The 69794-nt window shown below is 44.4% G+C and overlaps 5 protein-coding genes across 10 annotated transcripts; 2 read left to right on the top strand and 3 right to left on the bottom strand.

The window, feature by feature from the left end:
* Positions 1-16709: 16709 nt before the first annotated feature.
* Positions 16710-20076, bottom strand: c13h3orf38 (chromosome 13 C3orf38 homolog). Its single transcript, XM_039007041.1, has 4 exons — positions 19872-20076; positions 18247-18422; positions 17909-18147; positions 16710-17760 (listed from the first exon to the last, which is right to left on the bottom strand). The coding sequence occupies exons 1-4, from the start codon at positions 19996-19998 to the stop codon at positions 17394-17396; spliced, it is 909 nt and encodes a 302-aa protein (XP_038862969.1). The 5' UTR covers positions 19999-20076; the 3' UTR covers positions 16710-17393.
* zgc:152951 (uncharacterized protein LOC569013 homolog) lies at positions 19328-26820 on the top strand. Of its 2 annotated transcripts, none has more exons than XM_039007040.1 (11): positions 19328-19399; positions 21099-21338; positions 21535-21658; positions 22906-23058; positions 23168-23347; positions 23852-23925; positions 24015-24212; positions 24301-24438; positions 24599-24688; positions 24785-24928; positions 25011-26820. In XM_039007040.1, exons 2-11 carry the CDS (start codon positions 21099-21101, stop codon positions 25155-25157), a joined length of 1488 nt encoding a protein of 495 aa, XP_038862968.1. In that variant the 5' UTR covers positions 19328-19399; the 3' UTR covers positions 25158-26820. The 2 variants fall into 2 exon arrangements, with proteins under 2 accessions (XP_038862968.1, XP_038862967.1); XM_039007039.1 differs by lacking the exon at positions 19328-19399 and adding an exon at positions 20150-20367.
* Positions 26821-26875: 55 nt separating this feature from the next.
* Positions 26876-44723, bottom strand: LOC120058402. Of its 4 annotated transcripts, none has more exons than XM_039007036.1 (13): positions 44598-44723; positions 37920-38065; positions 35763-35844; positions 35416-35551; positions 35086-35288; positions 34830-34966; positions 32573-32714; positions 32152-32433; positions 30628-31971; positions 29723-30468; positions 29145-29561; positions 27942-28909; positions 26876-27606 (listed from the first exon to the last, which is right to left on the bottom strand). In XM_039007036.1, exons 1-12 carry the CDS (start codon positions 44718-44720, stop codon positions 27943-27945), a joined length of 4725 nt encoding a protein of 1574 aa, XP_038862964.1. In that variant the 5' UTR covers positions 44721-44723; the 3' UTR covers positions 26876-27606; position 27942. The 4 variants fall into 4 exon arrangements, with proteins under 4 accessions (XP_038862964.1, XP_038862965.1, XP_038862963.1 ...); XM_039007037.1 differs by having other exon boundaries at positions 27951-28909; XM_039007035.1 differs by having other exon boundaries at positions 26876-28909.
* A 186-nt stretch (positions 44724-44909) lies between these two features.
* LOC120058401 (coiled-coil domain-containing protein 93-like) lies at positions 44910-53147 on the bottom strand. Of its 2 annotated transcripts, XM_039007034.1 has the most exons (22): positions 52824-53144; positions 52526-52639; positions 52316-52410; positions 52108-52219; positions 51914-52012; positions 51695-51751; positions 51120-51220; positions 50388-50424; positions 50076-50177; positions 49922-49972; positions 49739-49825; positions 49500-49613; positions 49230-49366; positions 49048-49129; positions 47074-47148; positions 46900-46971; positions 46642-46750; positions 46475-46557; positions 46148-46185; positions 45950-46034; positions 45677-45790; positions 44910-45461 (listed from the first exon to the last, which is right to left on the bottom strand). In XM_039007034.1, exons 1-22 carry the CDS (start codon positions 52941-52943, stop codon positions 45405-45407), a joined length of 1941 nt encoding a protein of 646 aa, XP_038862962.1. In that variant the 5' UTR covers positions 52944-53144; the 3' UTR covers positions 44910-45404. The 2 variants fall into 2 exon arrangements, 1 of the variants encoding a protein (XP_038862962.1); XR_005478008.1 differs by lacking the exons at positions 44910-45461; positions 46475-46557 and having other exon boundaries at positions 45758-45790; positions 52824-53147.
* A 10858-nt stretch (positions 53148-64005) lies between these two features.
* On the top strand, positions 64006-69634 carry insig2 (insulin induced gene 2). Its single transcript, XM_039007033.1, has 7 exons — positions 64006-64154; positions 65066-65320; positions 65431-65524; positions 66271-66395; positions 67013-67179; positions 67787-67886; positions 68035-69634. The coding sequence occupies exons 2-7, from the start codon at positions 65147-65149 to the stop codon at positions 68074-68076; spliced, it is 702 nt and encodes a 233-aa protein (XP_038862961.1). The 5' UTR covers positions 64006-64154; positions 65066-65146; the 3' UTR covers positions 68077-69634.
* Positions 69635-69794: the final 160 nt, after the last annotated feature.

The raw sequence follows: 69794 nt of genomic DNA, 5'->3' as shown, positions 1-69794 counted from the left end.
TGCATAGGATTATGTTTTTTACGTCATGTTAAAAAAATATGAGTGGTAGATATCGGCTTACATATGATCTTGACTCAGACCACTGTTCTAGAGTTTTCCCTGTTAACACTATTAACGTTTCCCTTTACTGGGGCAATTGTGATCGAATCAACGCAATATTAGCCACTTTCAAAGCAATATACCGAAACTGTAACGGGTGTCGTCGGAAGGAAGAGACCAAGGCGCAGCTTTCTTAGAGTTCCACATAATTTAATCACAAAGTGAAACTAAAACAGGACAAAACAATAAAGAATACAACGACCGAACAGCTTCGATGTGCAAACTCCCTGCACACAAACAAAGAACAAGAACCCACACAGAAAGAGGGAAAGGGGCAGCCTAAGTATGATCCCCAATCAGAGACAATGATAAACAGCTGCCTCTGATTGGGAACCACACTCGGCCAGAAACAAAGAAATACAAAACATAGAATTACAGAACATAGAATGCACACCCAAATCACACCCTGACCAACACAAAATAGAGACATAAAAAGGATCTCTAAGGTCAGGGCGTGACAGTACCCCCCCACCCCCACCCCAAAGGTGCGGACTCCGGCCGCAAAACTTGAACCTATAGGGGAGGGTCTGGGTTGGCATTTCACCGCAGTGGCGGCTCTGGTGCGGGACTAGAGGATGTGGGGGACGTGGACCCCGCTCCTTAGTCTTGGCCCACTTAGGTGGTGCCTCTGGAGCGGGGACCCTTACCGCCGACCCCGGACCGGGCACCCTCGCAGCGGGCCCCGGACAGGAGGGAAACTCTGGCAGCGGGCCCCGGACAGGAGGGAAACTCTGGCAGCGCCGGACAGGCGGGAGGCTCTGGCAGCGACGGACAGGCGGGAGGCTCTGGCAGCGACGGACAGGCGGGAGGCTCTGGCAGCGACGGACAGGCGGGAGGCTCTGGCAGCGCCGGACAGGAGGGAGGCTCTGGCAGCGCCGGACAGGAGGGAGACTCTGGCTGCTCCGGACAGGAGGGAGACTCTGGCTGCTCCGGACAGGAGGGAGACTCTGGCTGCTCCGGACAGGAGGGAGACTCTGGCTGCTCCTGACAGGAGGGAGACTCTGGCTGCTCCTGACAGGAGGGAGACTCTGGCTGCTCCTGACAGGAGGGAGACTCTGGCTGCTCCTGACAGGAGGGAGACTCTGGCTGCTCCTGACAGGAGGGAGACTCTGGCTGCTCCTGACTGAAGCCCGTCACTGGAGGCTCCGGACTAGAGGGCGACGCTGGAGGCTCCGGACTAGAGGGCGACGCTGGAGGCTCCGGACTAGAGGGCGACGCTGGAGGCTCCGGACTAGAGGGCGACGCTGGAGGCTCCGGACTAGAGGGCGACGCTGGAGGCTCCGGACTAGAGGGCGTCGCTGGAGGCTCCGGACTAGAGGGCGACGCTGGAGGCTCCGGACTAGAGGGCGTCGCAGGAGGCTCCGGACTAGAGGGCGTCGCTGGAGGCCTCGTGCCATAACTCCTCACTGGAGGCTTCGTGCCATGGATCTTCACTGGAGGCTTCGTGCCATGGATCATCACTGGAGGCTTCGTGCCATGGATCACCACTGGAGGCTTCGTGCCATGGATCACCACTGGAGGCTTCGTGCCATGGATCACCACTGGAGGCTTCGTGCCATGGATCATCACTGGAGGCTTCGTGCCATGGATCATCACTGGAGGCTTCGTGCCATGGATCATCACTGGAGGCTTCGTGCCATGGATCATCACTGGAGGCTTTGTGCCATGGATTATCACTGGAGGCTTCTTGCCATGGATTATCACTGGAGTGGAGAGACAAACAGGAGGCCTGGCTCTGGGAGAAGGCACAGGACTCACCAGGCTGGGGAGACATATAGGAAGGTTACTTCTCGTCGCAGGCATAGGACTCACCAGGCTGGGGAGACATGCAGGAGGCCTTGTCCTTGGCCGAGGCACCGGATACACTGGGCCTTGGAGCTGCACTGGCGGTCTCGAGCGCAGATCTGGCTGCTCCCGTTCTGGCTGGATGCCAGCTTCCACCCGGCAAATGCGGGACGCTGGCACCGAGCACACCGGCCTGTGGATGCTCGGCCGAGACACCGTGCCCATCACCCCATAGCACGGGGCCTGACCAGTCACATGCTCGCCCCGGTAAGAACGGGGAGTGGGCTCAGGTCTCCAACCTGACTCCGCCACACTCCCCGTGTTCCCCCCCAAAAAAATGGGTCTGCCTCTCGGGTTTCCTTGCCAGCCGTGTTCCCTCGTACTGCTGGTTCCCTTCTCCTGCTGCCTCCGCTCTCCTGGCTGCCTCCACCTGTTCCCATGGGAGGCGATCCCTTCCAGCCAGGATCTCCTCCCATGTGTAGGATCCCTTCCCATCCAAAATGTCCTCCCATGTCCATTCCTCCAGAAAACGCTGCTTGGTCTTTTTGTGGTGGGATCTTCTGTAACGTGTGTCGTCGGAAGGAAGAGACCAAGGCGCAGCTTTCTTAGAGTTCCACATAATTTAATCACAAAGTGAAACTAAAACAGGACAAAACAATAAAGAACCGAACAGCTTCGATGTGCAAACTCCCTGCACAAAAACAAAGAACAAGATCCCACACAGAAAGAGGGAAAAGGGCAGCCTAAGTATGATCCCCAATCAGAGACAACGATAAACAGCTGCCTCTGATTGGGAACCACACTCAGCCAGAAACAAAGAAATACAAAACATAGAATTACAGAACATAGAATGCCCACCCAAATCACACCCTGACCAAAACAAAATAGAGACATAAAAAGGATCTCTAAGGTCAGGGAGTGACAGAAACAAAACAAACTATGCAAGATATTTTGTTGTAGGCATAATGCATCGGAGTAGGATTCTATTGCATTGATATCACTTCTCAGCCCATACTCCACACAGACCGGTGAGGCATAAACAATCAGAGCTGCAGTAGGCCTATATGCAAATAGACCATTGCCATATATGGATCTGTGCCATTTACTTTGAACTGGACTGTGTTTACAGCATGAGCAGTCGTGATGAAAAGATGCGCTGGTTTGAGATCATAGCGAGAGCTACATGTAGCCACGTATACACATTTTGTTCATTTCCTTTGCTAGTTAGTGAGTTATTAACCAGCTATCGATCATTTGTAGTCAGCAATAGGGGAGTGAATGCTTCCTACAAGAGCACAAAACGTATACATCTCTAAACATCTTTGAAAAGCGAGTCAGGTAAAGAGCTTTTTTTGGTCTTAAAGGGGCAGTGTTGTATTTTGAGACGGGCTTGAATAAGCTAAGCAGCCAATAGGCAGAGGGTAGCATAATTTGTCTGATTCTCTGTAATAATGGTATGGGAATAATAATGCATTTTATTTTGTAAAGTGGTTTCTTGCATCAAACACCACAAGTGGATAAGTGGATAAACAGGTTAATGTTAAGCCCTGCATGTTTTGTTTTTTCCTAAAGTCTCATGGATTTTAGGCCTACATTGAATACCACACATTAGCTGCAACTGTAGGCTGAATGATAGAACAGCTACTTCCATGTTAAAATGTTATGGGATGCAATTTCTCCGTTGTTTTTAATGGTAGGCCACTCTGGTAGGCCTACAGTGCATTCAGAAAGTAGTCAGAACCCTTTACTTTTTCCACATTTTGTTATGTTACAGCTTTATTCTAAAATGTATTAAATTGTTTTTTCCCCTCATCAATCTACACACAATACCCCATGACAAAGCAAAAACAGGTTTTTAAATTTGAAAAAACGAAAATATGACATTTACATAATTATTCAGGCTCTTGACTCAGTACTTTGTTGAAGCACCTTTGGCAGTGATTACATCCTTGTGTCTTCTAGGGTATTACGCTACAAGCTTGGAAAACCTGTATTTGGGAAGTTTCTCCCATTCTTCTCTGCAGATCCTCTCAAACTCTGTCAGGTTAGATGGGGAGGTCGCTGCACAGCTATTTTCAGGTCTCTCCAGAGATGTTCGATCGGGTTCAAGTTTGTGCTGTGACTGGGCCACTCAACGACATTCAGAGACTTGTCCTGAAGCCACTCCTGCATTGTCTTGGCTGTATAAGTTATGAAAGTAAGACCCAGATGCAGTCCACGTCGAATAAAAAATGTATAATTCAACAGGGGCAGGCGATAGACAGGTCAAGGCAGGCAGGGGTCAATAAATCAGAGGTGGGGCAACGGTACCGGATGGCAGGCAGATCAGGGTCAGGGTAAGGCAGAGGTTGGTAATCCAGAGGGGGGCAAAGGTACAGGGCGGCAAGCAGGCTCAGGGTCAGGAAACAGGAGACAAAGGGCTGTGAGACATGGGTTTGACTCTGGACACATGAAAGATGGGATGCATATGAAGGGTACGGGGCAACAGAAGATGAACAGCAGAGGGGCTAATGATCTTGGACATGGGGAACGGGCCGATAAACTGAGGAGAGAGTTTGCGGGATTCCACCAGGAGGGGCAGATACCGGGTGGATAGCCATACCTTCTGCCCGAGAAGATACCGGGGAGCTGGGGTCCGATGGCGATCCGCTTGTTGTCGTTTCCTGTAGGTGGTCTTGAGGAGGGCCGACAGGGCTGTCCTTCAGGTACGACGACAGCGGTGGACAAACATCTGGGCAGAAGGTATGTCGACCTCCTCTTCCTGCTCAGGGAAGAGCGGGGGCTGATACCCCAGGGAACACTCAAGCAGTGATAGGCCCGTGGCAGAGCAGGGAAGGATGTTGCAGGCATATTCCACCACACCAGCTACTGGCTCCAGGTGGTGGGGTTGGCGGAGACCAGGCAGTGCAGGGTGGTCTCGAGGTCTTGGTTGGCTTGCTCTGACTGGCCATTGGACTGGGGGTGGAACCCGGGGCACAGGCTGGCCAATAACCCAATGAGGGTACAGAACGCCTTCCAGAACCGGGACGAGAACTGAGGACCACGGTCGGAGACAATGTCCACGGGCAGTCCATGGATCCTGAACATGTGCTGGACCATGAACCGATTCAGCATGACGCGGAGAACGTCATTTACCAGAGCCTGGAATACGGCAGGGGCGTTGGTGAGGCCAAAGGGCATTACCAGATATTCGTAGTGGCCACTTGCCTTGTTGAAGGCGGTCTTCCGCTCGTCCCCCTCTCGTATCCGCACCAGGTGGTAGGCGTTTCGTAGATCCAGCTTGAAGAACACAGTGGCCCCCTGGAGCGGCTGGAAGGCCGAGGAAATGAGTGGTAGCAGATAATGTTTCTTTACAGTGATGTCATTGAGTCCCCGGTAGTCAATGCACGGGCACAGGGTCTTGTCCTTGTGCCAGCAGGAAAGGAAGAGGGATGGATAAATCCAGTAGTTAGGGAGTCCCCAATGTAGTCCTCCATAGCCTTGGTTTCAGTTCCCGACAGTGAGTACAGATGTCCCCGGGGCGGCGTGGTGCTAGAGAGAAGTTCAATCCCGCAGTCATAGGGGAGGTGCGGCAGAAGGGAAGTGGCCTGGGACTTGCTCATCTCCCAGAGATCCTGGTACTCCGTGGGAATGGCAGAGAGATCCAAAACCACATCCGAGGACACAGGAAGACGTCCCGGGGCAGGTTGCGCCAACTTCAGACAATGGGCGTGGCAGAACGGACTCCAGCCCATGATGGCATCCGTAGACCAGTTGATGAGTGGGTTGTGTCGCTGGAGCCAGGAGAATCCCAAAACCACAGGAATCTGTGGGGGCTTGATGAGCAGGAACTGAATGGTCTCGCTGTGATTCCCTGACACACGTAGGTTGATGGGAGTGGTGTTATGGGTGATCTGACCTATAGAGCGCCTGTCCTACGCTCTAACATCCACGGGAATGGAGAGGGGCTGAGTGGGGATGTTCAGCTTGGAAGCCAGTGTGGTGTCCAAAAAGCTCTCATCAGCCCCAGAGTCAATGAGGACACTGAGAGATTTGGACTGGTCTCTGCACAGCAGAATGACATGAAAAGGGATGTGAGTAAGGGAAGCAGAAAAGTTCCCCATTTGGCCCATCAGAGTACTCGCTCCTACCGGTGAGCCTGGTCTTTTACCGGGCACGAGGACACAAAATAACCAAAAGACCCGCAATACAGGCAGCTCCTTGTGCTGATACGGTTTTGCTGCTCCGCTGGCAACAGCCCAGCCCTGCCTAGTTGCATGGGCTCGGGAAACAGTACCTCGGCCCTCGTCGGTGACTCTCGAAGAAGGTCGGGAAATCTCGGGTGCTCTCGGCCACGGGACCGTCGGGGACTTCCGGGGTGACTCGGAGGCGAGGTGGAATCCCTGGACATGCGAGTGAAATCGAATTGAAATCCTCTCCATCTGTCATTCCTACAATTACCCATCGATGTGGATGGTCATAGCGATGAGGGAGTCAAAATCTGTGGGTAACTTCCAAGCCGCAAGCTCGTCCTTAACCTCCTCTGAGATGCTATGCAGGAACATGTCGAACAGTGCTTCCGGGTTCCACGCACTCTCCGCTGCCAACGTACAGAAGTCCACCGCATAGTCCGCCACAGTGCGGACGTCCTGCCGGAGCTAGATTAGCTTCCGGGCAGCTTCTCTCCCGGAGAACAGGGCATCAAAAACCTTCCTCACCTCTCTCACGAACCCCTCCAGGCTCGCGCATATGGCCGGCTGCTGTTCCCATACGGCTGTAGCCCAGGTGAGAGCCCTACCAGACATCAGTGTGATTAGGTAGGCAATTTTGGAGCGATCCGAGGGGAAGGAGGATGGTTGAAGCTCAAAATTGAGGGCACACTGAGTTAAAAACGCCCGACAGGTGCTCAGCTCTCCATTAAAGCGTTCTGGAGGAGGTAACCCGGGGCTCCCGGGAAGGTGGAGTGGCTGGTGGGGTTACCATCGAGGCAGGCTCCCCCCCAGACGACCCGCAGAATTGCTCCAGCAGCATGTCCAATGCCCGGTCATGGCGCTCAGCCAACGTTTTGTCCCCTCCATCAGCCCACGAAGCAATTCCTTGTGCCTACCAATTGAGGCTCCTTGGGAGGAGATGGTGTTGGGCAGCTGGTCCAGGTCTGCTGGGTAAGTCATGGCCAGTTCGTACAATCAGGTATGAAGGTAAGACCCAGATGTAGACCACGTCGAATAAACAATAGTTAAAATTTTCAACAGGGGCAGGCGATAGACAGGTCAAGGTAGAGCTCGGTAATCCAGAGGGGGGAAAAGGTACAGGTCGACAGGCAGGCTCAGGGTCAGGGGCAGGCAGAGTGGTCAGGCAGGCGGGCTCGGTGTCAGGACAGGCAAGGGTCAAAACCAGAAGGGCGAGAAAAGAGAGACTGGAAAAAGCAGGAGCTGAGACACAAAACGCTGGTTGACTCGAACAAACAAGACGAACTGGCAAAAGACAAACAGAGAACATAGGTATAAATACACAGGGGATAATGGGGAAGATGGGCGACACCTGGAGGGGGTGAGAAAATCACAAAGACAGTTGAAACAGATCACGGTGTGACAGGCTGAGTGCTTAGGGTCTTTGCCCTGTTGGAAGGTGAACCTTCGCCCTAGTCTGAGGTCCTGAGCACTCTTGAGCAGGTTTTCATCAAGGATATATGTACTTTGCTCCTTTCATTGTTCACTCGATCCTTACTAGTCTCCCAGTCCCTGTGGCTAAAAAACATTTCCACAGCATGATGCTGCCACCACCATGCTTCACCGTAGGGATGGTGCCAGGTTTCCTCCAGATGTGACACTTGGCAGTCAGGCCAAAGACTTCAGTCTTGGTTTCATCAGACCAGAGAATCTTGATTCTCATGGTCTGAGAGTCTGTTAGGTGCCTTTTGGCAAACTCCAAGTGGGCTGTCATGTGCCTTTTACTGAGGAGTGGCTTCCGTCTGGCCACTCTACCATAAAGGCCTGGTTGGTGGAGTGCTGCAGAGATAGTTGTCCTTCTGGAAGGTTCTCCCATCTCCACAGAAGAACTCTGGAGCTCTGTCAGAGTGACCATCGGGTTCTTGGTCACCTCGCTGACCAAGGCCCATCTCCCCGATTGCTCAGTTTGGCTGGGTGACCAGCTCTAGGAAGAGGTGGTGGTTGGTGGTTCTAAACTTCTTCCATTTAAGAATTATGGAGGCCACTGTGTTCTTAGGGACTTGCAGAAATATTTTGGTACCCTTCCCAGATCGACACAATCCTGTCTCTACCGACAATTCCTTCGACCTCATGGCTTGGTTTTTGTTCTGACATGCACAGTCAACTGTGGGACCTTATATAGACAGGTGTGTACATTTCCAAATTATGTCCAATCAATTGAATTTACCACAGGTAGACTCCAATCAAGTTGTAGAAACACTCAAGGATGATCAATGGACCTAGGATGCACCTGAGCTCAATTTCGAGTCTCATAGCAAAGGGTCTGAATACTTTTGTAAATAAGGTATTGCTCTTTCTTTTATTTTTATAAATTAGTAAAACATTCTAAAAACCTGTTTTCACTTTGCCATTATGGGGTATTGTGGGTAGATTGATAAGGGGGATTTTCTTTTTTAAATTTTAGAACAAGGCTGTAACGTAACAAAATGTGGGGTCTGAATACTTTCCGCATGTACGGCACATTTTGATCAAATAGCCACAGTAGCCTACATGGCCACTGTTAAAACTGTAAGTTAAAAATGGTACAGTCTCAGTGTTCAAAGTAAGAAGTTGCACTGGAAGTTGCACAGAATTTTCACAAAGTTCAAGTTTGCGCTCAGCAGACCTGAAATTTGCTCAGTGCCAAAAAACATTACAGGGAACATTGGCTGTGTGTTTATAGAACTCTGCAGATGTTTTAAAGGGCTGTGTGTTTATAGAACTCTACAGATGTTCTAAAGGGCTGTCACGCCCTGACCATAGAGAGCCTTTTTATTCTCTATTTGGTTAGGTCAGGGTGTGACTAGGGTGGGCAATCTAGTTTTCCTATTTCTTTGTTTGGCCTGGTATGGTTCCCAATCAGAGGCAGCTGCCGATCGTTGTCTCTGATTGAGGATCATACTTAGGCAGCCTTTTTTCCACCTTAGTTAGTGGGATCTTGTTTATGTACTGTTGCTTTCCAGCCCTACAGAACTGTGCGTTTAGTTTTGTATTTGTTGTTTTTTCGGTGTCATCAATAAAAGTAAGATGTACACCTACCACGCTGCACCTTGGTCTACTCCTTCCAACGACGAACGTAAAACAAGATCCCACCACCAAAGGTCCAAGCAGCGTGGCCAGGAGGAGCAGGGATCCTGAGCCCGAGAGAGAAGGGAGTGGAGGACATCATGGACATGGGAGGAGGTTATGGCAGGGGACAAGACCCTGCCATGGAAGCAGGTAGCGAAGGAGGATCAACGACGACTCCGGGGTTCGCAACCACGACGGAAGCCCGAGAGGCAGCCCCCCCAAAAAATTGGGGGGGGGCACACGGAGTGGTCGAGGGGTGAACCAGAGCCAGTCAGGGAGTCGAGTGAGGAACTCGACGAAAGATTCCGGAGAGAGGTGTTGGTGTTGAGAGCGCTGCAGAACGGGCGTGCTGAGGAGCGTGACACCAGTCCGGTGTCATATGCACCAGTTTCACGCATCTGGCCTCTAGTGCGCCACCCCAGTCCGGTGCGTCCTGTGTCTCCTCCATGCACTCGCCCTGAGGTGTGTGTCACCATTCCGGTACAATGTGTGCCGGTTCTACGCACCGTGTCTCCAGTGCGCCTCCACAGCCCAGTGCGTCCTGTGCCAGCTTCCCGCACTTACCATGCGAAGGTGGTCCTTTGTCCAGGACGCGTTGTGCCAGCTCTACGCTCCAGACCTCCAGTGCGCCTCCACGGTCCAGTATATCCTGTGCCAGTTCCATGCACCCGGCCTCCAGTGCATGTCTCCAGCCTGGTACGTCCTGTGCCTGCTCCACGCACGAAGCCTCCAGTGATGATCCATGGCCCGGAGCCTCCAGTGATGATCCATGGCACGAAGCCTCCAATGATGATCCATGGCCCGAAGCCTCCAGTGATGATCCATGGCCCGAAGCCTCCAGTGATGATCCATGGCCCGAAGCCTCCAGTGATGATCCATGGCCCGAAGCCTCCAGTGATGATCCATGGCCCGGAGCCTCCAGTGATGATCCATGGCCCAAAGCCTCCAGTGATGATCCATGGCCCGGAGCCTCCACCTTAGTTAGTGGGATCTTGTTCTTGTACTGTTGCTTTCCAGCCCTACAGAACTGTGCGTTTAGTTTTGTATTTGTTGTTTTTTCAGTGTCATCAATAAAAGTAAGATGTACGCCTACCACGCTGCACCTTGGTCTACTCCTTCCAACGACGAACGTAACAAGGGCTGTGTGTTTATAGAACTCTACAGACGTTCTAAAGGGCTGTGTGTTTATGTATGTTTGAAAAATAAAGTTGCACACTATCTTTAATACTCCCATGATATGTATTGTGGATGAACCAGTTTTGAGCTGGCATTCAAGCAATAGAAAATCTGAGTTACTGGGTCAGTGTACCAGCCCCTTCCACCCCATGTCAACCACTGTATAGGATGATGGAGAGCAGTGATTGTTTCCTGGTTTATTTTAAGCTCTTCTGATTGAAACATCCTAGTTGGCTTCATGTATTTAGGTGTTCTTATCCCTGTGTTTTCCCCTTGTATAAATACAGAAAGTGTTCTGGTTGTTGTTTGGGTTAATTGATGTTAAACTAGACTGTCACAGCCACAGGATCCTCTCACGCTCTGCCTGTTTGTTTCCTGGGATCCTGGGTATTCCCCTGTGGTATAACGTTTCTAATGTTTATGTGAGGTAATTATGTGAGTGTAAAACTACACCAGGCCGGAGCACAGAGCACTGTCAGAACCTCTGAAGCCTGCCTCTCCAGTCCACATCAATTTAGCCTGAAATGGAACAATGATGTCAGCTGTAAATAGATGCATTTAGCTGACGTAAAGGGAAGGAAGGAAGAGAGAAGGTGACATCATTTGTCAATCGATAGAGACCGTGCCCAGAATCTAGTTTACCATCACCCTCACTTTTCTTACACAAGTTTTTTATATATTCTTTTAGATAAGTCTACTCAACAAAAGTTTGTAAAAGCTTGTATGTATTAGAAATGCTCTGACTGAATAGCACTTCTGAGATTCCAATCACATTGATTGAATTTACCTCTTAATGTGATTTGTCAGTCAATTTTGAGGAGAAATATTATTGCCTATTGATTGATTATAGCTGCCAAACATAAATCCAGTTTTTATTGTCTTTCTTCTGCAGCAGCCAATGCTGTCTCTGTCGCCTTCATGTGCATTCATAAATTACTGCCACTTCCATAACTAGTGAAATATGTGTTTTCATACCTTTGAAAGGGAATAGTTTAACGTGCCACTCTTTTAGAACCCTATTAATTTAATGGCAGACAATTCACAGTAAACTAAAAAATATACTGTTTTGTTCATGACCTAGGCTACAAGAAACTGCCAGCTTACATAAAGTAGCCCAGGCTGTGCTTAGGAATTGACAACTTTCCTCACATAATTGCTTTAAAAGCTTTATATTTGGCCAAGGATCAAAATATCACTGCTCCCTGATGTAGCATGCCTGCCCCCTTGTGGAATGATGGGACAATGTCACTTTGAAAGTCAACAAAACTTGAAATGGGGAAAAAAGATCAGTATCATTCTTTCAGTATGAGATTATTTTAAAAAATAGGGCATAATTATCCGGTATATAACGTTTTATTATTTCATATATTATACCATCATGAAACAGTAACCCAGTTCAAAAACAGACAGGATACGTTTAACTCCATCTAAGGGAAAAATCTGGGTTTACAATGCACCAGTAAACCCATCATTTTTGGCAGAGAGTGTCTGAGAAGGGATGATGGTTCCACCATACAGACTTTCACCAAAATCTTCTCTCATTAATATGCTCATTCATCTCTATACAAAAGCAACTGTGTAACGTAATTAGAACCGTCAAATCAAACTGAAGTGCAAAAACAAATCTACTTGGCAATTAAAGCTGTTTCCATGGTTCACCACCCGAAAGCTATTTCAAAGCTCCAGGGATCCAGAGTTTAGAGTTTAACATTTCCTTTATGGGAAACACACTTCTTCATTAAAGAAAAACTCCAGTCACAGGGATCAGGAGACGCCAAACATACACACACACACTCAGACGCCAGTGAGTCGTATTTTTGAAGCTGTGCGTCAGAGCCGTGCCATGGGCCAAACCACTTATTAAACAGAGGAAAGCCAAGTGCCATAAAGGCAGGAGGCGGGCAACTTGTTATTATTCTTTCTGTGAGGTGAACAGCCAGAGATCAATGGCCGTGGTGGTTTCCTCTGCCACAACTATGGCCTAGTAAAGTACAGAGCCCCAGCCTACAGAGACAGATATTAACTAGCTCAGTTCCTTTGAAGCGAATGCCAAGAATAATTTCCCACATGTAACATTTCCCACCAAAACCACAGAGTCACTGCTGCATTCTCTACCCCACCACACAGAGCCAGGCCTCTAGGCTACATTCACACAGAGTGAGAGAGGAGAGAGTGACAGAGAGAGAGATTGAGGGTGAGAGAAAACCAATGAAAAAGGGAGTGGACACATATCATTTCTGTCATGAAATTGTCTTTGTGAAAGTACATACAGTGCCTTCAGAAAGTATTCACACCTCTTGACTTTTTCCACATTTTGTTGTGTTACACATTGGGATTAAAATATATTTAATTGTCATCTACACAAAATACTCTGCCATGTCAAAGTTGAATATTTGTATTATATTTTTATGAATATAAAATAAAACTAATATATCTTTATTAGATAAGTGCCCCAAGTCAATACATGTTAGAATCACCATTGGCAGCGATGACAGCTGTGAGTCTTTCTGGGTAAGTCTCTAAGAAAGGGGGATAACTAGTCAGTTGTATAACTGAATGCATTCAACTGAAAGTAAGAGCTTTGCAATCCGGGATTGTACAATATCTGCCCATAATTTTTTTTCAAATTCTGCAAGTTCTGTCAAATTGGTTGTTGATCATTGCTAGGCAGCCATTTTCAAGTTTTTGTCAAAACTGTAACTAGGCCACTCAGGAACATTCAACATTTTCCAGACAGGTCACCTGTGATACAAGTCAGTATTCGACTTCCATTCATGTCTGAGGATGTCGGGAGATGACGTGGAAACCAGCCACTAGGGGCAACAGTGAGCGCTGTTACCTTCAAGTAGATTTTGGTTTTGTTAAGGTGTTGTGGAAAGTGGTGGTGGATGGGTGTAAGCGTCTGCCTCTGGGTGCATGTATGAATCCAGTGATAGAAAGTTGTTTTTGATATTTTGGTTTTAAACCTATCCCAAACCTTAACCTTTACATTAACCATTCAGAGTTAATGCCAAACCTTAAGAATTTGGAGTTAATGCCTAAACTTAACCTTGGAACGATAAAGAGAAGTAACCAAAAACTTTGAAATTTGACGTTTGAGAAACATGGATGAACATCTAATTCTGACGTGAGACTGTGAGAGTCTTGTTTTATGCAGTATTATTTAGTGCCTTAGTTGTAAACAGGATGCATGTTTTGGAATGTTTGTAAGCTGTACAGGCTTCCTTCTTTTCGTTATGTAATTAAGGTTAGTATTGTGGAGTAAAAACAGTGTTGTTGATCCACAGTGGCGTGTATTCATGGATATCTCTGTGTTTCATAATTTTACTACAATTCACAAGAAGCTGAATATATCTCACAGGAGAAAGCATCCGAGCGAGCAAAACAGCGCCCCTCTGTCTGTCTAGTTGCTGTCTAGTCTGTCTTGTCCAACCGAGTATACTGTTGCCACCCTTGGCATTGAAGGCAAGGGAAGCCAGCGAGCATCTGGCCTTCCTTGACAAAAATAGTATAATTTGCCAATCAGCGTTGTGCTAAACTTAGCGGGCTCAAGTAGGAATGGTCCTGTCACACCAAAGAAAAGTGTCAAGGGAAGGCAGCTTGGATTTGGTCATCACTCCTGTCTTTTAGATGTCACTGTATTAGACCAAGCAGAAGTGATTTGATAATGTTGAAATGTTGAAGTTGAAATGGTGGAGGCAGCTCCTGTTCTCCACTTATGGAATTGCTTCAGGGGGGGTTGAGCATTGGCTTCCCCAGGGATTTTACCATCCAAAGTATAAGTAATAACTTCACTAAGGAATATTCATTGCCTGCTTATTTTCTACCAACAGGTGCCCTTCTTTGTGAGGCAATGGAAAACCTGCCAGGTCTTTAGAAATGCATTGCTTGACTGAGGGATCTTACAGATAATTGTATGTGTGTGGTACAGAGGTGAGGTAGTCATTCAAAAAATCACGTTAAAGACTATTATTGCACACAGAGTGTAATTTATGTGACTTGTTAAATACATTTTTACTCCTGAACTTATTTAGGCTTGCCATAACAAAGGGATTGAATGCTTATTGACTTAAGAAATGTCACCTTTTGTTTTTGATGAATTATTAAATGTTGAAAATCATAATCCCACTTTGACATTATGAGGTACTGTGTCTATGACAAAACAATCTCAATTCAATCCATTTGAAATTCAAGCTGTAACACAACACAATGTGTGAATACTTCCTGAAGGCACTGTAGCTACCTGGACTATCTGCATTGACCCTTTTTGCGCTAACTTTGACTCATCACTGCTGCTACTATTTATTATCTTCACTTTATTCTTACATGTACATATAGTATCTACCTCAACGACCTTGTACCCGTCCGTGCACATCGACTCAGTACTGGTAGCCTGTGTATATAGCCAAGTTATCATGACTCATTGTGTATTTATTATTACATGTCTTAATTTTCTATTATTTCTCTATTTTCTTTCTCTCTGCATTGTTGGGAAGGGCCCGTAAGTAAGCATTTCACTGTTAGTCCACACACGTTTAAGAAGCATGTAACGAAAAATGTGTATTTGATTTGAAAAGATCCGTCTTTTTGTTAGTGACAGTAAATCGAAGTGAGGATGTCATCCTTTGACATCTTATCCAACAACTCTCTGCAACCATAAAGCTCCTTGTAATTAAATCCTGACATTTTAAAAACTACAAAGAGCTAATTTAAAATCAGAAACTTGTGCTGAAACTTTTCATAGTAACTTGATGTCAGATCATGCCAGCAATATATGCCAATTTAACCAGTTCCATTTCAGCAGAGCATATCTGGGAGCTTTTGATTTCAATTAAACAAAATAGAAAATAGAAACCTTTGTAATAGAAACCTTTGTAACCTCAATAAAAAATTGAATTAAGTGCTAAACATTTGGTTCATTAACCAATGTATTGATGGTCTATTGCAAAATGATTGTGCAAAACATTGAAAATTAATGCAAATTCAGTGAATTATAAGACTGCATAAGGCACAGGTCGAAAGAGAACATATACTGTAGGACTAGGTAAATGCAGTGCATTCGGAAAGTTTTCAGACCCCCTGACTTTTTCCACATTTTGATGTTACAGCCTTTTTCTAAAATTGATTAAATGACTTTTTTCCTCATCAATCTACACACAATACCCCATAATGACAAAGCGAAAACAGGTTTTTAGACATTTTCGTACATTTATGAAAAAATCTAAACAGAAATAGCTTATTTACATAAGTATTCAGACCCTTTGCTATGAGACTCAAAATTGAGCTCAGGTGCATCCTGTTTCCACTGATCATCCTTGAGATGTATTTAGAACTTGACTGGACTGCTGTAAATTCAATTGATTGGACATGATTTGGAAAGGCACACACCTGTCTATATAAGGTCCCGCAGTTGGAAGTGCTTGTCAGAGCAAAAACCAAGCCACGAGATCGAAGGAATTGTCCATAGAGCTCCCAGACAGGATTGTGTCTTGGCACAGATCTGGGGAAGGGTACCAAAAACTTTATGCAACATTGTTGGGGACCTTCTGTGGAGATGGGAGAAACTAAAGGACTGTCATCTAAAGGACTCTCCGACCAAGAAACAAGATTCTCTAGTCTGATGAAACCAAGATTGAACTCTTTGGCCTGAATACCAAGCTTCACGGTGAAGCATGGTGGTGGCAGCGTCATGCTGTGGGGATGTTTTCAGTGGCAGGGACTGGGTGACTAGTCAGGATGGGGGAAAGATGAACAGAGCAAAGTACAGAGATTCTTGATGAAAACCTGCTCAATACCTCAGACAGGGCCGAAGGTTCACCTTCCAACAGGACAACGACAAAAGCACACAGCCAAGACAACGCAGGAGTGGCTTCAGGACAAGTCTCTGAATGGCCCAGCCAGAGCCCGGACTTGAACCCAATCGAACATCTCTGGAGACCTGAAAATAGCTGTGCAGTGACATTACATATCCAAACTGACAGAGCTTGAGAGGATCTGCAGAGAATGGGAAAAACTCCCCAAATACAGGTGGCAAGCTTGTAGCGTCATACCCAAGAAGACTCGAGGCTGTAATCGCTGCCAAAGGTGCTTCAACAAAGTGCTGAGTAAAGGGTCTTATGTAAATTTTATATTTAAGTATATTTTTAATAAATGTGCAAACACTTCTTAACCTGTTTTGGATTTGTCATTATGGGGTATTGTGTGTAGATTGAGAATTGTATTTTTTTTTATATATATATTTTAGAATAAGGCTAACATAACAATGTGGAAAAAGTCAAGGGGTCTGAATACTTTCCGAATGCACTGTAAGTCACATACCTGATCAATATCAATACAGTTAATATAATATCAGCCAAACAAGACGACACAGAGCGAAGCAAACAGTACACAGGCAAAGGTTTAAATTACTTTTAGTACTGGTATGATACATATTTACAATATAATATACTTCAAGTTTTAGCCATATACCGTTACCGATGATAGAGGCATGCTTCTGCTTATAGACTATTCTACATAAGGCACAGATCACAGGTCATTTAAGGGAAAACACCTCAAATGAGAGAAGAGAAGAATCGTGAAAACCACACATTCCTACACCAACCAAGAACTTTTCCCATTACATGGAGAGTAAACCTAAACATATCCTGGAATATAGTATTAATAGCAAAAACATTTTTCATCTTGATACAGCAGTACATAATAGCTTACTATATAGTATTGAGGAAAACAGACCATGAAATGTATGACAATTAAATTACTTGCATAATGTATTGAGTGCACTTTGTCTTTCATTCTCACAGGCATATCTCTAACCACTGCTCCCTTATGGTCTACAGAGCAGACCTCTTCTCTTAGTGACACCAAGTGTGAATTTCAATGATCTGAAGTGTCTCTCTCTCTCTCTTCTTCTCTCCTTTATCTGCACTGACCTGAGAACCCAAGATTGGTGAAAACAATATGGTGGATGTGACATTGGCAATTTACTTTCACCTGTCCATGTTTTTCACGAGTGCAGATAAAGGAAAGGAAGCAAGGAGAGGAAGCCCCTTTAGACTATTGGGATGCACCTCAGTTCCCTCATCTGCAGAGCAGCTGTAGTTCAGAGGAGCTGCAGGTCAGTGCAGGCGAGGCCAGCTCCTCTGCTCCTCCCAGGGCATCCTGCCCCCTGATCTTCAGGTTGACAAACTTGATCTTCCAGCTGTTCTGTTCCAGCGGTGAGCGGATGAGGCCAAACACCTGTTCATAGACTCCTAGGCAGACATCATCTCTGTGAATGGTCCCTGCCACAGCCACCAGCACCAGGCCGTGGGGGGAGGACAGGACCTTCAGGCCAGGAGGGTCAAGGTTGGGGCTCAACAGGAGCCTCTCGTCCCTCGCCAGGGCCAGGAGACGCAGGCTGGTCAGCTCAGAGCCATGGAACTCTTCCATTTGTTGGCCATCAGCACTGAGACAGAGTGAGAGAGAGAGGTCCTATGAATTAATATGGTATTTAATACTGTATGTTCAATACAAAATAAAATGGTAAGTTAGTCAAAATCAATACTTAGTCCCTAAGAGACTAAAAACTATATCATTTGTGTCCAGATTTTTACCTGGAGAAGAGGCGCAGACGGACGTCCTCCCAGAAGTGTTGTGGTCCCCAGTCCTTAGGAGGCTGGCCCAGGGAGGGGTTCTGACTGTTGAGAAGCTGGAAGAACCACTGACAGAACTGTCTGGCCAAGGCCAGGTGGTCAAAACCAGGACTGTACCCTAACTCAGAGGAAACACAGACATTCTCAGCTGGTCTCAGACTTAGGCTGGTCTCAACTGCTGGGGTTTGATAGTCCAATGCCTACAAACAAGACCACAGACATTAAGTGACAAAAGCATGTTAAAATGTTCTTGCCAAATTCAGCCTCTATGAAACACAGAAACACGAATGTGTCTATACCTTCCCAGTAGACCAAAACTCTAGAGTCCGCTTCACTAGCTGGTGTTTCTCACTGTTGGGGGGCATCACCACCCCCTCCTTTGCCAGGTACTTGAATATAACGTCACGGTGGACCTTTTTTCGTTTTAGCAGCTCCGCCGTATCCTTGGTGTATGAAAGAATGGCCTCAACTGCTTCTGTAACAGACAGAGACGACCCCAAGATTTTACTATGGTATACCATTTACAGATCAAAACTTGCAATGGTTGGCAGCTAGCTAGTTAGCTAGCCCAATAATGGACTAAAGGAGCCTAATGTTACTCCTTATAGTCCAAGGACCGTACATGTTCTGTTTAAAGGCGAATTGGCTGTCTGCCAAATACTCCATCTAAATGTGAATCGATTCTCAGTTGAGGTATGGTCCTAGAAACAAAAAGCCCTTTACTATCATATCACAAAATAATTTCACAAATGAAAAATATACACTTACTGTACACTGTTTTAACACAGTTGCAGCCAACAGTGCTGTAACTTGGAAATATTGCCTTGTGGGAACCTTAACAAAGGTGTGTAATAATTGAACCTTTTGTTTTTTGAAAAATATTTCTCGATTATATGAAAGATGTACAATCCTTATGTTTCTAAAACTGTACCACAAGCGATGCGTCTTAACGTTCATAACAAGCATCGGGGCTCTTAACAAAATACCCTGGCCAGAAGACACTATCATCAATAGGCGCTAGAGGTAGTTATGAGTGGGTTAGCTACCCCTTGATCATGACTCTTATTACACATAAGAGTCATTGGATGAAGGCGTCTTCTGTATGGGGGTGTTTTGTTAAGAGTCCCGACTTTCGGTCTGAACATTAACAGCATGGCTTGGGGTATGGTTTTGGATGCATGAAAGGTCCTTATCTTTCATATCTGGGATAAATCATAAGAGGTTACATTGACACACATATTTATAGGGTTTGAATTCCCACACATATGTCCATGTTACAGCGCTTGTTTGCGGAAAAAATACGTTAGACAGTGGTTGGACTAGTTACATGTGCTAATTAGCTATCTGCGTCTCCGAACACCACCCTGTATGTAACCATACGGAAGACGGAAGACAAAAACATGTTGACACTGAACAATACTGCGGGCTGCGACTGTATTAAAACAATGTACAGTAAGTGTGTATTTTGCATTTGAGACATTTTTTCGAGGTGGGGGGCGGCAGGTAGCCTAGCGGTTAGAGCGTTGGGCCAGTAACCGAAAGGTTGCTGGATCGAATCCCCGAGCTGACAAGGTAAACATCTTTCGTTCTGCCCCTGAGCAAGGCAGCTAACCCACTGTTCCCCGGTAGGCCGTCATTGTAAATACGATTTTGTTCTTAACTGACTTGCCTAGTTAAATAAAGGTTACATTTATTTAAAAAATACAAATTGTGATATGAAAGTAAAGGGATTTAGGATTCTACAGCCTAACCGCAATTGACAATCGATTCACGTTTAGATTGAGTATTTGTCTGTTTCTGCATCCAGAGCCAATTCGCATTTAAACAGAACATGTGGTCATTGGACTAAAATGCAGCAACGTTCGGCTCCTTTAGTCCATTATTATTGGGCTAGCCTAGTTAACATTAGCCGCTAAGTTCTCACCTGTAATGTTTTCCACTGCAATCATTTTGTTGGTGACTGTATCGCTAAGCGAAAGTATGTCGCCCCTTGACATGATACCCAACATATTTTTACAGCCCTTACGCTCCGTATCGGACAATACAGGCATATTTAAAAGAATAGCGTACAACTTTTAACCCAGTAAACACCTGCAACGGCTGTGGTTGTACTTCCGTCATCCACCACTCGAGGGTACCAAAGGGAACGTCCGGGAGGAAACACCGCATCCCTCAAAGGTTCCGCAAGTGTTTGCACGCTGTCTGTAGACAGAAGCAGAAGTGACAGTGCCATCTATAGTGAGTTAACTAATCATTTTCAGCATGTACTAGGTACTCATTTTTTTCTTAATAATGCATACTAAGGCATTATTATCGCGACAGAAGAACATCATTTATTCCGTGCATCTCTGAGATTTGGCGATAACGGTTGTGGCGTATTGCAAGTAACGTTAGGGTGTCCGACGCTGTCCCAAAACAAGGTAGGCAACGATGATAACTAGCTAGCTAAGGTTACCTAGACTATGCCATGGTGAGTATCATTAACTAGCTATGTCAAGCATCTGCATTTTATATGATAGCTTAATGTTGGCCAGTGGCCAGTTGATAGTACATTACTGTACTGCTGGGCTTCGCAATCATTTAGCGATTCAGTAGCTAGCTATATGGGACTTGCTAGTACAGTATGATGACGTCCATTAGCCAAGGGTGTTCCTAGTTAACGGTACGTTAATATCCCTAGTAACCCAAACAACCCCAACCCTTAACGAACCCTATTACCAGAGAGGATGAACCTCTTTGCAGAAGATTGGACAAAGTGGATGTCATCAGTAGCCAAGTTTTTTTTATTTCTCACGATTGCTCTATCTTGTCAGATTTATTAACAGGAAGTTGTAGGCAATGTTTAAACCACAGAGTCCTTAAACAGTGTGTTAAATGTCATCATGGAGGTAAAATATACTTTTTCCAGTATTGATGAACTCTGCAGGTAAGCTTGTTTTGAGGAAGTTGAGTGTACCATGATTTCATCAACCCAATGAACCTATATTGCAAATCACTGTAATTTCCCCACAAGGAACTTGGTACATAATTATTGCTACACCTCCTCAAGGAAGTGTTGTCAAAACACTTAATTTCACCACTTACCACCCAACAATAGCTGCTTACTAAACCTCTGTCTCTTCTCTGTTTATCCTCTCCGGTGGCTGTTTAGATGGGGGAGACTGAGGGCAGGGTGCTGGGCAGGGTGACGGTGTACTCTGTACTGGGCTGTCCCCACTGTGTGCAGGCTAAGACAAGCCTTGGCCGTCTGGGTCTGCCTGTGTGTGATGTAGACATGGGAAAGCACCCAGAGCTCCGGGGCAGTGTGAAGGAGCTGACCGGACGGAGCACAGTTCCTCAGATCTTCTTCAACAGTGTCCACATCGGGGGGAATGATGACCTGCAGGAACTGGTGAGAACACTGTCTCTCAGATGGATGGATACATTGTCTCTTTGACTGCTCTATATTCAGTCATTCAGTTAAGTGAACTTTAGGTACTTTACCAAAAATTTTACAAAAGGTGGTTTTGCTATTGTAGTAAGTAGAGGCTTGCTTCTGAATGCCTTGCCTGGCTAAATAAAGGTTAAATAAACACTACTCTCTGAAGCTTCCAGAGGAGTTGGAGCGTCTAGTGCGTTTGGTGAGGGAGGAGCCTGTCTTGTCAGAAGCCCTACCCCTGCCCAAGGAGAACCAATCAGATGGCTCAGACACAGCTGAGGAGGCTGATGGAGGTCAGTGGACACACAAGAAGCCCTGTGCCTGATTAGATTAGAGTTGGGCCCTACTCTATAGAAATGTTTGCACCGTAGAACAGGAATGGGTAGACTGGAATGGCTGCAAAGACACATTCAGTCAAATGTGTTTATTAACCATTTTTAGAAGAAAAAGAAACGCACACCTATTTAGGCGAGGTGCTGGCTAGCGGAGTAGAAAACTTAAAAATAAAGGAGAGCCGCACACTCTAGGAGCTCAGATGCAAAAATGTAATTACCAACGTTTCGACAGCCAAGCTGTCTTCATCAGGGTATAATCACAAACACTGCGGGATGACTCGTAGACTTTGATCTGAAGCCATTCTTGTGACTTTGCCATTGTAATTGTTTGTAAACTTGTATAGTCTAAAATTAATCTATGATCGTATGCTATCCATTTGTTTTTTGTATGCTGCTCTTTGTATGCCATTTTAATATTTGAGAATTAACCAATGATGTTAGGCCACTCTTGGCCATGATTACAGACACCTGTGTGTTTTGACACTATATAAACGAGTCATCCCGCAGTGTTTGTGATTATACCCTGATGAAGACAGCTTGGCTGTCGAAACGTTGGTAATTACATTTTTGCATCTGAGCTCCTAGAGTGTGCGGCTCTCCTTTATTTTTAAGTTATTAACCATTTTTGCCTATTGCAGTTAAAAGACAGACCTCCTGTGGCGAGACTAATCTAGTCTTCCTCTAGTTATAAACATGAGCTCTGATTCGACAGGGTTATTTGGATATGATACTGATATTACTGGACATGCTACTGTTTGAATACCAGCTGTAATATCAGTGTCATAAGACTTGGGGAAGAAGTGTCTGTCTTGTCAGTGTGGAATGTTGGCGTCTGCTGCATGAGAGACAGGCTGGTTTTGTGGTTTTGTTTCAGCAGCCACAGCTCTCTGTGTGAGTGTGTGTGTGTGTGCGCCCATCTCCTGTCACCACAGCAGACGCAGAGACAATGGATCAGTGTTACCTGATAGCCCCAGACCAGCCAGCACCTGGCCTCTCTGCCCAGCCACAATATGTGTCTCTGAGTTCTAGTCTCCTCTGCTACCACTCAGGTCTATAAAATACATTCATATGGACTACAGTAAGAAATAAATATTGTCAATTGCTCCAACCATTTTCTCTTACACATTCCTATAGTGTTGATGTCTGGTGAGTGGCATCCATTCACACATTAGATGATTGCCAAGCCTTGTGTGCATTCTCTGCAGAGTTTAAGTGTGAGAGGGATGCGTTAGCGGACGTGGTAGAGGAACTCAAGCGGAGCGGTGTGATTGGATTTCAGTGGAGGGGACTGAGCATGTGCAGAAACAGCTTCACAGGAGCACAGCTGGTTGGCTGGCTGCAGAAAGAGAGGGGCATGGGTAAGGAATGAGAATGAGTAAACCGGTATTCCTAAATTCTACATACAAATTCTAATTCTATTGTTCTATTCTATGATTCTAACTGATTCTAATTCTCGGATTCTGGCAGAGATGACTAAGGCATGTGAGACTGGGCAGATGTTACTGGACAGGAAGTACATGGTGGGCGTGGCTGGGGCAGGGAAGGGGGTGGGGTTTGGAGTGAGTGACAGGCTGTACAGGCTGATGGAACGCAACCCTCACTCGGCCCTGAACGCAGGACAGACTGCTGCATGCTCCCCTTTACAGGGTAGGTAGGGAGGACTCTCTTTTCCGAGTCTGGTTCTTCTCAAAGTTTCTTCTTGCTAGTGAGCTTTTCCTTGCCACTGTCGCCTCTGCTTGCTCTTTGGGTGGTTTAGGCACTTTCAGATAAATCCCACTGTGTAGGTGGGGGCTTTCCTGCATGGAGCTTCTCTTTCTACTAGTTAAACACACAAGTGTAAGAGGCAATCCACACCTGGTGTGGGCTATTACATTAATTCCATGATACGATTAACTGGGATTGCAGTAGGTGTCCTTAAAAGCAGCTGATCTGTCTGTGTTCGTGCAAACGTGTGTGTGTGTGAGTCTCTGTCATTGCATAAGTTTAGTCTTTCTGCATGCCTCTTGTTGTCTTGCATAAGAAGTAACCTTAATCAGAATGTCTTTCCTAGTAAGGACATCTGCTCATTATCTGTTAAAAATAGTTTATTCATTGTATGTGTCTATATTCTCTCTCTTTCTCCCTTTCCCTCTGTCTTTCTTCCTCTCTCAGCTGCTGAGTTGTCTGCCATTCTAAGGGATATGATCCTGAAGTTGTTCTCTGAGTACCTCTCTTCTGATGGAAAGGTAAGTCACACTGAACTAACTGAACCCTCCACTACAGTAGATATATTATGACATGACAGTTGTACTACAAAATGTGTGTTTCCTTACAGTGTGTGGACTACAAGGCCATGTCCCTGAGCCCAGTGTTTGAGCGCTACTGTGAGCTGGCTGTTCAGCTACAAAGAGTGGAGCTGCTGTCGCTGACCAGAGAGGAGAAACTAGCCTTCTTCATCAACACCTACAATGCTCTGGTCATCCACGGAAACGTCCGGATGGGAGCCCCAACCAACATGTGGCAGAGATACAAGGTAAGAGCACCATCTAGGATTGTGGAAAGACAACAAGTAATAGTCTGTTTAGCAGTGATATTACTTTGTTCCTGTGTGTTGTTTGCAGTTCTTTAACTACGTGAGCTACCTGATTGGAGGAGAGGTGTTCACTCTGCAGGACATAGAGAACGGAGTTCTGAGAGGGAACAGAAAGGGCGTCGCACAGCTTCTGAGGCCCTTCTCTAAGACTGACCCTCGTCTACAGGTACACTACTCCGCTGGACCGGGAAAACTATTCAACTTATTATCATTTTTTTATTCACATCTCTGATTTACTGGTGCAAATGTATGTTTTTATCTGAAATGTTGCACAATCTGTGGCAGTGGTTGTAGTGGTGATAGTGGATGTTCTGTTTGTCCACCAGGTGGCTCTCCCAGACACTGAGCCTCTCATCCATTTTGCTCTGAACTGTGGAGCCATGGGCTGTCCACCCATCAAAACATACACTCCACAGGTAACACACGGGGTTTTTACACTGAAAATAGTACACAGTATTTTCTTAATCTGGAGTTGAGTAAAGTCACATAATTTGTCCTCTCTGACCAATCAGGACATCGATAGTCAGCTGCGCACGGCGGCCGAGTCCTTCCTGGAGAACGATGATGGCTGTGTGGTGGATTCTGAGAAGGGGGAGGTCCGTCTCAGCCAAATATTTAAGTGGTACAAGGCAGACTTCGGAGGCACAGATGAGAAGGTACCTCAACACTGACCTTTCACCTTTAACTGAAGAGTACGGTCTCCTGTCCTAACACAGCCTTGCCCGGTCTCTCCTTCAGCTGTTGAACTGGATCCTGGAGCACATGGGGGAGTCTCCCAAGAGGTCCAGCCTGCAGAGTGTCCTCTCCTCTGGGAAGATCAAAGTCAGCTACCTGCCCTACGACTGGAGCACCAACAGCTCTCAGAGGCAGAGTAACAAGCCATAGGAACACACTGTTCTGTCCACAACACAGAGAAACACACAGCTCAGCCTGCAGACATGTCTATCCTCAGTAAAGAGGTCTGGGTGTCTAACCCTTTCTTTCGATCTGCTTCCCTACTCTCCCACAGCATGTGAACCTATAGTTTAACCTGGTTTTACTTCCTCTTCTTACTGGGTCTTCCATTTCCAGCCTTGGAAGTGCTAATGCTGCATTTTAGCACGCACCTACTTATTATAAATTAGTTTTATCATTGATTATAAATATATTTATTGATACTGTATATGTTAGGAAGGCTTGATTAATTCCATGCATGTTTATGATCCAATTCAACACTTAAAGGACACATTTGTACTTTTTCTAACAAAATAAAAAGTTAACTATTTATTTTTAAAAAAGGATCTAAAACTGTTTAGTAAAACTTTTATCCCAAATGGTTTGTTCATCTCCTGTTTTATGCACACCACATTGTGCTGGTCTCTGTATAGCCAGGTACCAGTAAATTGTTCTCCAGAAAGAGCTTTGTACTGTGTAGCACACTGAGTCTGTTCTAGCCCATCTGTTTTTAGAACTCTCCCACGGTATGACAACGGAGGGATATGTCTCCCTCTTTACCCAACAATCACTGGTGTGTTTATCTCAGGTCAGCTGCCCCATGATGCAATGGTAGGACTTCTTGTATGAGCAAAATCTGGAAAACTGTTGTCATATCACTAACATGTAATATCTGTATCATTCATATACCTGCAGTATACTGCTATTTCTGTCAAATCCTGATGTATTAACCATTTGCTCTGTCTCCCACTCCGATGTTTGTCTTTGTTTGTTGGGTTTCTGTGAGAGACTTGCTGTACCTCTAGTGAAGCAGATTCTCCAGTGAGAGGAATAACTCTCCTGCTCTGAAGGCAAAGCCGACCTTAGATACTGTTTAGAAGTATTACTATTTTTACTGTCTCGTTCACTCACTGAAATGCATGTTACAATGACTGGAATGCGTTAGTTTGTTTGATGCATGTACTACTGTATGCTTGGGATGCTGAATCCTCTCATCCTGAAGCCTGTAGTTAGAATATGTGACCCTGTTCTCTAGCCAGTGCCTTCTAACCCTGCATGAGAGAGAGAGTACCTCAGACCCTGGCCACATCTATAGCTAGTACTCCTATAACAACTACTCCTAACCCCTACTGCCAACAACAGGCACCAGTACTCCATACTAACAGAGTTATAAGTACTACACTGGTAGACATGTTGCCGGGAAATTCCAGTTGGGCAGTGTTCTTTACTCCTGGTCCTGGATAGCCACAGTATGTGCAAGCTTTTTTGTTCCAGCCCTGCACTAACATACCTGTTTCAGACCTTGATTAGCTCCAGGACCAGTAATGAAGAACACTGCTTTAGTAAGGTTTCATGCATCTGCAACAGTAAGAGCTTGTACTCTGAATGATACCCTAAAGGTTGGAGAGCTCAGTCTGCTCTGACGACCACTGTACTTCCCTAAACTTACCTCATCTCTTTGTATTTGTCAGGGGGAAAAAATGTGATGCAAACCTGTAGAGAACAACACTGTCGTGGCTTTTGCCTGGATCTAACTATGACCTAACTCTGAAGCAATATTTTTTATGATGGAAATGATGCAATTTGTCATCTGAAATAAATATCTTATAGTTCACTGGTTGTGCTCTCCCTTCTTGACCCATTGCAGTAAAGCACTACTTTGGTTCATACTGTAAATTGTTTATTGAAAACAAAAGTGACTTTTCTTTAAGAAAAATAGAGTTGAATTGAGGATATTTACATTGAGTACAAACTTATAACATTTGTACATATAATCAACCAATGCAGGTAAGTGCACATCACTATATTCATCCCATTATGGGCTCTTCAACAGTGATTTTTATTTTCAAATGCATTTGGACTCTTTTACAAAATAAATGCATAGTTCAATTTCTAATACATTGTAAAACAGTTTAATTTGTCAGAACAAAATCAGTTAAAATACTGAACTAAAATATAGATTTTATGTGCCAACTAAAACTTATGGCTAAAAATACAATTAGAAGTACTTTTGAAGCACCATACCTACAGTGTGATTCTTCATACTGATTTTAAAGCAAATAAGAATTGAACAAAGAAGTGTAATGACTGAAAGGCAGTACTGTTCGGTCCACATGTATGTACAGTGAAGTGTAGCAGTAACACTGATTCCAGAGGATTGTGTGTGTTGTATTTTTAGTGCCCGGCAAACTTCAGGCTGCAAGTATTAGTCTGCCACAAGAGTCTGGCCCTACAGCTCTCAGAGCCGACTGTCTGCTAGTAGTGCCTGTATTAGGCCCAGTTCAGAGTACAGATAAAACACAGAAGTGGAGACACCTGTCTGATAGGAGCATTGTGGAGCTTCATATGGTCTCTGTAGTGCTCGAACATGAAGAGCATTTCACTCCCCTTCACCACTAACCTGGGAAGGAATAGAACAAAATGTATATTTGCTTTACAAAACAGAGTTGTCACATTACTATGCTTTTTGTATATGGTAGAAAAATTGTTGACCAAGTTCATGTTTCAAAACATTCTCTCCCTTTTGATATAAAGCTGTGCTCTATTCATTAGGTGTACCGTAGCTCATTTTCAAAGATGCATTATGGTACATTACAAGCTCAAAACATGTTTCAACAAATTACAATTATGATAAGTGGATATTTGCATGACAATTAATCGTTACCCCAAATGTAATAATGGTCACAGCCCTAGCTCCCCGTTTGACAAATTCAGTGAACAGAAACTCCCACGTACGCTACTCACTGTCGTCATCGGAGTCGAAGCTGAAGAGGGAGGAGCAGGTATTTTGGGAAAGGTGTTTCTCCAGTTCCTCGGTGCTAGTGAAGGAGGAGAAACACTTGGAGCAGCGCTGTCTTTGAGGGGCCTCCTTCTCAGCCACCATCTCCTTCTTCCCCACCACACTCCTCTTTACCGCAGCCTTACTCTTTTTGCCAGGCCCGCAGGAAGTGACCTCGCTGGGCTTCCTGCGCTTGCGCATGCTGAGGGCTGCCTCGGTCAGGTATGTAGAGGGGGGCGGGCGGATGAGGGGAGCTTTGGCCAGTGGTAGGAAGGAAGGATCCTCTAGTTTGAAGGTCTTGTGTTCCGCGATTACTGGTTCCTCTCCGCCAGGCACCACCTGAGCCAAACTGACGATATTGTCCACGTCCATCATAGTCATTGGCTCAGTGATGTTTTGGAAGATTCTGGGATGGGGGTGTGTGGATGTGGTGGTTTGGGATGGGGGTGTGGGAGAGGTGGTAGTGGTGGCAGGGACGGCTGTCTTGGGGGCTTTGTCTTTCTTATCCTTTTCATCATGGCCATTGATGAGTTTCAGTGTGCAATGATTAGGAGGTGTGGTGACAGCACCATGAACAGTGCCTGGAGTCTCCACTGGGCCGTCATAGTCGTTACCATTGGTGTCTGACTCCGGAGTCTGCCCCTCCTCTTTGGTAGCGCTCTGCTCCTCTGTCGGCTCGTCATTAGGCTGGCCCTGGATGTAATGCCTCCACTCGTGGTCATGGAGAGAGGGGAGGCAGGAGAAGATCAGCCCACAGCCGGAGTACCCACAGGGGGCCTGGAAAGGCAGGTGCGTATCCATGTGCTCCCAGAGTAAGTGGGTTCTGGAGAAGCGCTGGCCACAGTTCAGGTGGAGACACACCTGTTTCAGAGGAGCATCATGGATCTTCATGTGTTCTAGGAAGTGCTGGTGGTTCCACAGGTACCTGGAACAGAAAAGAATAGAGACATAAGCAACACCATTTTCAACAGGCCTTAATTTACCGGCTCAACCATCTATGGGATGGTTCCCCAGCCTAATCATGGAGAGCAGTAGATTTGGTGTTCTCACTGGCTTCTGCAAGTCGTGTCTCAGGCCTGGCCTGAAGAACACCTCAAGGTTGAAATGTTGTTTTGATAGAAATAATTTGACAGCAGTGTGTGGAGTCTCCCTCTTTTCACCTGTTACAGTGAAGGCACTTCTCATGAGGATTACAGCGCCTGCTTTTGGGAGTAGGCGTTTCCCTCTGCCCCCTCCACCCGTGCACTGTCACATCTTGGCCCTTCGCCCTCTGTTTCCAGGGGGCCTCGCCCTCAGGGCTCAGCTCTGTGGTAGCGCCCTGCTCCAGCTCGTCTTTAGACTGGGGCTGGGTATAGTGCCTCCACTCGTGGTCGTGGAGAGAGGGGAGGGTAAAGAAGATCTCCCTACAGCCGGAGTACCCACAGGGGGCCTGGAGAGGGCGGTGAGTGTCTATGTGGTCTTTGAGCTCCTGGGCAGTCTTGAAGCGTTGGCCACAGTTCGTGTGGAGACACGCATGTTTTAGAGGAGCATCGTGAAGCTTCATGTGGTCTCTGTAGTGCTCAATCACCAACAAGAGCCTGGGGCACAACAAGAAAAAGATGGAGACATAAGTGACACCATAGTAAAGTTGGAACCCCCACCCCACCTAGATACATTCTGGTCTAGTTGGAGCCTACATATTTTTCTGTGCCTTTGCATCTGACCTGGGAAATAATCTGTGGGGAAAGACCCTTCTTACCTCTGGCAGATCTGGCACTTCCCCTTCCCCCACTGGAAGGTCTTGTCCAGGACGGCTGCGTCCTCCCTGTGGTAGGTGACAGCGTGTCTCAGCAGCGATGGGCCGATCTTCATAAAGATGCTGTCACAGCCCTCTGAAGGACACAGGTGGTACTGCTTCTGCTTCCCCTCCTCCTCTCCTCCCTCGCTCTCCTTCCCAGGCACCACCTCTCTCACGATCACCACTTTGTCTTTCACAGTCACCTGTTCATCAGTCACTTCCACAGACTTCAGGTTGTCCGTGTCCATTTTACACTTCTGGGTCTTTCTGATCAGGTTTCTCAGGTTCTGGATGATTCTACTCTGCTTACTCACCACCGGCTTGGCTTTAACACGTTTGGGTTTAGGAGGCTGGTCCGTCGGAGTCGAGGGCTCGGTCAAGTTCTCAACGGGTTTCGCTTCGTTCTCTGAGGCTTGATTAATATTCTTTGAGGAATATGTCTCCCCATTGACAGCGGGTTTGACCTTAATGTTGGCTGTGGAAGTTCTCAGTTCCTCTATGTGCTCTAGAACGTGTTCCTTGGCACGGTTGTACCTTTGGAAGTGTTTACCGCAGAAGACACAGCTGAGCCTGGTCTTTCTCAGCTTCAGGTGGGCCAGGGTGTGTCTCACCACGTTGCCTCCTTTGAAGAGTTTCTGGCAGTGGCTGCAGTGGAAGCGCAGGTGTTTGGAGCGTACTGGAGCCTTGCCTGGCTCAGTCTCTTCACCCTGTAGGTGCAGAAACAAGCTGTTATGCTGTCAAAGTGGAGAGGTGATATTCACAGAACCGGGTGTACTAGATAAACACTAAAGAGCTCTGGAGGAAGGTTAAGAATACATTATAGATGAATGAATCACTAGATTTTTTTTGCTCCAGATAACACTAACCTGAGTGTTTGAGTCTGATCCCGCCTCTGTCACTGTGAATTCACTTTCTCTAGAAAGTAGTTCCTTAGCAGCTGTCCCTTTGGAAAGTTTGGCGTAGATGTGGAACAGTTTCAGTGGACACTCCTCCATCTCCAAGGCTGGACCATCCAACTCTGGGTCAGTCTGCTCACTGGGACCTTCTAAAACCTTCACACCTGAAGGCTCTACTTCTAAAGGCTCTACTTCTAAAGGCTCTACTTCTAAAGGCTCTACTTCTAAAGGCTCTACTTCTAAAGGCTCTACTTCTAAAGGCTCTATGTCAGAAGGCTCTACTACTGAACGTTTGGAGTCTAAAGGCTTTGCGTCTGAAGGGTCTACCTCTGAAGGCTCCACTTCTAAAGGCTCCACCGCCGAAGGCCCCCCTGCCGAAGGCTCCACCACATAAGTCTCTACGTCTGACTCTGGTTTATACTTAAACGGTCTCTCACCATATACACCATTAGGCTGTCCCATGTTAACATATTTCTCAGACTCACTGTGCTGTTGTTTAATACGAACACTGGGTTCTAGATGACTCTCTACCACTTCCTGGTCAACAGGCACTTCATTTTCAGGGAAGGACAGCTCCATGCCAGATATAGTCCGACGATAAGGTCTCTTACTCTCCCTTCCCTGCCTCATCTCTCTCTTATCCTCCTTTTCATGCCCCCTCTCTTTCCCCTCCTCTCCCTGTCTCTTACCCTCTCCTCTCATTCCCTCCCGTCGCTTCTCCCTCATTCCCCCTGGGGACATGTTCTCCGTCTGTCTGGTCATCTCCAGGAGCAGCCATCTTGGTTTCCTGCTGCGTCTCTTCAGGATCTTGTTCTTCACATGTCTGGCCAGGTATTCTCTCTGCCGATTGGCCGGTAGCTTGGTGGAGCTTTCAGAACTGAGATTGTGAATGAGGGAGTACTTAATGTCTGGGTCGTCAGCATACTCAATATCTGACCTACAGTTTCTTCTCCTCCTCCTCCACCTCCTCTTCCTCCTCCTCCTCCTCCTCCTCACAGGGAAGTCCTCTGTCTGTGACTCAGGAGCATCCCCATTCAATCCCTCTTCAGGTTCCTGACCTACAGTGTCAGAGCTCTCCAGTGCTGTGTTGGTGTGTGGGTGGAGGTGGGAGGCGTCTGTGTGTATTCTGCATGTCTCCTCCTCCATCCAGTAGCTTGGTATCCACTCCTCCTCCACCTGCTCCAACTCCTCTTCCTCCTTCAGCTCATTGAGAGCATCCCTCATGGCCTTGTCAGTCATCAGCTCCAGACAGTGGGTTCTCAGGGTCAGCAGATTCCAGAACTCTGGGTCAAAGAACAGACCTTCCTTCAGCACCTGGACCAGGACAGAGTTTTCTCTAAGTATTACATTGTTATTACAACATGTATCCTCAATGAGGATATCCAACATTTTCTTACATAGAAAAAAAATACATAGCCCAATGGGCTTTGAAATGCCATACTGTACAATGAAATACACTTTTGACAAACGTACTCCCCGGTGCCCCTCTCTGACCTGTAGGATATAGAAGCGGATGTTGGTTCTGACATGGGTGTGCTGGGGGTGTGGCTCCTCATCGGGGTATGTGTAGAGCAGATACATGGTCTTGTAGGCCTCCATGCTACGTTCCAGACAGAACACCAGCAGGGCACAGAGGCGACATACCTCCAGGTCCCTGGGGAGCAGGAAGGCGATGGTCTTACACAGCAGACAGCGTGTTACAGGGTCAGACTGGAGGTCTGTCTGTAACGCTGTAGCACAAAGCTCCACACACAACGGCACTCCCTCACTACCCATCTGGCAAAGAAATAAGAACACTGTGTTACATTTAATTATGTAAATAGCAGAACAACAAAGTTAATTTCTAAGTCAGGGTAAACTAGGACTATAAGCAAACAAGAGAGTCAGATGTGTTGGTGGTTGGCTGTACACTCACCTCTGCTGTGATGACTTTGATGAAGGGGAAGATGGCGCTGGCGTTGATGGCGAAGACCATCAGCTGGCGACACTCAGACAGAAATCCCTGCTTAGAGGGATGGGCCCTGAGGTACAGTCTGCTCCACAAGAACACCAGATCCCTGTATGAACACAACATTCTATTATGTTACAGTACTGTATTATTACTGACCAGATTTAGTACAGTCGTGGCCAAAAGTTTTGAGAATGAAACAAATATTAATTTTCACAAAGTCTGTTGCCTCTGTTTGTATGATGGCAATTTGCATATACCCCAGAATGTTATGAAGAGTGATCAGATGAATTGCAATTAATTGCAAAGTCCCTCTTTGCCATGCAAATGAACTGAATCCCCAAAAAACATTTCCACTGCATTTCAGCCCTGCCACAAAAGGACCAGCTGACATCATGTCAGTGATTCTCTCGTTAACACAGGTGTGAGTGTTGACGAGGACATGGCTGGAGATCACTCTGTCATGCTGATTGAGTTTGAATAACAGACTGGAAGCTTCAAAAGGAGGGTGGTGCTTGGAATCATTGTTCTTCCTCTGTCAACCATGGTTACCTGCAAGGAAACACGTGCCGTCATCATTGCTTTGCACAAAAAGGGCTTCACAGGCAAGGATATTGCTGCCAGTAAGATTGCACCTAAATCAACCATTTATCAGATCATCAAGAACTTCAAGGACAGCGGTTCAATTGTTATGAAGAAGGCTTCAGGACGCCCAAGAAAGTCCAGCAAGCGCCAGGACCGTCTCCTAAAGTTGATTCAGCTGCGGGATCGGGGCACCACCAGTACAGAGCTTGCTCAGGAATGGCAGCAGGCAGGTGTGAGTGCATCTGCACGCACAGTGAGGCGAAGACTTTTGGAGGATGGCCTGGTGTCAAGAAGGGCAGCAAAGAAGCCACTTCTCTCCAGGAAAAACATCAGGGACAGACTGATATTCTGCAAAAGGTACAGGGATTGGACTGCTGAGGACTGGGGTGAAGTCATTTTCTCTGATGAATCCCCTTTCCGATTGTTTGGGGCATCTGGAAAAAAGCTTGTCCGGAGAAGACAAGGTGAGCGCTACCATCAGTCCTGTGTCATGTCAACAGTAAAGCATCCTGAGACCATTCATGTGTGGGGTTGCTTCTCAGCCAAGGGAGTGGGCTCACTCACAATTTTGCCTAAAAACACAGCCATGAATAAAGAATGGTACCAACACATCCTCCGAGAGCAACTTCTCCCAACCATCCAGGAACAGTTTGGTGACGAACAATGCCTTTTCCAGCATGATGGAGCACCTTGCCATAAGGCAAAAGTGATAACTAAGTGGCTCGGGGAAGATAGCGGAGATAGCGGTCCTGCTGCTGGGTTGTTGCCCTCCTACGGCCTCCTCCACGTCTCCTGATGTACTGGCCTGTCTCCTGGTAGCGCCTCCATGCTCTGGACACTACGCTGACAGACACAGCAAACCTTCTTGCCACAGCTCGCATTGATGTGCCATCCTGGATGAGCTGCACTACCTGAGCCACTTGTGTGGGTTGTAGACTCCGTCTCATGCTACCACTAGAGTGAAAGCACCGCCAGCATTCAAAAGTGACCAAAACATCAGCCAGGAAGCATAGGAACTGAGAAGTGGTCTGTGGTCACCACCTGCAGAACCACTCCTTTATTGGGGGTGTCTTGCTAATTGCCTATAATTTCCACCTTTTGTCTATTCCATTTGCACAACAGCATGTGAAATTTATTGTCAATCAGTGTTGCTTCCTAAGTGGACAGTTTGATTTCACAGAAGTGTGATTGACTTGGAGTTACATTGTGTTGTTTAAGTGTTCCCTTTATTTTTTGAGCAGTGTATATCACAGTGTTACTGAGCAGATGTAGTACATAAAGTATATATATCACAGTGTTACTGACCAGATGTAGTACATGAAGTATATATATCACAGTGTTACTGACCAGATGTAGTACATGAAGTATATATATCACAGTGTTACTGACCAGATGTAGTACATAAAGTATATATATCACAGTGTTACTGACCAGATGTAGTACATGAAGTATATATATCACAGTGTTACTGACCAGATGTAGTCATGAAGTATATATATCACAGTGTTACTGACCAGATGTAGTACATGAAGTATATATATCACAGTGTTACTGACCAGATGTAGTACATGAAGTATATATATCACAGTGTTACTGACCAGATGTAGTCATGAAGTATATATATCACAGTGTTACTGACCAGATGTAGTACATGTCTCCGTTGTGTAGCTGTTGGCTGAGGAAGGCTTTGCACAGAGACAGCAGCAGCTCATCTTTCTCCTGGCTCTCTGCGTTACAGATTATCTCTACTGCGTCTCTGCCATCTATCTCAGCCATCTGAGGGAGGAAACAAAACCATGAGTCCATGCTGATGATGCTCATTGTCCATCAACCTACTCTGATTAGAGAGACTGTCTGAAGATAGAGTGAAAGGTAGTTATAGATAGTTGCTGTACCTCCTCGTGCAGGTGTTGGTGTAGTGAGGCCTTGTACAGGCAGGTGAGGTAGGCCTGGTGGAAGAACAGGTGCCTCCACACCTCTGGGTACTCCAGGCAGCACTTAGCCAGGGCCATGGCCTCCTGCACGCGCTCACAGGCCTGCAGGTACCGCACACGCAGCTCAAAGAACACTGGCTTCTCTGAGCTCAAATACTTCTCCACTTTAACAGGGAGAGAGAATGGGAGAAGGAAGAGAGGAAAAAGGAAGAGGGGGAGAGGAGATAAAAGACAATAAGAAATGCATAGGAACCTCACAAACAAAAAAACAAACAGAGAATGTGTATGTACCTTCTGTCTGTGTGAGGGCTGTGTCTTTCAGGATGGCTTGCAGAGCGGGTCTCTCCCAGGGACCGCCATCTTTGATGATCTGCCTCACCTGCAGCAGGTACACGTTCCTGTGTCTCAGCAGGCGGCGATGGCAGGCCTACAGAGGAGTAATAAAAAAATAAAGATAGTCACACACTCTATATATAAACTCCCAGTAATTTATTGGGTAAATCACCAACGTTTCGGCATCACTGTGCCTTCTTCAGGGTCAAAGAGGAGGAAATGGGACTCACGTTAACACAGTGTACATGGATCATCATGATGATTGCACTCAGTGAGAATAAAAACATGACACTTTTTTGCCTCACCTGAAAAGAGGCTAATATGTCCCTCAGGGGGGCCTCTAGGAACTCCTCTTTCCCGAAGAACAACATCAGCTCAAAGAAGCTCCTGAAAATGACATTTACACACACACACACACAGTGCATTTGGAAAGTATTCAGACCCATTCCCTTTTTCCACATTTTGTTACGTTACAGCCTTATTCTAAAATTGATTAAATACATTTTTTTACTCAATCTACACACAATACCCCATAATGACAAAGCGAAAACAAGTTTTTAGACATTTTTGCAAATGAATTACATTTGAAAACAGATACCTTATTTACATAAGTATTCAGACCCTTTGCACCTTAGCCAAATACTTTTAAACTCAGTTGTTCACAATTCCTGACATTTAATCCTAGTAAAAATTCCCTGTCTTAGGTCAGTTAAAGGCTGACCACACCGCTCGCGTCGCGTACGCAAGCGTTGCAAAATAAATTAAGAAATCTATGTTATTCAATTACTGCGCGCGCCAACGAGCATCTGCGTTGCCAAGGGCTAAAATAGAAATCAGTTCCATTTCTGACGCAGATTGCGCTGCAAGTCCTGCCTCTCCCATCTCCTCATTGGTTTATAGAAGCAGGTACCCATGTGCCATCTCCTCATTGGTTATACCCACGTGGGTGACTGAAAGACAAACAAGGTCAGTGGCGGTAATGCACCTAATTTATGAAAGTTGCCAATCGCAATATAAAGTCAAGAGAAGAAAAAGCCTGGAAGGAAGAGAGATGACTAGAGACGATTCGGTTGACTGGTTTATGTGTGGATTAATTGACGGAGTAGAAGACCTTGTGCATTTCAGGTAAAATAACTCAATGTTTATATCCCAGGACAAATTAGCTAGCAACAGCTAAATAGGATAACTTAGCTAGCAAGTGCAAGCTAGCTAGCTACATTGCCATAAAGGTTTAATGCTTTTCGACTTGTCTCCAAATTAATGTAATTGGTTCAGTTTGTTTTGATATTTTAACCTGCGTGTGGTGATCGCGTTTGGTGTGGGGGGACAAAATAAATGTATGCGCTTTGGATTTCCCGTGTAAGGATCTTTAAGCTTTAACTTCCTGACTGATGTCTTGAGATGTTGCTTCAATATATCTACATAATTGTCCTACCTCATGATGCCATCTATTTTGTGAAGTGCACTAGTCCCTCCTGAAGCAAAGCACCCCCACAACATGATGCTGCCACCCCCGTGCTTCACGTTTGGGATGGTGTTCTTCGGCTTGCAAGCCTCCCCCTTTTTCCTCCAAACATAACGATGGTCATTATGGCCAAACAGTTCTATTTTTGTTTCATCAGACCAGAGGACATTTCTCCAAAAAGTGCGATCTTTGTCCCCATGTGCAGTTGCAAACCGTAGTCAGGCTTTTTTATGTTGGTTTTGGAGCAGTGACTTCTTCCTTGCTGAGCGGCCTTTCAGGTTATGTCGATATAGGACTCGTTTTACTGTGGATATAGATACTTTTGTACCTGTTTCCTCTAGCATCCTCACAGGGTTCTTTGTTGTTGTTCTGGGATTGATTTGCACTTTTTGCACCAAAGTGCGTTCATCTCTAGGAGACAGAACGCATCTCCTTCCTGAGCGGTATGACGGCTGCGTGGTCCCATGGTGTTTATACTTGCTTACTATTGTTTGTACAGATGAACGTGGTACCTTCAGGTGTTTGGAAATTGCTCCCAAGGATGAACCAGACTTGTGGATGTATGCAAAACAATTTCTGAGGTCTTGGCTGATTTCTTTTGATTTTCCCATGATGTCGATCAAAGAGGCACTGCGTTTGAAGGTAGGCCTTGAAATACATCCACAGGTACACCTCCAATTGACTCAAATGATGTCAATAAGCCTATCAGAAGCTTCTAAAGCCATGACATAATTTTCTGGAATTTTCCAAGCTGTTTAAATGCACAGTCAACTTAGTGAATGTAAACTTCTGACCCACTGGAATTGTGATACAGTGAATTATAAGTGAAATAATATGTCTGTAAACAAACTGTGTATATATACACACACATATATATATATATATATACTTTCAGAGAACAGTCGTGCTGGATAGCACATTGTAGAAAGAGAATATTCAAGTCAGCTTTGTACAGTGTGGGTCAGCATTACATGATGAAAACCAAACAAGTACTTACAAAGCCAAGCTGCTGAGAGCATAACAGACGTGCTGACAGTCATCGGGGTAGGCAACAGTGGCTCTGGTGAAGCAGGTCAGAGCCGTCCGCAGCACCTTCAGCTGGGGCAGCGGCACCTGCCATCTCCCTGTGTGCACCTCTACCAGCTTTACAGAGAGACAGTCAGACAGAGATACAGGGGCTGTGATTGAGATACACAGGCCAGTGCAGATTATTGAATCCGTATGTCATTAGTTGTTGTGGTTCCTGAATTCTGAAATATTAAAACCTTTTTTCAGGTGAGGTATTGTAGAGATCTCAGCATCTGTGCAGTCGAGACTTGTGTAGCTGGCTAGCAATCTAGATTTTAGACCATGTGGCAAGGGAATACTTCAGGGAAGAGTGCTGCTCATCTGAAATGTTTTACAGTAGCTAGCTCAAATTGGGTTTCATTGCTTGTTAGATGTGCTGGGTAGTACCACCTCAAGACTTACTATAAAATCAAGTGACAGCGCGCCTTATTTGTCAATGTTTTTGACAAGTGGAGTGAGCCAATATATTTTTTGCATAATCCTCTCTTTGACTAGACTACTGACGTTACATAAAATTCAAAAGGCAGTAAGGCACATTTCCTCATATGAATAAATTCAACGTTTTTGCTTACCGTTTCATACACATCTGTGTGGTTTTACTATGAAGATGATACGTTTAATTCGTAACTACATCCATCGTAAAAAAGACATTGATTACACTCGTGGTCATTATGTCAACAATATCTATGTTTTTGCCACCCGTTATAACTAATTGGTGGCGCAGTCCGTTGCTGTTTTCATGTTATCCAGAGCGTTGGTGACTGGAACTGTGCTGCTGGCAACAATTTATTACGCTTTTTTGTAGACGTTTACTGACACCCGCCATATTCAATGGTGCGCGAGTGCTCTGAAATTGGAGTAGATTGACAATTCTTGCTATGTCCATTGAAACGCACAATGACTATCCCACTTAGCTAAGAATGATGTGAATAATCAAGTCAATAAACATTGGTTAGTTATTTAATATACTGCATGGCAAGTTCAATGTATTATTATCCAAATAGGTAACTAGGGCGGCAGGTAGCCTAGTGGTTAGAGCCAGTAACCGAAAGGTTGCTGGATCGAATCCCGTCATTGCATATAAGAAATTGTTCTTAATCAATAGGGTAGGGGGCACTATTTTCACCTCTGGATGAAAAGCGTGCCCAAAGTAAACTGCCTGCTACTCAGGCTCAGAAGCTAGGATACGCATATAATTAATAGATTTGGATAGAAAACACTCCAAAGTTTCTAAAACTGCTAAAATAATGTCTGTGAGTATAACAGAACTGAAATGTCTGGCAAAAACCTGAGAAAAATTCATCCAGGAAGTGGGATTTTTTTATGTTTGTAGTTTTCCATTGACTGCCTATTCAGATCCATTGACTTAGAACTGAAATTGCACTTCCTATGGCTTCCACTAGATGTCAACCATCTTTAGAAATTGTTTCAGGCTTGTATTCTGAAAAATGAGGGAGTAAGACCACTCTGAATGAGTGGACACTGCAGTGTCCCAGAGGTTTTTCATGCGCGCGACCGAGAGTGCGTCTTTCTTGTTTAACATTTATTTTAACGAAGCTTTTGTCCGGTTGAAATATTATTGATTATTATGACTAAAAACAACCTGAGGATTGATTATAAACATTGTTTGACATGTTTCTACGAACTTTACTGATACTTTTCGGATTTTTCATCTGCCTGTTGTGACTGCCTTTGAGCCTGTGGATTACTGAACAAAACGTGCGAACAAAACAGAGGTTTTTGGATATAAAGAGGGACTTTATCGAACAAAACAAACATTTATTGAGTAAATGGGAGTCTTGTGAGTGCAACCATATGAAGATCATCAAAGGTAAGTGATTAATTTTATCGCTATTTCTGACTTGTGTAACTCCTCTACTTGGCTGGTAACTGTTTGTAATGGTTTGTCTGCTGGGCGCTGCTCTCAGATAATCGCATGGTATGCTTTTGCCATAAAGCCTTTTTGAAATCTGACAGCGTGGTTGGATTAACAAGAAGTTAATCTTTAAACTGATGTATAACACTTGTATGTTTTATGAATTTTTATCATGAGTATTTCTGTTTTTGAATTTGGCGCTCTGCAATTTCACTGGATGTTGGCCAGGTGGGTCGCTACAGTCCCACACCCCCTAGAGAGGTTATTAACTGACTTGTCTGGTTTAAAAAAAAAAAAATTGCTTACATACTGCTGAAATGCTATTCGTAGCTAACAAATTGTCAGCCAACATAGCGTGTAATGTAACTTGTTTGAAAAGTCATTACATTTTCTTAACATTTGTCATTAGTCAGTTCTCGTTAAACTTTGGCTGTATATTTTCCGCCATTTTCTTCAAAACTGAAAACGATGTGAAGCCACGCCCATTTCCTGAAGAATGTGTGTATACTTCATAATTTGGCGAATTTAGTACACAGGAACTTTTGGCATACTCACTACATCCATACTATGACCAATAAGCATACTATATAATCAGTGCGGGTTAGTATGAGTATTCGAACACAGTTCTAGTTAGTTTCTAGTAATCTCTCCTAGTTCAGTCTTCTTCTTTAGATTTTATATGGCATTTGGCAAGCAACTTCAAGGCGCATCAACCGACTGGACTGGAGTGTGGACCTCATTCATCTGTCAATCACCCACGTGGGTATATCCTCCTAAAAACAAATGAGATGGGAGAGGCGGGACTTGCAGCGCAACAAGCGTCTAAAATAGAACCAAGTTCTATTTTAGCGCCTGGTTACGCAAATGCTTGTTGACACACGCGAGCACTTTGGATGAAATTATTGAATAACATGCATGTGTAAATTTATTTTGCAGGCGTTGTGGTCAGCTTGTTACGCAGCAAGTGGCAATAGATTTCAGGAACTCAGCTCCTTACCACTGTGAGGTAACTGTCCAGAACCACATTTGTAAAAGATGGCCATTATTTTATTATGAGTGTGCCAGTGGACTTATGGTAAGTATGCTTTACTGAGAAAGTGTTGGGATCAGGTACAATTACCCACCCCTAAACGAATATTTATGAGCAATTCCCCCCACCCACAACTTCTCACCTTAATGCATTATTTTCTTTTTCTTGGAGGGGTTGATCTCAACGACGCGTATCCAGTCGTTGAGATCTGATTCTGCGCAGCGCAAGATGAGACCGGCATATCATCAATCAACCACATTTCTCAAATACTTTGGGGCTAAATTCCAGCAAAACTTGGGAGAAGGGTGCAAGTTCAGCCTGCAGTTCAGAGCGATCCTGCATCTGCAGGAACCCCTCTAAACTTATATTGGTACATGTTTATTAAGCTAAGACAGGCGGGAGCGCCCCAGTGCAGTACGTGGTGTTCATGCACAATGTTGGATATCAGCCGCAGAGAAAAAGGAGCGGGGCCGACAACAGTAGCTAGCTAGCTAGCCATACACTAGTAGACAGTGTCCTTCATCCCGCCTGTCGGGCACTGTTTTCCCGCAGTTCTGTTAACGACAGCAGGTGATCGGCAGGCTGGAGCGAAGGACACTGCTAGTTTATCCAGCTAGTCCGGTACACAGCAGGCGGGGGCTACCTGTGGCTACACCGTGTGCTAACTAGCTATGTGCGCTAGCTAACTAACACATGGTGTCGCTAACTAGCTACCTAGTTAGCTAGCACACGGCATCGCCCCAGCCTGCTATTCTAGTGGGAGGCGGGTGCTACCGGTAGACAGTGTCCTTCGTCCCCGCCTATCAGGCACTATTTCCCCATAGTTCTGTTAAATACGATGAGGGCCATCTAGAACACGGTGTCGCTAACTAGCAAGCTAACACATGCTATCGCTCCAACCTGATGTTCTAGCGGGAGCAACCGGTAGACTGTCCTTCGCCACTGCCTGTTAGGCACTGTTTTCCAGCATTTCTGTTCCGCAGAAGAAAAGGACACTGTCTACCAGTGTCGATCCCGCTAACTAGCAAGGAGGACTTCGGGAGGCAGGGGATTAAAAAACCTCAGATAATACTTTTATTTCTCACATTCAAAAGTGTCACAAGCATGAAGATGTGACCGGGGGGTGGCCTAACTACTTACAAAATGCGTGCTTCTGACGAAGTAAGGTACCTTAACATTTAAGGTCATTTCATAAAACTTGAGGCTCACTAGTTGCTCATTCAACATATTTGCTGCTACTTCAATCAGTCCCGTTTTAAAAGACTCCCTTATCTGTTTTACATTCCCTGAGACCAACCAGAAATGATTTCTTGGCCAAATATTCCCAGATTTTTATAAAACAGCCACACACGTGGGCTCTCGTTTCTGCATCACCAAATTTTGCGTGAGGCAAAAAAGTAGGCTACGTGTGTTTCTATTCGCTCGTTCGGTGCCGCGGGAGCAAGGCTGTAGTGGAGCGCTTCTCACAATGGTGCTCATTTAAAGTCAGATCAAAGCTGCTGAATCAATGACAAAACATGTATTTGTACTGCTCTAATTACATTGATAACCAGTTTATAATGAAATAAGGCACCTCTGGGGTTTGTTGGTGGTATATGGCCAATATACCACGGCTAAGGGTTGTATCCAGGCACTCCGTGTTGCAGTACGCTTAAGAACATGTGCACCCCCTCGGGCCTTATTGCTTAATTAACACCATCTGCTGTAATTTGTTTTGTTTTTTAAATGAAGATCTAAATGCATATTCCCATGAAACTAATTTGAGATCAAATGATTGACATGCAGATGCAATTTGGACGCTTCACGTGAAGAATTGTCATTCATGATTAACAGTGATGGCCCATTTTGAAACTAGGTATGCCTTACTTGGTGTTTGGGGGTATTAAAAATAGAGGGCGCTGCCGTTTTTTTATTTTATTGATGTAGGCTACAATGTCCCACATTCATCCTGTTGTTCATCCTATTTTAAATGTGGTTACCCTAGCTTTTTGCCAACAGACATAGCTATGTGACAGCTTTAGCTAGCTTATCATTAGACAACTGGCTAAATGTAAACACGGTATTAACATATTAGCGAAGAAAAACGTATTACAGCACAGCTAGCTACATGCCAGTTTATTGTCATTTTAGCTAAACTTGTGGACACAATCAGTAACGTTAGTCTTCTCCACAGTGATAGGTAGACAGTTTTGCATGCTAGCTAGCAATCCTAGGTTGTGTTCGTAAATTCAGAGCGTTGTCAGATTGTCCGTTCATAAATTCAATGTCCCACATTCATCCTGTTGTTCATCCTATTTTAAATGTGGTTACCCTAGCTTTTTGCCAACAGACATAGCTATGTGACAGCTTTAGCTAGCTTATCATTAGACAACTGGCTAAATGTAAACACGGTATTAACATATTAGCGAAGAAAAACGTATTACAGCACAGCTAGCTACATGCCAGTTTATTGTCATTTTAGCTAAACTTGTGGACACAATCAGTAACGTTAGTCTTCTCCACAGTGATAGGTAGACAGTTTTGCATGCTAGCTAGCAATCCTAGGTTGTGTTCGTAAATTCAGAGCGTTGTCAGATTGTCCGTTCATAAATTCAGAACGTTTCGCCACAGATTGAACAATGAGACAGATATTTTACCGGGTGTATAAATGTGAAGCATTTGGTTGGCGTTTCCACACACTACCAAATATCCTGCCGAGACGAAACCCAGTAGCAAGCAGTGGGAGAAGATGGATTTTGGGCGACATTCTGTACATTTTCTCATCGATGAAACATTTGATATCCATACAGTTCAGAAATGTAATCTGTAACAAACAGTGGACTGCGTGTTGTAGACTTTACTATTCTCAATATATATCTAACATTGTAAATGGTGTTATTTAGGAGTGCAAGGGCGAATCGTTCCCTAACGGAAATATGCAAATAAATGCTAGAACGCGCCAATTGGATCCCGCTAGCTCGTTCTTGGCTCTGCCCATCTCCTTGCTTGTTCTGCCCACTAGGATTTATTTGCTCCCATTGCAAACGACAGGTCAAGATTTGGTTACGCTCTCCGGAGCGTACACTGGATGCTGTGGCCAAGGAGTAGGGTTGATCAGAGCGTTCTGGCCTCACAACAACAACAACAGTCAAGCACCCAAGCTAAATGAGCTTGCTAACATGCTACTTCCAGACACAAATGAGAGAACACCTCACTCTGGCCATTTTAATCACCCCAGCAGAACTGGTTAAGCTGTTATTTAGAGCGGTGGTGACTGTGCTGCTAAAAACAATTTAATTGCTGACGTTTACAGTACTGACACCGGTCATATACAACGGATGTTGCGCGTTCGTAAATTCCTCATTCTTCGAGAGTGCTTTGAATTCGGAGTAGATAGCTAGAGTGAATTTACGAACGCACCCATAGTTAGCGTGTAACGTTACATAGTGGTAGCCAACTCAAAGAGAAATAAAAGCTCTGTGGGGTAACGTTATAGCTAGCTAGACCAGTATGGGTTGACTAAATTTGCGATGAATGCTAATTAATTAATGCGATGCCACGTAACGTTGGCTAGTAAAGTAATGTATTTGCTATCTACAGTAGCTGAACTGCCTTGCTTCGTACTGCAAGCAACTGGCTAACTTACTTAGTAGCTAGCAAGCTTGGCGTAAGAACTCGCCTCTCTCCCAACTAAAACCAGGAATTGGCGTGATTTAGCTTACCTTACAAAACTCGGAGCAATATTCTTTGCTTTGTACCGAAGAATTGTCGTTAGAGTATATGTACAAAGTCTCCAGTTCCAATTCTAGCCTGTCTGTTTCCAAATCACTTTCCCCCTCCGCCATACTGTCTCGTTTACCTTGCACATAAAGGGCCTACTAGCGGATAGGTTGACATACTACAACAACTAATATCCTGGATCTAGATTGGATAAAAACTACATCAATATGAAGGGTTATGAGAAAGCAAGGCAGTTGCTCGTAATGCTTTTTAAAAATTTTATGACCAGGCATTAAACAGCATGAAATCTTACGGACTGTGCATGGTTTATTTTATTAAGTGCCAAAGTGATGATAAACTGCTGGAATGGGTAGACAACAGAGATCAATACACATGGGTAAAGCCAGTGCTTGCTTGACTTGGGCAGGAGCTCACGAACTGAGTACCAGCACCTCAAATGTTCTTCTGCTGGAGTTCCTGCATCTCCTAGAATATTAGCTCAAAAGTATAGAGTTCCTGCACATAAATATAAATGGTATGTAGAGAGAACATTCCTCATGTCACCATGCAAAGGGCAGTTGATGTCCCTCTCAAGAATCTCTGCCCTGCCAGGAGTGGCATCACTATCCACATACTACAAAGCAACGTGGAATGTCAAAGCACAATACAATAGGCAGAATAAGACAATACAATGCAAGTGATCCCAAATAGAGGAGAATACATGATTCAGACAGAAAGACATACAGTCGTTGATTGACGAGATTAGTTTTTATATAACTGAGAAATTATTTTGGAGGCAGTGATTTGGGTTACGAAGCACCTTTGGCTCTCAGCTTGGATAGCAGCATTTCATTCTTACGACACTCCTGTAAGAAAGAGTATTGGATTAATAAAGCAACGTCAGTGTTTCACTTTATCAGTTTAGAAGGGAAAATGCAAAAATAATTTAAAAATATATATAAAAATGTTTTTTAAAAATCAGCTCTGGGAGACTACGGTAGAACACATTCATAAAACAGTTAACTAGTTCCGTCATGTTTTACCATACATAACCAGAATGCGGTTCTCTCTCAGGCCTCACCTCTTTGAAGTCCTTGACAGTTTTGAAGTAGAGCCTCTGTTTGTCCAGCAGCTCCAGGTACTCATCATTCAGCTGGTCTCTCCTCATCTTATTCTCCTGCTTCTTCTTCTCCATCTGTAGACCAGAAGGCATCACCAATATGCATCACACAGCACTGTCATATTTAAGTGTTTTTCACTAGGGCCAGGAGGAAAGCACCTGGCGTCTTCAGCTCAAGCTGTCATTAGGCAGCGGACGGTGAAGATAAGAGAGATGGTTAGTTACTGTACTCACCTTAATGCGGCTTTGTTTGATTCCCACCACTATCTGCTCCATCTGTCTCAAGAACTGTTCCTTGGCCCCCAAAGACGCCATCGCCCTGAGCAAGACAGAAGACCACGGCTTAGACAGGAGGTAAACCTGCTGGACTCCATTACCCATAATACAAAAAGCAGGATAGGTTTATAAAGGGTAAATTGTGAAAATACTCACTGTTGGAAGTTGTCATGGATGGAATTCAGCAAGTTCACCTACAGAAACAGATCAACACGGGGTGGCAGGTAGCCTAGTGGTTAGAGCAATGGGCCAGTAACCGAAAGGTTGCTAGATCGAATCCCCAAGCTGACAAGGTAAAAATCTGTCGTTCTGCCCCTGAACAAGGCAGTTAACCCACTGTTCCTAGACCATCATTGTAAATAAGAATTTGTTCTTAACTGACTTGCCTAGTTAAATAAAAAAAACACAGAAGATGATTACCATGAGTAAACAAGCTGATTTCAGCTGCAATGGCTCTATGAAATTGATGCCCTCTCCTCTTACCTCCTTCTCCAGGTATACCTTCTTGTCATCTAATGTGTTATACAAGGTGAATAACTGCTTGGTCTCTTTATGTGTTGCTGAAACTAGGGGACACACACAAAAGTAATGTTTCTTTGATGTAAGAATTTGTTAACAAATCAATAAGTGGTTGAGGCTAAGATACCTACCTTGGCCATAGAGCTCAATGAACCTCTTCTGATACTGGTTCAGTTCTTCCCTGCTCGGCACCTCGTCCATCTTCCTCTGCAGGATGGCGATCTCACGGTTCCTCCGAGCCTATCAGAGAGTAGCCCTCAGGTCATGAGCAAATAAAGGACTTGATAAGAGGACCACTATTTGCATGCTCCAAACAGAATACCTAAGTGAATTCAAATTGATTAAGCAGGAATGAATCCTGCTACAGCAGTGTGCATTGGTGCTTTTACCATCAGCAGTCTGATCTTCTGTAGCTTATCTCTGTCTGTGTTGTACTGCTTGTCGATTAGCTGACTCCTCTCCTTAGGGAGAGAGTGAGAAAGAGGGGGAAAGAAAGTCAGTCACAGTGTAACATTTATTAAACATAGACAAAAAAGAGTTAGCTGGTCTTGGGAGTGTATTACCTTCTCGTCCTCCGTATCATCTCCTGACTCCATCTTCAGGTCCTCAATGTTCTGCTGCAGGCGAACCATCTCCTCCTGGGAAAAAATTGCACTACATGTTAGTTGTTTTTCTCTTACCAGGAAATAAGGGAATTACATCACAAATACACCTGTGAAGTAGGTCCATTTCAAACTTAAATCTAACAAGTCATATATGGACGGACTATGACAGACGAGCTAAATTACTTCTATGCTCGCTTCGAGGCAAGTAACACTGAAACATGCATGAGAGCATCAGCTGTTCCGGACGACTGTGTGATCATGCTCTCCGTAGCTGATGTGAGTAAGACCTTTAAAACAGGTCAAGGCCGCAGGGCCAGACGCATTACCAGGACGTAATGCGCTGACCAAATGGCAAGTGTCTTCACTGACATTTTCAACCTGTCCCTGAGTGAGTCTGTAATACCAACATGTTTCAAGCAGACCACCATAGTCAATGTGCCCAAGAACACTAAGGTAACCTGCCTAAATGACTACCGACCTGTAGCACTCACGTCTGTAGCCATGAAGTGCTTTGAAAGGCTGGTCATGGCTCACATCAACACCATTATCCCAGAAACCCTAGCCCCACTCCAATTTGCATACCACCCCAACAGATCCACAAGATAATGAAATCTCTATTGCACTCAATACTGCCCTTTCCCACTCATCACTAAGCTAAGGACCCTGGGACTAAACACCTCCGTCTGCAACTGGATCCTGGACTTCCTGACGGGCCACCCCCAGGTGGTAAGAGTAGGTAACAACACATCCACCACACTGATCCTCAACACGGGGGCCCCTCAGGGGTGCATGCTCAGTCACCTCCTGTACTCCCTGTTCACTCATGACTGCATGGCCAGGCACAACTCCAACACCATCATCAAGTTTGCTGATGACACAACAGCGGTAGGCCTGATCACTGACAACAATGACACAGCCTATGGAGTGGTCATCAGAGACCTGGCCGTCTGGTGCCAGGACAACAACCTCTCCCTCAACGTGATCAAGACAAAAGAGATGATTGTGAACTACAGGAAAAGGAGGACCGAGCACGCCCCCATTCTCATCGCCAGGGCTGTAGTGGAGCAGGTTGAGAGTTCCAAGTTCCTTGGTGTCCACATCACTAAACAAACTATCATGGTCCAAACACACTAAGACAGTTGTGAAGAGGGCACGACAAAACCTATACTTAGGAGACTGAAAACATTTGGCATGGGTCCTCAGATCCTCAAAAGGTTATACAGCTACACCATCGAGAGCATCCTGACTGGTTGCATCAGCTACACCATCGAGAGCATCCTGACTGGTTGCATCACTGCCTGGTAGGGCAACTGCTCGGCAACTGACCACAAGGCACTACAGGGGGTAGTGCGTACGGCCGAGTACATCACCAGGGCCAAGGTTCCTGCCATCTAGGACCTCTATACCCGGTGGTATCAGAGGAAGGCCCTAAAAATTGTCAAAGACTCCAGCCACCCTAATCATAGACTGTTCTCTCTGCTACCGCACGGTACCAGAGCGCCAAGTCTAGGTCCAAAAGGCTTCTAAACAGCTTCTACCCCAAGCCATAAGACTCCTGAACAGCTAATCAAAGGGCTACCGAGACCCCTCTTTTACGCTGCTGCTACTCTCTGGTTATCTATGCATTGTCACTTTAACTCTACCTACATGTACATATTACCTCAATTAACTTGACTAACCGGTGCCCTTGCACCTTGACTATGTACCGGTACCCCCTGTATATAGCCTCGCTATTGTTATTTTACTGCTGCTGTTTCATTATTTGTTACTTTTATTTTCAACTTTTTTTTTTACTTAACACTTATTTTTCTTAACCAACAATGCTTCAAGAAGTTTAAGGGCTTGTAACTAAGCGTTTCACTGTAAGGTCTACACCTGTTGTATTCGGTGCATGTGACAAATAACATTTGATTTGAAAGTATGCAGACTCACTCTACAATGTGTCCGGAACTCCTGCTCTTGGTGCTTCAGGTTCTCATTCATGCCTACCAGAGCCCTCAGCTTCTCCAACAGTCTGTGGCACACACAGGGAGGATGAGAAAAGTCCAAAACACCTGTATAATTTCAGAAAGAAAGAATGCCCTAATGATTTGGTCTGTATGTGCAGCACTCACCCAGTATCAGCCTGGCCCTCAGCCTCTTCCAGGGCACTCAGCTCTTTCTCCAGTCTCTCTGTCTGCTCTGTGGCCTCCATCAGTTTGCTCTTAGCTTCCACACACGCTGATTTTACCTCCAAGTGTTTGGCTTGTAGCTGAAAACACACCAAATACACATACTTTTAATTACTTCTGACAGGAAGATAAAGTGCATCATATCCTTCCATTTAAGAAATGCATGGCTATTTTACACAATGTTCTATGAAATTCATAAAGTCCAGTCGTCACCTCCTCCAACTGCTTGGTCTTCTGTTGGATCTGTTTGTTAAGAGAGGTCACTATCCTACGGTGCTGCTGGACTGGCCCGTACCGCTCTGGACGGTCCTCTGCAGACCTCTCCAACTGATGGAAATGTGTATGTGGAAACACATTTAACTACACACTGTGGCATTGACTTATTCTTTAAAATATGACAAATATTTTATGATTGCAGTTAACCATTTAACCCTGCTGTGGGAGTTGCTCACCTTCCCAGCATACTCAGATGCTATCTGTTTAATCTCCTCAGACTGCAGCCCAACTATCTGTCCCACTGTGCTAGCCGTTAGCCTCCCCTGTATTGATGTTACATATTAAATCAAATAACTTTACACAGTAATCAACCACACAGTAAAGGCACTGGCAAAGGGAAGAACTAAAGCCATGCCTACCTCCTCAGTCACCATGGCAGCCATGCTGGTCATCAGTGTTTTGATGCACAGCTGAGAGGATGTATCACAGAGTCAGGGACATCATCACAAAGAGGGATGCATTTCTGTAGTATTGGACATGGGGCTACGGTTAGGTTTAGTGATGTGACCTCACCTCCTCCGCTGCCTGCAGGTCCTCCTCCTCCTGCGACCCCTCTGTAATCCCTGGGGGTGTGGCCTGAGAGCCTGGCATCAACAAGGCTTTCCGTTCCTCTGCCTGTAGGGAACAGGGGGATACCATCTTTCATCGTGGTTTCACTTTCTACTATAGCTACAGTTCACAGAACACCTATGATCCACCCTGTAATATTGGTTGTAATGATCGACCTCCTGTCCCTGTCTTCATCATTCTGTAGTTATAGGCTTTGAATTCATATAATGCTACAATTAACTTGACAAATATGACAGTAATTTCAATAAATCTCACCTGGTCCTGTTTTGTCTGCTTGCTGAATCCATACCGTCTAAAACACAGGCGTAATAAGTACTTAAATCACTGTTAGGCACAGGAGGTTGGTGGCACCTTAATTGGGGAAGACGGGCACGTGAAAATGGCTAGAGCGTTATAGTGGAAAGGTATCAACAACATCAAACACATGGTTTCCATGTGTATGATGCCATTCCATTTGCTCCGTTTCAGCCATTATTATGAGCCGTCCTCCCCTCAACAGCTGTAAGGATACTGGTACATGAAAGGAACACATAACACATGTATGCACACACTAACCCACTCCATGCTTTTTTGAAGTTTTGTACCCTCTTCTGTATTGAAACACACACACACAACAAGCATTCATGTGAAACACTCCTTGCAGTGAATGAGACCATTTACATACTTACAGAAGGTAATCTGACATTCTAATATAAGGATGGATGAGACACAGGAAAAGAATAGGAAAATGAAAGGAACACAATTGTCAAATGGGATGAGATCACATTGGTTCTGATTCTCAATGACAAGGTAAAGATCTATCGTTCTGCCCCTGAACAAGGCAATTAACCCACTGTTCCTAGGCCGTCATTGTAAATAAGAATTTATTCTTAACTGAACCACCTAGTTAAATAAAGGTAAAAACATATTTTTTTAAAAATGTGAACATGTAACATGGACTGTGGAGAAAGTTGGATATGGAGAGATGGAGAGAGACAGGCAGCCTACCTTCCGTACTCCAATAGAGTGGAGTGAACCCTGGACTCCTCGTCCAGCAGCGCTCCTGCTTCAACCTGTCTCTTGTATTTCCTATGAGGTTTATACACTTCCTGTCAATACCAGAGGAGAAAAACAACATGCTGTGTGGTTTTAAAGTTTCTATACTATTACAAGGGGGGCCTTTAAATCAAATCAAATTTCATTTGTCACATGCTACGTAAACAACAGGTGTAGACTATATTTATTTAACCTTTATTTAACTAGGCAAGTCAGTTAAGAACAAATTTTTATTTACAATGACGGCCTACACCGGCCAAACCCGGACGACGCTGGACCAATTGTGCCCCGTCCTATGGGACTCCCAATCACGGCCGGTTGTGATACAGACCTGGAGACAAACCGTATCGAGTCGAATCGATGAGGTAATTGCGGTAGATATGTATATATAAGCAGAATTGGTCAGAAGCCTGTAAAACGACTGCTATCCACTGCAGCACCATCTTTATGCCATCTATATTGTAAAGGCTCATGGAATAATTTGACCCAGACATGGCATGTCAGCTTCATGTCAGGGAGTCACTCACCAATACATCTAGGACTGCTTTCACAACCTTTTCCTTCCTCTGGAGGAAGTCTTCATCCTAGGATGGAGGGACAATACAGGGTGCATAAGACAGGGGTTTATTCAATGAAAAGTTCAGAACATTGCACTTTGAACATTGAACATTGCAGCACAAATGTAATGAGTAGAGCTGGAGTTGAATATCCCTGCCATGGAGCCACCCTACAATAACAGCACTCACCTCAGGAAAGCTGTGTGTCTTCTGGAACTGAGAGACAGAATAGGCTCTCACATAGTCTCCCATCTCCTCCCTCGTCTCTATGGCCCTCTTCACCAGCCACTGAAGATCATACAACACAGGCAATGAATCAGACATGAGGTCACAAACCAAGTGTGATACTCTATTACAAAACTCTAATGTCTAGGAATACACACCTGTATCACTGGAAATATATGGATGAAATCCAGCCCTTGGATCTGATGGGGCTCCAGGCGATGAGGGCACTTCATTTTGGGCAGAACAGACACAATCTTCTCTGTGAGAGCTCTGCAAAGAGATACACAAGTTCATCCAACATCAGTTACACTGGTCCAGCAACATCACTAACAGTAAACAAAATAATGCTATATGTTAGCTACTTACATTTTCTGTCCAATAGTTGAATTCTCCTGGAACAGCAGATCCACATCAATGTCAAAGTTACATGTTGTGATGCACCATGTCATCCCTCCAACCACCTATAAAAATACATGGTTCAGGGAATGGAATTAGAAAGGGTAGCAAGGAGATGGTAAACTAGGAATCAAAAGCCTGCAGAGCTTCAGGAGGTTTGTAATGTAAGTCGGTTCTCACCTTGTCAAAAGGTCCCAGTCCTTTTATTCGGGCTCTGAAATATCCAGCAGCAAGCAGAAGTTCCAGGATTTCTGCTAGCCTGACACTCTGCTCCTCGTCCTCCCTTGTTTCAACCTGCAAGCCACAGTTGCTAACATCAGTTGCTTTATTTAGCAAACTGCGAATTCGCTAACTTAGCTCCAGTAGGCATCTAGCCAAGTGGCAAACCCAGAAATGTTTACATTGCAATGTTGTGTTGTTATATTATGACAGAAACCGCACCATATTAGGAAAAATGACAGACTAAAAATGATGTTACCTGAATAAGATTGCCCTCTTGATCATATTGAGCTCCTATTTTCGAACCTGTTCTCGCTCTGTGGAAAACAGACGTGGCCGCCATGTTGGACTGTGGTGTGTAGTTACATGACGAAAGCATATGACTTTGGTCTTAATTCTTGAAAAATTGTGCGTTCAGGATGTAGCTGTAATCTTTATACAAAAAGTAAGCTAACCTCACTTAGATGTCGACTGCAACACGGCCACTGTCGAGTGATGGGAGTCGATAAAGTGATTATTGAGTTAACATTTAGAAAAACAAAAGGGAACAATGTTGCATGTGAATCGCTGCAGCGGTTCTAAACGTTGCAATTCCACTTTTGTCCACTGGAGAGAGCTCTAATGCCACTACAGATTATATGGAAAGGCTGACACGATGAAGCTCTAGGTCTGAAGCCTTTCCAACATCATTGCATCTTTCATTTCAACAGGGTTGTCAGTATTCCTAGAGACAAATAAATCATGCACGTTGTGATTAATGATCCTCAGTTGTTGAAGTCATGTAAGGAAGCAGGACCATCAAGTACACATCCTGTCCAATGATCCTGCCATAGGCCTATAATGCAAACCATCAGTTTGTCACACAAAACGTAAAATCTATTTGCTGTGTGTGTGTGTGTGTGTGTGTGTGTGTGTGTGTGTGTGTGTGTGTGTGTGTGTGTGTGTGTGTGTGTGTGTGTGTGTGTGTGTGTGTCATCAACCATAAGCTGCTCTCAGATCCAGTGTTCATCTGTCATGGGGAGATATTCTCAATAGGGCAAAAGTGTGTCCTCTCCTCGACTCATCTGTCCTCCTTTCCAACGTGACCCCGAAAACCGTTAAGTGGTTGTCATATGTAGGAGAGCATCAATTAGTTAATAGGTGAACAGAGAGTAGTTTGCTCCTCTCCTCGACTGCCTTCTTCTGGCAGAGGATTCTCCAGTGTATCCTACATGGAAGAGTTTTAAAATCCGCAACAAACCCTTTGAAACATATATTTTCTCAGAGGTGAAAAGCATGCACATATTTAAAAACAATATGCTACGTATCTTTTTATCCATAAAATGTCTAGCACAACTAGCTAGATGTATTTAGGATTTAGGATTAATTTTTTTTAGGATTTAAATCATAATTTACCTGATGGCATGCTAGAGGAGTGTGTGTGTGAGAGAGAGAGAGAGAGAGAAAGCGAGAGAGAGAGAAAGAGAGAGAGACACTAGAACGCTCCCATTTAACAACTTGAGTTTTTGAATTCCTTCTGCCTTTGTCTTCAGTATGCTTTTTGTTACAAAGAATAGATTTACCATATTTATAAATAATACTGCGCCATTGTATAAAAGAACCGCCATTACAGAGCGGGTTAGACCTTCACATAGGTGTGAGTGCTTTGGCAGGCACCTGATGTCTCTGTATTTCACATGAAGAAAGCTAAGATAACTGAGCTAAACGACTATCGCCCCATAGCACTCACTTCCGTCATCATGAAGTGCTTTGAGAGACTAGTCAAGGATCATATCACCTCCACCCTACCTGACACCCTAGACCCACTCCAATTTGCTTACCGCCACAATAGGTCCACAGACGACGCAATCGCAATCACACTGCACACTGCACACTGCCCTAACCCATCTGGACAAGAGGAATACCTATGTAAGAATGCTGTTCATCGACTACAGCTCAGCATTTAACACCATAGTACCCTCCAAACCCGTCATTAAGCTCGAGACCCTGGATCTCGACCCCGCCCTGTGCAACTGGGTCCTGGACTTTCTGACAGGCCGCCCCCAGGTGGTGAGGGTAGGTAACAACATCTCCACTTCACTGATCATCAACACTGGGTTCCCACAAAGGTGCGTTCTCAGCCCTCTCCTGTACTCCCTGTTCACCCATGACTGCGTGGCCATGCACGCCTCTAACTCAATCATCAAGTTTGCAGATGACACTACAGTGGTAGGCTTGATTACCAACAACAACGAGACGGCCTGCAGGGAGGAGGTGAGGGCCACGGAGTGTGGTGTCAAGAAAATAACCTCACACTCAATGTCAACAAAACAAAGGAGATGACCGTGGACTTCAGGAAACAGCAGAGGGAGCACCCGCCTATCCACATCGACGAGACAGTAGTGGAGAAGGTGGAAAGTTTTAAGTTCCTCGGCGTACACATCACAGACAAACTGAAATGGTCCACCCACACAGACAGCGTGGTGAAGAAGGCGCAACAGCGCTTCTTCAACCTCAGGAGGCTGAAGAAATGTGGCTTGTCACCGAAAACACTCACAAACTTTTACAGAAGCACAGTCAAGAGCATCCTGTCAGGCTGTATCACCGCCTGGTACGGCAACTACCCCGCCCACAACCGTAAGGCTCTTCAGAGGGTAGTGAGGTCTGTACAACGCATCACCGGGGGCAAACTACCTGCCCTCCAGGACACCTACACCACCCGATGTCACAAGAAGGCCAAAAAGATCATCAAGGACAACAACCACCAGAGCCACTGCCTGTTCACCCCACTATCATCCAGAAGGCGAGGTCAGTACAGGTGCATCACAGCTGGGACCGAGAGACTGAAAAACAGCTTCTATCTCAAGGCCATCAGACTGTTAAACAGCCATCACTAACATTGAGTGGCTGCTGCCAACATACTGACTCAAATCTCTAGCCACTTTAATAATAAAAAATTGGATGTAATAAATGTGTCACTAGTCACTTTAAACAATGCCACTTTATATAATGTTTACATACCGTACATTACTCATCTCATATGTATATACTGTACTCTATACCATCTACTGCATCTTGACTATGCCGCACGGCCATCACTCATCCATATATTTATATGTACATATTCTTATTCATTCCTTTACACTTGTGTGTATAATGTAGTTGTTGTGATATTGTTAGATTACTTGTTAGATATTACTGCACGGTCGGAACTAGAAGCACAAGCATTTCACTACACTCGCATTAACATCTGCTAACCATGTGTATGTGACCAATAAAATTTGATTTGATTTGATTTGATGGACACTATTAAAGTGGAGGATCCCATAATGGAATATGCATCAGTGCAGGTAATAGTAGTCAGGTTGAGCACCCAGGAGGCAGTGGAGGATTCCATTAGAGACTCACAGTTCCTAAATCAGTAATTCTCTCTCACTCTCTCTCTCTCTGTCTCCCTCTCTCCCCTATCTCTCTCTCTCTGAGTGTGTATTGAACTGCCTCTTTCAGGTAATTACTACAGCTTCATAAACTCTCTACTCCTCGGCCTCCTCAGCAATGAAAAGAGACCTAGTCCTTGGACATATCAATGCCCACCCAGCTGAAACCATTACACAGTGGCTCTCACTCAAGCATAAGAGGCTTACAACAGAACATCACCTGACAACAGGTGTATAGACTGAAGCCATGTCAAAACAGGGTTTTGGGCTATACGTTTTTGTTATATGTTGAAGCCATATTGCAAGTTATTTATAACAGAATAGGCTAAAGGTTTTTCTTAGGGTGATTACAATATTATTATTGCAATATTATAGCTTACTGTGACCACTATTGTATCATATATATATATATACAGTTTAAGTTGGAAGTTTACATACACTAATGTTGGAGTCAGGGGCTAGGCCCCTTTTTTCTCAATTTCCGCCTGAATGACGTGCCCAAAGTAAACTGCCTGTTGTTCAGGCCATGAAGCCAGGATATGCAGGTTTGTAGAAATGTTAAAATAATGTAGGAGAATATAACACAATAGATATGGTAGGAGAAAATCCAAAGAAAAACCAACCAGACTTCTTTTTTTGAGAGAGACCATGCTCTTACAAAGGAAAGTATAAGGAAATACTGGAAATTAGCTCCCTGGATGCAATTCCTATGGCTTCCACAGGGTGTCAGCAGTCTATGTTCAAGGTTTCAGGCTTGTAACTTTAAAAACGAAGAAGAAATATCAGTTTTAGTACAGGGACACAGTCTTGGAAATTCGTGTTTGGCGCGCCATGAAGAAGGAACGCACCTGCTAAAATCAGTTTCCTATTGAACATACTTCGTTCCATAAGAAATATTCTAGTTTTATTACATTTTAGGGTATCTGAGGAGTAAATAGAAACTTATTTTGGCTTGATGAAACAAAGTTTAGGGGTAGATTTTTGGATTCCTTTCCCTGCATGTTGAAAGAGTGGATTACTCTAATTGATGGCGCCAACTAAACAGACTTTTTGGGATATAAAGAAGGATTTTATCTAACAAAACGACACTACATTTTATAGCTGGGACACTTTGGATGACAAATCAGAGGAAGATTTTCAAAAAGTAAGTGAATATTTAATCGCTATTTGTGAATTTATCTAACCTGTGCTGGTGGAAAAATATTTTGATGTGGGGTGCCGTCCTCAAACAATCAAACAATAGCATGCTTTCGCTGTAATAGCTACTGTAAATCAGACAGTGCAGTTAGATGAACAAGAATTTAAGCTTTCAACCGATATAAGACATTTACATTTACCTAAATGTTTAATATCCATAATTTTAATAATTATTTATTTGAATTGTGCGCCCTCCAGTTTCACCGGAAGTTGTCCCGCTAGCAGGACGCCTAGCCCTAAGAAGTTTTAAAACTCGTTTTTCAACCACTCCACAAATTTCTTGTTAACAAACTATAGTTTTGGCCAGTCGGTAAGGACATCTACTTTGTGCATGACACAAGTACATTTTCCAACAATTGCTTACAGACAGATTATTTCACTTATAATTCACTGTATCACAATTCCAGTGGGTCAGAAGTTTACATTCACTAAGTTGACTGTGCCTTTAAACAGCTTGGAAAATTCCAGAAAATTATGTCATGGCTTTAGAAGCTTCTGATAGGCTAATTGACATCATTTGATTCAATTGGAGGTGTACCTGTGGATGTATTTCAAGGCCTACCTTCAAACTCAGTGCCTCTTTGCTTGACATCATGGGAAAATCAAAAGAAATCAGCCAAGACCTCAGAAAAAAGATTGTAGACCTCCACAAGTCTGGTTCCTCCTTGGGAGCAATTTCCAAATCCCTGAAGGTACCACGTTCATCTGTACAAACAATAGTACGCAAGTATAAACACCATGGGACCACGCAGTCGTCATACCGCTCAGGAAAGAGACGCGTTCTGTCTCCTAGAGATGAACGTACTTTGGTGCAAAAAGTGCAAATCAATCCCAGAACAACAGCAAAGGACCTTGTGAAGATGCTGGAGGAAACGGGTACAAATGTATCTATATCCACAGTTAAACTAGTCCTATATCGTCATAACCTGACAGGTCGCTCAGGAAAGGAAAGGAAGAAGCCACTGCTCCGAAACCGCCATTAAAAAAGCCAGACTACGGTTTGCAACTGCACATGGGGACAAAGAATGAAGTTTTTGGAGAAATGTCCTCTGGTCTGATGAAACAAAAATAGAACTGTTTGGCCATAATGACCATCGGTATGTTTGGAGGAAAAAGGGGATGCTTGCAAGCCGAAGAACACCATCCCAAATGTAAAGCACGGGGGTGCAGCATCATGTTGTGGGGGTGCTTTGCTGCAGGAGGGACTGGTGCACTTCACAAAATAGATGGCATCATGAGGCAGGAAAAGTATGTGGATATATTGAAGCAACATCTCAAGACATCAGTCAAGAAGTTAAAGCTAGGTCGCAAATGGGTCTTCCAAATGGACAATGACCCCAAGCATACTTCCAAAGTTGTGGCAAAATGGCTTAAGGACAACAAAGTCAAGGTATTGGAATGGCCATCACAAAGCCCTAACCTCAATCCTATAGAAAATTTGTGGGCAGAACTGAAAAAGCGTGTGCGAGCAAGGAGGCCTACAAACCTGACTCAGTTACACCAGCTCTGTCAGGAGGAATGGGCCATAATTCACCCAACTTATTGTGGGAAGCTTGTGGAAGGCTACCTGAAACGTTTGACCTAAGTTAAGCAATTTAAAGGCAATGCTACCAAATACTAATTGAGTGTATGTAAACTTCTGACACACTGGGATTGTAATGAATGAAATAAAAGCTGAAATAAATCATTCTCTCTACTATTATTCTGACATTTCACATTCTTAAAATAAAGTGGTGATCCTAACTGACCTAAGACAGGGAATGTTTACTAGGATTAAATGTCAGGAATTGTGAAAAACTGAGTTTAAATGTATTTGGCTAAGGTGTATGTAAACTTCTGACTTCAACTGTATATGTTTATAAACTCAGCAAAAAAAGAAACGTCCTCTCACTGTCAACTGCGTTTATTTTCAGCGAACATAACAAGATTCAACAACTGAGACATAAACTGAACAAGTTCCACAGACATGTGACTAACAGAAATGGAAATGTGTCCCTGAACAACGGGGGGACAAAATCAAAAGTAACAGTCAGTATCTGGTGTGGCCACCAGCTGCATTAAGTACTGCAGTGCATCTCCTCCTCATGGGCTGCACCAGATTTGCCAGTTCTTGTTGTGAGATTTTACCCCACTCTTCCACCAAGGCACCTGCAAGTTCCCAGACATTTCTGGGGGGAATGGCCCTGGCCCTAGCCCTCACCCTCCGATCCAACAGGTCCCAGACGTGCTCAATGGGATTGAGATCTGGGCTCTTCGTTGGCCATGGCAGAACACTGACATTCCTGTCTTGCAGGAAATCACGCACAGAACGAGCAGTATGGCTGGTGGCATTGTCATGCTGGAGGGTCATGTCAGGATGAGCCTGCAGGAAGGGTACCACATGAGGGAGGAGAATGTCTTCCCTGTAACGCACAGCGTTGAGATTGCCTGCAATAACAACAAGCTCAGTCCGATTGTGCTGTGACACAATGCCCCAGACCATGACGGACCCTCAACCTCCAAATCGATCCTGCTCCAGAGTGCAGGCCTCTGTGTAACGCTCATTCAGTCGACGATGAATGCGAATCCGACCATCACCCCTAGTGAGACAAAACCGCAACTCGTCAGTGAAGAGCACTTTTTGCCAGTCCTGTCTGGTCTAGCGACGGTGGGTTTGTGCCCATAGGCGACGTTGTTGCCGGTGATGTCTGGTGAGGACCTGCCTTACAACAGGCCTACAAGCCCTCAGTCCAGCCTCTCTCAGCCTATCGTGGACAGTCTGAGCACTGATGGAGGGATTGTGCGTTCCTGGTGTAACTCGGGCAGTTGTTGTTGCCATCCTGTACCTGTCCAGCAGGTGTGATGTTCGAATGTACCGTTCCTGTGCAGGTGTTGTTACACGGGGTCTGCCACTGCGAGGACGATCAGCTGTCCGTCCTGTCTCCCTGTAGCACTGTCTTAGGCGTCTCACAGTACGGACATTGTAATTTATTTCCCTGGCCACGTCTGCAGTCCTCATGCCTCCTTGCAGCATGCCTAAGGCACGTTCACGCAGATGAGCAGGGACCCTGGGCATCTTTCTTTTGGTGTTTTTCAGAGTCAGTAGAACAGCCTCTTTAGTGTTATAAGTTTTCATAACTGTCACCTTAATTGCCTACTGTCTGTAAGCTGTTAGTGTCTTAACGACTGTTCCACAGGTACATGTTCATTCATTCTTTATGGGTCATTGAACAAGCATGGGAAACAGAGTTTAAACCCTTTATAATGAAGATCTGTGAAGTTATTTGGATTTTTTAGAATGATCTTTGAAAGACAGGGTCCTGAAAAGGTATGTTTCTTATTTTGCTGAGTTTGGTATACTATTATCTTAACTGTAATGAAAACAGAAGACATTCACAATGGTGTACTACATATGATATAAAGCCTGTTTCATAGAAGTCTTTCCTGTTTGCCCGTGATCCAAGGCCCTCTCCGCACTGACAGTTGTAAGATTAACGTAGTTAGGTGATAACCTGCTCATGCGCACCAAATTAAATTAATGGAACAAATTTCCCTCCTAATTAAGATGGAAATTTGTGTCAGTTGTAACCTTGCTGAGCACTAATTATGTACAAATGATTTGTCATCTGTTTGGTCCTGAATAGCAATGGTCTCACCTCACTGATAGCCGTGGCCGCAGTAAGAGATGGCTGCTCATTAACACTAACAGTTTGTGCTACAGAGGAGCAGCCAATGAGAACATATGCACTGAATCTCCCTCCTTTCAATTCACCTATATTGGATGCGTAACTGAGTTTCACTGGGCTCGGCTCCGACGTATTTCTCTTTCCTGAATGAAAATAAAGTGTCTGCTGACTGATATTTTTTGATGAGTGTTTCTCGGTTTGTAATTGATGATGAATCCCATGTAGACCATTTCAAATTGAGAGTGCACTGATTATACCTGTATGATGACTGATAAATATACTGTAGGGGTGAATAAACATCCTCATATAGCACTCCTCATATATTGTCTTCTCTTTCCTCCCATTAGAAACAATGGGTTCCGTTAAGCACATCTGAGTTTGTGCATTTGACTTGATAGGCTGACCAGGCCAGTTCTATGATGGTGCCAGTAGATGGTGCAATAGGTTAAGATTGACAGTGAGCAAGTGGGGTATAAAATGCAGTTGGGCTAAAAATGGCAAAACACGCAGCGCTCTGTACAATGGTGTAACTGGTGTATTCCATTTTATTTCCCTGCTTTAGAGCTACATGGGAAAATACATTTCAATGGGAGCCAACAGTGATTAGCATTAGAATCCTGGTCCTCTTGGGGGTAAGGACACACTGGCCAATCTGTAATCAGCGTTCCACAGACTTGCTCACAAGGGATATGGCGTGCTTTGTCATTATCATTCAAGATGCCACACACATGCTGGTATTGGTGCTTCCGTGTGGCCAGCTAAATTACATTAGCATTTTACCTCATACTCTTAAGAATTTTCATAGACAATGATGAACTAGTAGACTACCCTCTGTTTCTAAAGCTCCAGCATATATATTATTTTCCGTACTGTGTTTCTTTCTCATTTATTTTGAATTATAGACATAAGTATGTGTCCCTATGTGCCTGAATGCTGTGCTCCTTAAATTTCACATGGAATGTCTAATCATGCAATTATGGACCATTTGACTTTCCATTATTACTCATTGAGCAATACCATGAATATGACGGTTGGTATTTTATTGTTGCATTAAATGCCAATATACTTTCTGAGGGAGGTACTTGCATGGTTCTTTATTAATTATTGGCTTATCTTCTGATTGGCCATCCTCTGCTGCTGTAAACACAACACATTACAGATGTTCATGCAGATTCACAGCATGTCAGTCAGGCAGAGAGAGACAATAAATATGTCAAGCCCTGCTGATACACCATGTGAGCCCTGCGGACCAGGGGGCACGCTAGAACGTGCAAACAGATGTGCGTTAGTGGAATTTCAAATAAGACATTTCATTAATATTATGAGTTTATGTTAGAAAACTATTCTTAATTCTATATGGCATTTAGACAACAGCTTTATAAGTGATTGAGGACTACCACTGTTGTCCGCAACAGAAATGACACGCAACGGCATAAAAAATGTTACAGGTATTTATTGGTCATGATGTACAGGCAGCCCCAGTGAAACACATACTCAGCCATTTTCCTTTGTTGCCCTCAGTGGTTTTTAGTTTTAAATAACACCTCTGAGAGGCTGAGAGTTCCAGTGGCACTGCAAAACGCATCTATTATCCCTGTCTGGGGATTGGTGGGCGAGTCAGAGAGGGGAGGGGTTTAGGGGTTAATTAGAGACAACAGAAAGGTCAGGGGACCTATTATGTGTGAGCTGAGACCTGTAACAGGCCAATAGGGGTTGACTTTAACTAGAGCACACCTCACCCTGTACCTTCCCCATCAGTCACATTTATACCAGGGTTGTGTCTGACTGGGACACACGGGGCTGGTAATGAAAAGGCCCTTAACATTGAGCCAGTCAGGATGATGAATTGGGTCCCTGACCATTTTCTCTTAGTGCCAGGGGGCCTCCAAATAGCCCTTGACAACTAATTGAAACCCCTTCTGTATCCTGCCTGTACCTAGCAGGCTCCCTCTATCACTCTGATTATTAGGGTTAAGGACATCTCCCCAGGGATTGTTGGTACTGCTGTAGTGGATGGGATTTGCAGTGTCCCAATTGAATCCAGAAAACCCAAGGTGATAACAGTTCTAAATGAATTCACCACCATTATTCTTCTTCTTCTCTTCTATGTGATTTTACGTCCTAGCCATCCAGTGTAAATGGATACTAAGGTGTTTTCACTGGTGTGTTGGGAAGTAGTTTAGTGACAGTTCATCCTACTGTATGTCAGAAGAAATGGAAATATCCCTTAATAGTTCAACTATCTCTGTGCCAAATAATTCAAAAGGCTTTTGTGTCCCTCAAAAGTACAGCTGCCCAATATCCCTGTCCTGCTTGTCACTGTATACTCAAACAAAAATGTAATCCCATTCTCTCTCCTGTCATCTTTCATTCATGATGGCTGAATGGCTTCCCTTAAAGTCTCTTACCACTGTTCAGTCAAGACATTCCTTTTGCTCCAGCATGTGGTCTACTAGGCTTATGCTATGTAGGTGAGGCAGTCACAGTGTGGAGTAGATCACAGATAATCCCCATTCCCATTTCCACCTGATTTGGTATTCAGTATTCAGACTTTTGCCTTCTCAAAGTCTTACAGACCATTCACACTCTCTCAGCCTATTAGGATTTATTGTTATGTTTACAGCAACTCTGGATTTCATCCAATGGATAGACCAAAAATTACAATAGGCCTACACTAATGACAGATGTGATCCACATTAAAGACATTCTTATATAATGGGGTGGCAGGTAGCCTAGTGGTTAGAGTGTTGGACTAGTAACCGAAAGGTTTTTAGATTGAATCCCCGAGCTGACAAAGTAAAAATCTGTTGTTCTGCTACTGAACAAGGCAGTTAACCCATTGTTCCTAGGCCGTCATTGTAAATAAGAATGTGTTCTTAACTGACTTGACTAGTTAAATAAAGGTTACATTTTTTTTTTTTTATATAATCATCATTGCTTTGATATGCACATCCAATTATACCTGTTGACAACCAATTGCCAAACAACTCAGCCATTTTATCATTATGTTTCTAAATTAATGTATTTTAATTTGAACCACTTCTGTGCATTTTCTAATGTTTTATATCAAAGACAACTTTGCATTTATTCTACCTGGGCAAAACGTGGGCTTTGTGCAATGAGATTACGTCAGGGTTTTAGAAGCCGATTGGTTGGCCACGTAGCCAGTGCCAAACCAGTTCATCCGAAATTAGCGAGAAGGCGAGTTTTTTTCCCCCCTCGAAGCTAGTTCTCAAACTCCTGCTACTACCTAAAACAAGAAGCAAAATGTGTCTTTTACCATTTAAAAAAAATACTTTATAAACATTGAAGGTAATATTTATTATTTAATTCAAGGCAAATAGCGTGTGACTGTAAATATCAGCTGACGAAGTGTGCTAGCTAACGTTAGCTAGGCTAATAAACAAGATGTGTTTGCTGATTATCAGCAATCAACTGTTGCTAGCATATATACAAAAACTATCAAATTCGTTTTATTTAACACTACACTATATAGTTAGCTAACGTTTGGTATTTATTGTTTGTATCCAACAGTGTATTCAAAGTATTAATGTTAGCTATTATGCTAGCTAGATATTATGCTAGCTGGCTATCTTCTAACGTTAGCTAGTTTAGCTGGTTTCAATGACCTTCGCTAGCTAGTTAGATAACGTTACGTTGCTCTGGCAGTGCCAATACTGCCACAGGTTACTGTTATATCAGCTTCCAATCTCGAAGTAGATGAAACGTCACTGTAGGTAACTAACTAGGTCAAAAGTAGCGAGCCATCTGGCAAATGTGATGTATTCATTTGCTGAGGCTGAGCATAACTTGGTTTGATCAAATGACTGAAGAGTTATTGTCTCTTCTTGAGACAAAGAAATCCACATTAGGCATAGCTAGCTACTCTTAATTATTTCACTTGTGTTTGTAAGCTGAGACATGAACATTGACTAACTAGACCAGGGACTAGACTCAGGGTCTCGAGTGGTGTCACACTTTTTGCCCATCCCTAGCAAACACAGCTGAAGATCATGATTAGTTGATTGTTTGAGTCAGGTGTGTTAGCTGGGGCTGGGGCAAAAGTGTGACACCAATCAGGCCCCAGAGGACTGGAGTTGCCCATCCCTGAACTAGACACACATCTATGTTTGTCCACTGACTTCACACCTCTGGGCTGTGGTTGTTTTGTTGGATGATCATGTAGCCACATCTGAATACCTAAACATGTTCCTGTGTTTTAGGGTATTGGTGATGTCAGTGGACAGCGCGATCACTGGAGGATAGAGTTAGCGTTTCCCCTGGTGTCCACGATTGCCCCAGCCATGGCCGACTCCACAGTAGTCAGCGACCAGCAGCAGTCTGGGTCTGGTCAGACCGCTCCTTCCAGAGGACCATACATTGCAGTGATCACCAACAGAAGCACCACCCTGGTGATCCGTGGGTTCATGCTGTTCTCTATAGGAGTTTTCCTGGCTCTGGTGCTCAATCTGCTGCAGGTGAGCTATGTTTGTATTTTAATGATACATCTCTTGAATGGGGAAACATTTAAGGGGAAGATATGACTAAGAGTACTAAAGTAGCTAATATTTGTTTTCTCTCACTGCAGGTACAGAGGAACGTCACTCTGTTCCCGCCTGATGTCATTAGTAGCATCTTCTCATCAGCCTGGTGGGTGCCGCCCTGCTGTGGGACCGCCTCAGGTAGGACACACACATTTACATTTTAGTAATTTAGCAGACGCTCTTATCCAGTGTAACTTACAGTTAGTGCATTCATCTTAAGATAGCTAGGTGGGACAACCACATCACAGGCATAGTAAGTACACTTTTCCTCAAAGTAGCTATCAGCAAAGTCAGCGCTAAAAGGGACACACACACAGGTTTTTGCTGCCAGACTTGACTACTATCATTATTGAATTGTTGTCCCCTGGGTCTACAGCACAGAGAGTAGATGTAGCTGCTGATTCCTAGTGGACCAGTAGAAAAGCACAACAGCCGCAGGCCTGTATCCCCCTGAGACTGCCGCGCTCGACTGCTCAGCCTGGGGGAGATGCAGGTTTCCACTGTTACTGCGCACTGGGCTGTTTGCATCATGCAGTAGCTATCGGGTTTTATTTACTAGTCAAGACCAGAGCAGTTTACTGTACATAGTTACCTAAATTTGCACAGCAATCTGTATAGTTATTGTGTAATATTTAAACAATCGCTTTAAAAGGAGGCCAACCTCAACAAGTGTTAAAAAAAATGTTTGGTGTGTCATCAGAATAGCGTTGATGCTATGTGGTGGGCTGGCATGGCAGCATTTCTCTCCACAAACATACTAACAGGAATGTACGGCACAGGCCGTGCTACTGCAGCAATAAAGCTGATTGTTGATCTATGATCCCCTCTCCCTATTTCTGCACCCTCAATCCCTTACCTTTATCCCGTCTACCTCTCTCTCTCAGCAATAATCGGTCTGTTGTATCCGTGCATTGACTGTCGGCTTGGCGAGCCCCACAAGTTCAAGCGGGAGTGGTCCAGTGTGATGCGCTGTGTGGCCGTGTTCGTGGGCATCAACCATGCCAGTGCTGTATCCTCTATGCCCCTCAAACTCAACTCTGGACCTGGAAGCCAGTTCCACTGCATTTTTTCATTATTCCCCTCTATAATCAGGGACTGATTTAGACCTGGGACACCAGGTGTATGCAATTAATTGTCAGGTAGAACAGAAACCCAGCAGGCTCCACACCACGTAGGGTAAGAGTTGAGTATCCTGCTCTATTCCTACCTGCCTGTCTGACACTCACTGAATTTGATGTGAATAATAAAAAGATGTGTAAAAACCTGTAAACCATGGGGCAAAAGCATTCCTTGTTGACATTTTTACTTGCAAATCAAACTTGATTTAAATTGTATTTATAATCACAACACACTTTACAGTAAAACAAAATTAATCTGTCGATGTGCCCATGGGCAAGGCACTTTACCCTAATTGCCTCTAAGTTGCTCTGTATAAGAGCATCTGCTGAAAGACTCAAATGTAATGTGTAAAACAATAAGATCAGTGACTAAAGGCCCAGCTAAAACGATGGGCTTTTAAATGTGATTAAAAGAGCCTGTTTACAAGAAAGAACCTTACTGAGTAGAACCCATGGTTCCTGTGTGGACTATCCTACTACATGATCAGCTGTCCTTAACCCCTCTCAGAAAGTGGACTTTGCGAACAACGTGCAGCTGTCCCTGACGCTGGCGGCCCTGTCCATCGGCCTCTGGTGGACATTTGACCGGTCCCGCTCCGGCTTTGGCCTGGGGGTGGTCATCGCCCTGCTGGCCACTCTATCCACTCAGCTCCTGGTCTACAACGGAGTCTTTCAGTGAGTACTAATACAATACAGTTTACAGGACATGCGTGTATAATAATTAAGCAATAAGGCGCGAGGGGGTGTGGTATATGGCCAATATACCATGGCTACTGGCTGTTCTTGTGCACAAGGCAAAGGGGAGTACCTGGAAACAGTCCTTAGCCGTGGTATATTGGCTATATACCACAAGCACCCAAGATGCCTTATTGCTATTATAAACTGGTTACAACCTAATTAGAGCAGTAAAGATATATGTTTTGTCATAACCGTGGTATACGTTCTATTGTATACTGGGTGGTTTGAGCCCTGAATGCTAATTGGCTGACAGCTGTGGTATGTCAGACCGTATACCACAGGTATGACAAAACATTTTATTTTTACTGCTCATATTACGTTACGTCATGCCTAAGAACATCTGTAGCCGTGGTATATTGGCCATATACCACACCCCCTCGGGCCTTATTGGGTCAAAGCTGTTGTATATTTAAGCAATCAGCATTCAGGGCTCGAAACACCCAGTTTATAATATTTTTCAAGATACAGGAGGGATTGCTGTGGATTTTCATGCTCATTTGGGGATCGTCCTACGTTTAATACCTGTTCTATTGTTTTGTTTCAGGTATACCTCTCCAGATTTTCTGTACATTCGCTCCTGGTTACCTTGCATCTTCTTCGCTGGTGTGATAACCATGGGGAACATAGGACGACAGCTAGCCCTGGTGAGGAAACTTTATTATGCTGAATTAAAGTGTCATAGGTTTATAAATGTCCTACATGCATGTATTCATTCATTCCAACCAGAGCTTTTTACTGAATGTTCAACTGCCACATTACATTATCCCTTGTCTCCTGGGTTCTCTTTTCCAGTATGAATGCAAACTTATGTCAGAAAAGACTCATCAAGACTGAGAGAAATTCTGGCTATATCAAACTTTTGCACAAAATTAAATTTTCGTAGCAACAAAAAGCCAAAAGGGGATGGTAAAGGACATCTGTATGCAGCGTTGATGGAGATTGGTCAACCTTGGAGGCGGAGCAGTCATCCACAGGCAACAAATTATGTGCTTCTGCTTTGCTGATGAGTGCTTTACTGTGGAAAATAGTGTTTTGGTTTGTTCTTATGTGCCCTTTCTGGGCCTAGGGGGACAGACACCAGCTCGCTTTATTATAAGCATTCAATGGATGTCTAAGGAGAGGAATAACGACTGCCGATGTGATGTGTGTGGTAGGTAGGCCCCATCTACAACGCAATCTGTGATTGCAACTCAACGGGCACCAATATTAGTGTAGCTCTGCTGTTGTTCAGGGCACTTTCGGCACCAGTGGTGTGAAACCTTTGGCTCCATCGTGCCAAACAGGATCATCTGAATTATTTTCTTTCTTCATCCATTCTTTCTATCCTTTATATACTGGTAGAAGCTGCAGTGTATATAGCCCATATATGTAGAGACATTTATTCCATGCTTTTACAATGTACAATTATATACACATAGTTATTTTTCTTATGCCGATAATGTCTGTGTTTGCTGGCAGTCACGAAGGGGTGAAGTGTTCAGTGTTGCACTTATTTGTGCCATCCCAGCGTTATATCAAGGCAACCAGCATCCTGGGTCCAGTTTGGTATTTCATCCAGCCTTACCAGACCCTGCTTTTCATTCATTTCATTTTGTAATAAAACGCTCATAGAAGTTTATGGGCAAATTTCACTTCATTAACTTAATTTTGGTTAATTTCCTAAATTCAAAACTGAATTAAACCAAACCCTGATGAGATCCAATCAGAGACCAGGCTTCCCATTTCATTGTCCAACCTCCAGGTGCACGCAAGTATCCACATCATCAGTGGGTTCTTGGGTCAGGCATCTAATGCCAGATCTGCATTTTTTTTAATAGAAAAATTTGATATAATACAGTGTTACATTCCTGGATGCAGTTAGACTTGATTTAGGAACCTCACTTCTCATCGTAAAGATGGTCTTATTGGAAATATAGAAAGCCATCCCTTTTTCTTGGTCTCTATCTAGAAAATGCTGCGAGACTGCTAAGTGAAGGAATTTTATTCAAATGTTATTTTTTTTCTTTAGAAAAACTTAACAAATTTAACATGACTGATTGAATTAGAGGATGCTGAAAATGTGTTAGTGTCTCAACAGTGTTTTTGTAAAATATTGTTTGTAATTTCACTGTGCATGATAAGGCAAACAAACTGCCAATGACTACAGAGGAAAGAAAATTAAGAACCAACAATCAATATTAAAATGACTAACTTGGATATCCTAGCATGTCAGCGTTATAGCTATGGTGAATTTTTCTAGAAATAAGATGAACTAGTTTTATTTCATCCATCTCTTCAGGAAGTAGAGGATTTAACTAGTTGAACTGGGACATTTTCATCCTCTCACCAAACAGAAAATCTGGAACTTGTGCAATCTCTTTGGTTAAATAAAGAACATGCCTTTTGTTGACGACAGGTTTATGTTTCTCCTTGATCACGCACACGGCTCAAAGATTTTAGGGAAAGTTTGGAAAAGCATTTTTTTTGTTCTAGACATTGTACATTTTGTTATATAGAGAGCCACTTTGTCATGATGCTTAGGCTACTCTACATGGTTAAATGAATGTGTTTTG

The sequence above is a fragment of the Salvelinus namaycush genome, chromosome 13 (assembly GCF_016432855.1).
Source record: "Salvelinus namaycush isolate Seneca chromosome 13, SaNama_1.0, whole genome shotgun sequence".
Taxonomy (NCBI): Eukaryota; Metazoa; Chordata; class Actinopteri; order Salmoniformes; family Salmonidae; genus Salvelinus; species Salvelinus namaycush.
This window is presented reverse-complemented; position numbering and strand designations above follow the sequence as displayed.

Bases quoted from the DNA above. Each gene is read 5' to 3' on its own strand.
- c13h3orf38 (XM_039007041.1), bottom strand. From the start codon at position 19,998: ATGCCTGTATTGTCCGATACGGAGCGTAAGGGCTGTAAAAATATGTTG. The intron at 18,423-19,871 runs GTGAGAACTTAG...TGTCTGTTACAG, and splicing joins TGCAGTGGAAAACATTACAG to AAGCAGTTGAGGCCATTCTT. The intron at 17,761-17,908 runs GTAAAAATCTGG...ACTCTGTCTCAG, and splicing joins CGTCTGCGCCTCTTCTCCAG to TGCTGATGGCCAACAAATGG.
- LOC120058402 (XM_039007035.1), bottom strand. From the start codon at position 44,720: ATGGCGGAGGGGGAAAGTGATTTGGAAACAGACAGGCTAGAATTGGAA. The intron at 32,434-32,572 runs GTGAGTGTACAG...TTTCTTTGCCAG, and splicing joins TCAAAGTCATCACAGCAGAG to ATGGGTAGTGAGGGAGTGCC. The intron at 28,910-29,144 runs GTGAAAAGAGGG...TTTCTGTTCCAG, and splicing joins AAGTGCCTTCACTGTAACAG to GTACCTGTGGAACCACCAGC.
- LOC120058401 (XM_039007034.1), bottom strand. From the start codon at position 52,943: ATGCTTTCGTCATGTAACTACACACCACAGTCCAACATGGCGGCCACG. The intron at 50,178-50,387 runs GTGAGATTTATT...TGTTCCCTACAG, and splicing joins AGCAGACAAAACAGGACCAG to GCAGAGGAACGGAAAGCCTT. The intron at 49,367-49,499 runs GTGACGACTGGA...GTGTGTTTTCAG, and splicing joins AGACCAAGCAGTTGGAGGAG to CTACAAGCCAAACACTTGGA.
- insig2 (XM_039007033.1), top strand. From the start codon at position 65,147: ATGGCCGACTCCACAGTAGTCAGCGACCAGCAGCAGTCTGGGTCTGGT. The intron at 65,321-65,430 runs GTGAGCTATGTT...CTCTCACTGCAG, and splicing joins TGGTGCTCAATCTGCTGCAG to GTACAGAGGAACGTCACTCT. The intron at 65,525-66,270 runs GTAGGACACACA...TCTCTCTCTCAG, and splicing joins CTGCTGTGGGACCGCCTCAG to CAATAATCGGTCTGTTGTAT.
- zgc:152951 (XM_039007040.1), top strand. From the start codon at position 21,099: ATGGGGGAGACTGAGGGCAGGGTGCTGGGCAGGGTGACGGTGTACTCT. The intron at 23,926-24,014 runs GTAAGTCACACT...GTTTCCTTACAG, and splicing joins ACCTCTCTTCTGATGGAAAG to TGTGTGGACTACAAGGCCAT. The intron at 24,689-24,784 runs GTAACACACGGG...CTGACCAATCAG, and splicing joins TCAAAACATACACTCCACAG to GACATCGATAGTCAGCTGCG.